The sequence below is a fragment of the Sciurus carolinensis genome, chromosome 2, assembly GCF_902686445.1.
Source record: "Sciurus carolinensis chromosome 2, mSciCar1.2, whole genome shotgun sequence".
Lineage (NCBI taxonomy): Eukaryota > Metazoa > Chordata > Mammalia > Rodentia > Sciuridae > Sciurus > Sciurus carolinensis.
The window spans coordinates 5,821,978-5,881,326 of record NC_062214.1 but is presented as its reverse complement, the minus strand read 5'-3'; the positions used below and the strand labels follow the sequence as shown (position 1 = coordinate 5,881,326).

General features: G+C 47.0%; 3 protein-coding genes across 3 annotated transcripts; 2 read left to right on the top strand and 1 right to left on the bottom strand.

The window, feature by feature from the left end:
* The first annotated feature begins 6,758 nt into the window (after window positions 1–6,758).
* Window positions 6,759–44,532, top strand: Rtf2 (replication termination factor 2). Its single transcript, XM_047541905.1, has 9 exons — window positions 6,759–6,890; window positions 10,406–10,500; window positions 11,163–11,256; window positions 13,365–13,504; window positions 16,462–16,540; window positions 40,033–40,146; window positions 43,058–43,112; window positions 43,214–43,309; window positions 44,217–44,532. The coding sequence occupies exons 1-9, from the start codon at window positions 6,822–6,824 to the stop codon at window positions 44,381–44,383; spliced, it is 909 nt and encodes a 302-aa protein (XP_047397861.1). The 5' UTR covers window positions 6,759–6,821; the 3' UTR covers window positions 44,384–44,532.
* LOC124977957 (beta-1,3-galactosyl-O-glycosyl-glycoprotein beta-1,6-N-acetylglucosaminyltransferase 7-like) lies at window positions 20,751–27,098 on the bottom strand. The gene is made up of 3 exons (XM_047541904.1): window positions 26,141–27,098; window positions 25,101–25,196; window positions 20,751–20,977 (listed from the first exon to the last, which is right to left on the bottom strand). Exons 1-3 carry the CDS (start codon window positions 27,096–27,098, stop codon window positions 20,751–20,753), a joined length of 1,281 nt encoding a protein of 426 aa, XP_047397860.1.
* A 197-nt stretch (window positions 44,533–44,729) lies between the features above and the next one.
* On the top strand, window positions 44,730–49,540 carry Fam209a (family with sequence similarity 209 member A). The gene is made up of 2 exons (XM_047541906.1): window positions 44,730–48,438; window positions 49,256–49,540. Exons 1-2 carry the CDS (start codon window positions 48,190–48,192, stop codon window positions 49,517–49,519), a joined length of 513 nt encoding a protein of 170 aa, XP_047397862.1. The 5' UTR covers window positions 44,730–48,189; the 3' UTR covers window positions 49,520–49,540.
* Window positions 49,541–59,349: the final 9,809 nt, after the last annotated feature.

Sequence of the window (59,349 nt, the reverse complement as noted above, 5' to 3'; positions counted from 1 at the left end):
TTTTTTGCATGTGAGCTTTTGGGGACACCTTGTATCTAAACCATAACATGACATGAAATTAACAAATTGGCTTGCCTAGATTCCATGGATACTGACAGAAGACATGAGATTTTGGTATCAAAGACTGTGTCAGTGGTCCCTAAGACAAGCTCAGGTCTAATGAGTTGCTAGGAGGACTCACAGAATGCAGAACAGGATTGTACAAATAGCTCTGATTTTTTTTACTGAAAGGACAGAAGGTAAAATCAGCAAAAAAAGAAGAGGCAACAGGGTGAAATGCAGGGGGACAGACACAAGCCTCCAGAGTCCTCCCCCAGTGCAGTGACAAGGGACACACTCGATTCCCCCAGCAAGGAGCATTTGACAGCACATGTGAGGAGTTGCCAACTTTGGACGCTGGTGAGAGTCACAGCTCCTGGTGTTATTATCAGGGGCTGATCACATAGGCAACCTCTGCCTGACACACATACCTGGTTTCCAAACTCTCAGAGGAAAGCAGATGTTGAGAACAAACCACACTGTCCACACAACTCAGGTGCAGTGAACCTTTCTTATTCATTCTGGGGTTGGTGGGGAACCCTCCTGAGTTCCAAGTACCCACGTGCCAGTCGAAAGTCAATGTTGCAGGCATTATGCCTTCCTAAGGATGCTGGGCAGAGCTGCCACATGGACTCCTATCTGCACAGACCTGAGAATCTCTCAGCGCCATAAGAAGTTTCACCTTCACACCACGTTCCTTCATCCTTCAAGTACAGTGGGTGATGCAGAGATGGGCTCAGGTATAGGTCGTGCACACTTGGGTCTGTGTCAAAGCAGAGGAACCATCAGAACAGGAATCCCCAATCTCTTATAGGGGGCTCTAAGCAGAGCTGACCAAGCATCACTAGAGGAAGTATTGTCTTTATTACATCGGAAGCAGAAAAGCCTGGTGCTCTGGAAGGAGGCACTATCTCCCCATTCCAAGGCTATTGGCTAACAACATCCTTGAAAAGATAGTCTAGGACAAAATACCAGGTCCTCTGCTCAGAGGTGCAAAGGGCAGGATAGGGGGTGTAGCTCAGGGGTGAAGCGCCTGCTTAGCATGTACAAGGCCCTGGGTTCCACCCCCAGCACCGCAAAAACACAAAAGTAGAACAAAATGATATAAAAGGGAATGGTGTATGGAAACGAAAAGCAGTTATGGAGAACTTCCAATACAACCCCCTAGCAAAAGTCAGCAATGTTGTTAGAAGAAGGAGAGACTGCTGCACAGAGGCAAACCACAAGTTTTTATTGCAGTGGACAAATTTTTTTTACACAATGATGCATAACAGCAGCACATACTTATTGAGTGATTACTATTAAAGCACTGTTCTAGCCTCAAATGCTTTAGCTCAGTCCTAAGTGACAGAATCTCAAAAAATAATGATGGGTCCTATTTTTCTCCTCCTGCTTTTTTTTTTTTTTTTTCCTTAAGATGAATTCAAACCAAGGACCCTGGTCAACAAAGTGCAAAGCCATTGGGTACGAAGTGATGAAAAGTGCTGCCCTTCGCTAAACGTGTTTCCTTCCTTTTTTTGAAAGAGTGGTTATGGGGTGTGTTTCCACTGGTTAATTTAATAGGATAATTGCTTCTGGAAAAACATCTAATAGAGTTACACATATATTTTCAGTTCTGCGATTTTTTTTTTTTTTTTTTTTTTGCTAAATATTTGTGTCTCATGCCCAGAATTCTGTACCATTTCCTCCCAAGGAAGGAAGAGGAAATGGTGGGTAGGGTGGTGGTGGGGGTGGTGATAGCAAGTTAACCTCAATTATGTTAAATTCATCAAGAGGATGGACGTGGTGAGGAGACCACTTAAGAGATCTTCCAGTGTGACAAGCCCCGTGGAGTCATGCTGCTGGAACTAGGTTTGGTTTTTTTAAATAAAACATCCTTTTAAAAAATTGTGTTTTTACCTGTGTACACCAATCTACAAAAGTGCCATTGATGTATGTACTTATATGTCCGAGCTATCTGCTAACCCTGTTTTCCCTTCATCCATTCCTTTAACAAGTACATTGAACACCTCCTGCTTGTCCAGGTCTGCTGAGCTCTAGAGATGCTGCAGGGAACAAAGCAAATGCTTGCACCACGCAACTGTCACTCCATGGCAGTGGGGTGCTGGGGGGCACCAGGGCCAGGACAGTACCTGAGTCACCCTCCCAAGATGCAACAGGTAAAGGACCCCAAAACACTTGGTAATAAAGAGAAATAGTATTTTGATGCTTCTGCCCTCCTTTTTCCTTGTTCCTTTTTCTTTTTTAGTGCTGGGGATCAAACCCCAGGCCTTGGGCATGCCAGGCAATCACTCAACCACTGAGTGACATACATCCCTAGCACTGATGGAGTTCTTTTTTTTTTTAACAAACCAAAATCAATGCAGAAAAACCATGGTAAACAAGAAATCAAAACTGCAATATATAATACGATATGGAGGTGGTAAGTGCAGTGAAGATAATGAAGGAGCAGAGGGGCCATGGGATGGAGGAGCACTCTTTCAGATGGAAAGTTTAGGGACAATCTCCTTGAGAAGTGGACCCACAAATAGAGTGCTGAGTCACTCCAGGGAGTTAGCCGGGCAAGCATCTGGGATTCAGAGATCACCCCCAAGAAGGATCAGCAATTACAGGGCTCAGGAGGAGAAGGAGAGGGAGGTCCATGTGGCTGGGACCTAGGAAGGGAAAGAAGAGTGGCCACATGACCTAGGAATGGGAGCCAGTGCCAATTTACGGAAGGCCTTATACATTCCTAGAATATTGTATTTCCCTAACACTGGGAATTGAAAGTAATTCTTGTTTGGAGTTATCTCAGTAATCATTCAATTTTCCACTTTATTTTAACCTTCTTTTGGAACCCCTCCTAAGTGGGGCCTGAAATGAGAGCTGTAAAACTTCCTAAAAATTCTAATACATAGTTATTTTTTTATGCTCACTCTTAAAGTGAGTTACTTACTCTACATGACTTATTTTTCCAGACAAAATGTTAAACTGAAGCTATGGAAAAACACCTGAGTAGAAGTCTCAGGAAATCAAACTCCTAATGGTTTAAATATCTGAAATACGTGAGAACTAGTGTCCCAGCATTTGAAGTACCGGCTCATAGCTGGGTTCCAGCAGCCGGTGAGTGGAATACATGTATGCCCTGTGCAACGACTCACATGCACCAACAGATATTTTGTCCTATCAAGTTATCAAACAGATCCAATGGCTCCAAAATGGTTAAGAAACACTGTTTTCACCTCACTGTGGTCACCATTAGGACCTCTGGTAATAGTACCTGTGCTCCTACTCCTCAGCCCTGCCTTTTTAATCTCCTCGTGTGTTAGTCAGATTTTTCACTGCTGTGACCAAAAGACCCCACAAGAACAATTAGCGGAGGAAAAGTTTATTTGGAGCTCACAGTTTCAGAGGTCTCAGTCTATAGACAGTGGGCTCCATTCCTCAGGGCCAAAGATGAACATCATGACGGAAGGGTGCAGCAGAGCGAAGCAGCTGGGGACATGGCACTAACAAGCAAAAGTGACAAGTGCTCAACAAGAACAAAATTTATACCCCAAAGGCACCGCTCCAGACACAGCCTACCTGCCTACAGTGACCACTCAGTTAACGCCTATCAGGAGACTAATGTGCTGATTAGGTTAAGGCTCACATGAGCCAGTCATTTCACTTCTGAACTAAACTTCCTTCCTTCCTTTCCTTCCCTTCTTCCCTTCCTTCCTTCCTTCCCTCCTTCCCTTACTTCCCTCCTTCTCTTCCTTCCCTCCTTCCCTTTCTTCCCTCCTTCCCTTCCTTCCCTTCTTCCCTCCTTCCCTTCCTTCCCTCCTTCCCTTCCTTCCCTTCTTCCCTCCTTCCCTTCCTTCCCTCCTTCCCTTCCTTCCTTCCCTTCCTTCCTTCCTTCCCTCACTTCCCTTCTTCCCTCCTTCCCTCCTTCCCTTCCTTCCCTCCTTCCCTTCCTTCCTTCCTTCCCTCCTTCCCTTACTTCCCTCCTTCCCTCCTACTCTTCCTTCCCTTCCTTCCTTCCCTTCCTTCCTTCCTTCCCTCCTTCCTTTCCGGGCATTTCAACCCAGAGGTGCTTAAACACTGAGCCAAATCCCCAACCCTTTTTTATATTTTATTCAGAGACCGGGTCTGAATAAATTGCTTAGGGCCTTGCTAAATTACCTCTGTCTCCTGAGCTGCTGAGATTACAGCTGTGTGCCTCACCTTTTGAACTTTCTTGCATTGTCTCACACACAAGCTTTTGGGAGACACCTGGTATCTAACTACAAGACTTAATACAAGTTTGTATCTTCAAAATGACAACAATTCCATGTTTAGAGGATGCAGCACAAGAATTCCAACTCATCCCCACAACAGACCAGTGTCCATCTCCTTTAGAACAGTAAGGACGAGATTTTCGAGCCCTGAGTAGGCAGTGTCGGGGACCCTTGCCGGCCTGAAGCAGCCATGAAGATGGATGTCACCCCTCAGCAACCCTTAAGATTAAGGGATCAAAGACTCTGGGGGTAGGGGATGAGACAGGGATTTAGGATAGAGAAAAAGATACACCAAGTTTTGAAGGAAACTCCCACAAACCATTGAGATGCAGAAAGCACAGCTGTAAATCTCAAGCAACCTGCCCGGGACCACATTCTGGTGAAATGAGGGAAAGGTGCAAGTAAAGAAAAAAACTGATGCAAAATTATGCAGCTCCACCCTGCCTCCTCCTCCAGTCCACCCCTGCTAATACTAACCCCCGCACCACCAGGTACCTTGTGGTCTGTCCACCTAGAGATGGTCCACTTCTTCCTTGAGTATGTATTTCTTGGTTTACCCCAAAGGCATCTCTCTTTTGAGACTGCCCCCCACCAATATGTATCTACTTTCTTAAAAAAAAAAAAAAAAACCTGTCTATGCCTTTAGGGGGGGCCAGGAAAGGGGACACTGGTTTTACTAGAGGACAGTGAATTTTGATTTTTCTTCAGCATGATTTCATTCTTCCTTTTGCTTCAAATCCACAGCTTGACAAGATCCAAGGATCCCTGTAAGGAAATACGCTCTATTGGTTCTTTCAACACAGGCAGTGGAAGAGGAGGCCAACAATAATCACACCTGCTGGTGTGGCTGGGAGAACCAAATGGCTCAAGTCACATGCATGTGGCACTTGACATGGCAACCAACTCTCAGCGGAAAATTGTTGCTACTGATGACAATAAACCACACAAATTTTAGATGTGTGTAAAAACAAAGTTGCCTAGAGACCCATATTCTAAAAGAGGAAACTGAGGAGGAAGAGAGACCTCCAGCTGCCGGAGCTTTACTGGTGTACCACTGACATGATGCTGCTGTGCTTTCTCCAGTGGGCACTCCAGTAGAGGCTGGGGTCATTCTGGGGATATAGCTTGAGGCTGCTGGAAGCCACGCTAGATGCTGCTCAAGTCTTTCAGTGCAAGGATTCAGAAAGAACTCAAGCCAAGGGTTCTAAAATTCTCACAGTTTTAGGGTCTGCCCAAACTCTTCTCCGAATGAGTCTGTACTTTTTTAATTGAGGAAATGTATCTTGAGTATGCCAGTGACCTTTCTAGGCAGGGGGGTACAATGGGAATAATGTCATAAACCAATAGACCTACCGATGAAAGGGTTTGTTTTAATTCTCAGTCATTACAGTAACAGATACCCCAAGCCTACAGACCTCGAATTTTTTTACATTCACATATTTTCTGGGCACCTGTGGTTAAGTGGGAACTATTTTCAACATTTTTGATTTAATTAAGGTCAACAGGGTAACTTCCAACATGGAGGTCTGCCTTATGACAGTGGACATGCTTTCCACCATTCCTAACGACGTAAGGAATAAATGATTAGGAGTTTGACAGCAATCATGAATTCTGGCAAAGGTTTGGTAAGGGATTTGTGTTCTCATTACAGATAGAATAAAGCCTGTCTCTTGTGTGTGTGTGTGTGTGTGTGTGTGTGTGTCAATTATAAATGCTTCTTTTTTTTAACTTTTATTTTTTCATTAACTTTTTTTGACATTGATTTTTTAAAAATTCTTTTCATACATGTATATGGGGTAATAAAGCGTCTCAGTCTACCATCCTTCCCATCCCCACCCGCCTCGCCCTCCGCTCTGTGCAATCCAGAGATCCTCCATTCTCCCCTAAGCCCCTCCATATCTGCTTCTTGTTACCTGAAAAAAGAGCAGGGGTTTTAGGAGACTGCGAGTGGAACCATGAACGCGCCCACCGCACGCTCAGCCGCACGCACGGCAAAGTCAGAAACTTCGGGGCCTGAAAGGACTGTACTCCCCCAGAATCTGCAGTAACATCAGTTTCTCGAGGCAGCCAGGTCACAGCTGGTGCTCAACAAAGCCCTTTTAAACACCCCGATGTTAACTGAAACGGAAGGTCCGTCCATGGGCGCCCTTGGTATGCCCGCTCCTCCAGCCGCTCGCAGTCACACACGCTGCTCTGGACGCCTGAGTCACCAGTCCTCGCCGCCTCCCGCGGCGTGGGCGAGCGATTCCCATTGCGCAGCAGAAAGGCAGGGACCCCGAGAAACAGGAAGGGCCCCGCCGCGGCCGCTCTACAATCCCGCTGCGCCCGCCCGAGGCCACGCCCTGCTCCCGGCGACGCTCTCCGTGGCAACCGGCGCTTGGCAACGGCTCCCGCAGCCTCGCGCGGCGGCTCCGCCCCGCGCCGCTGCGTCACGAAAGGCGTGTTGCGTCACCGTGGCGCGCCGGAAGTGGCTGCAGCTTCCGCCAGAGACCCCGGAAGTGGCGGCTTCAGTGTTTTGCTGCTGGCGCTGACTCCGGTCTTGCGATGGGTTGTGACGGGGGAACGATCCCCAAGAGGCATGAACTGGTCAAGGGGCCGAAGAAAGTTGAGAAGGTAAGCGGTGTGGGCCCGGTGGGACTGCGAGCGGTGGGAAGCGCGGAAGGCCCGGGAGCGAGGGATGGTGTGGAGCCCGGGGTTCCAGTACCTAGCCAGCTGCGCTCTTCTGTCTCTTTTGGGGGACTCAGAATTATCAACAGCATTGAGAGCGGTACTTATTGAGTGCTTGCTGTTTCCATTCACTGGGAAGTAGGTTTAACATGCCGTGTCGTGTAATTTTCACAACAGTCCTACTACGTGCTGTCATCCCCATTTTCAGACATGGAAATTAAAGCTCAAAGGAAAAAGTTGCAGAGCTATTAAGTGGCAGAGTCAGGATTCGAACCTTTTCTGTGGTTAGTAGTGATGATTCAAATTGCCACTGTTTATTGAGCTTTGTATACATCTATTTCGCTTCCTCAGAAGTCTTCCCGAACTGCATCCTTATCCCATAAAATCAGGTCCTTCTCTTTAAAACTATTTTGTCACCCTGAATTCTTGGTCTATGATTGATTTATGTCGATCTCCCCACCACACTGTGAACCCCTGGTGACCGCGGCTGCACCCATTTGTCTTCTAGAATTAGCAGAGTTTCTGGTATAGTTACTATTTTGAATACCTGAGTGAGTGAATACATCCAATTTTCACAAGTATTGGAGCAAATTATGTGTAATTGTCATGTTAATGGCAGGGAATTTGAGTTCTGTGAAGTTACTTAAAGTGATTCAAGTCACACAGCCAGTAGGTAGTGAAGCCAAGATTATCTTTCAGTAATCTGAGATTTCCAAAGTTAGCATTAGTAATGGCTTTTCTTTTATAACATAAGGTATGTAAAACATGTACTACAGTGTCTGGCACGCGTGTACACTCCATTTATTCTTATGCAGTATTCAGAGAAGTTTTTTTTAAAGATAAATCCCATATATCAGTATTGTATTTGAAACACTCCTGTGGTTCCCATCATGTTCAGAATAAAATCCCATCAGACTGTGTGTGAACAGACCCCTGCCTATCCTTACCTTATTGGCCACTTTCTATCCATTTTTATTCTGCTTCAGCTACACAGGCCTTTTTCCTCAGCACAAGTTATTGCATCAGCCTGAAAGGTTCTTCACTAGGTAGTGACATCATTTGTTTCTTCATCCAGTTCTTCACTTAGCAGTCACCCCAGTCTTCTAGCTGAAGTACCATTCATTTCCAGCCACACTCTATCCTCTGTTGTTTTACTTTTCTTTATTAGTACTTGTCACTGTAGTTCCATGTTTATTGTCTCTCCCCCCATGTGGACAGGGTCCTTGCATATTTTACCTCTGTAACATGTTTGCCACATAACAGATAATAAATTCATGTTGAATATGAGAATGAGTGAATACCCAGGAGGATGAAGTGTGCCCTCTGATTGTACCTACATGTGCATGAGCTAATGCTGCATAGAAGGAGTAATTTGTCACTTTTCTCCCTTTCTCAAACTTTCCCAAAATCTTTTTTGTAGTGCGTGTGAGTTTTTTTTTTTTTTTTTTTGCAGTGCTGGGGATTGAACCCAGGAACTTGTGCTTGACAGGCAAGCACTCTAGGAACTGAACTATATATCCCCAGTCCCCCAAATGTTTATCGAATCAGTAAAGGATGATGACTGAAGAGGTAGGGGATCCAGACATGTATCCTGGACTTACTGAACATGATTTTTCAAATCTGCGAAAAATATGGTAGATCTACTTCATTGGTTGCAGGTCTCTCCCTTTGGGATTTTCCAGTATGAATATTGATAAAAACTATTTAAGCTGCCAAATCTGTGGCTCTTGGATCTGAAGAATGAATAAAAGAGCAATTGCAATAGTTTTTTTTTTATTTTAAGTAATAGAATAGTGATTAAGAATATGGTGTTGATGGGTGTGGTGATACATGTGTGTAGTTCCAGCTACCTGGGAGGCAGAAGCAGGAGGATCCCTTCATCCCAGAGGTTCAAGGCTAGCCTGGGCAAATTGGTGAGACCCTATGTCCAAAAAAAAAAAAAAAAAAAAAAAAAGAAGTGATCTCTAGAGCCAGTCCGCCTGGGTTCCTAACGGAGTTCCTTCATTTGCTGCATGACCTTGTACATGTCACCTAACTTTTCGGTGCCTTTGTTTCCTTATCTCCAGTGGTGGGGAAAAAAAAAAAAAAACTAACTTGCAGGGCTTTTGTGAGGATTAAATGGCTTGTCATGACAATTGCTTAGCCCAGTGCCTGGAATACAGGGCACTTAAGTTGCCACTGCAAAATTTAAAAATTAATTCAAGGGGAATTTTATCTTTTCCTATCTTCTCTTCAACCATGCTGTTCTGTTACAGTATTTCAGATTGCTATTGTAGGAGTGAGGGCAAGTGGGCCCTGGAGTATTATGGAGATGAAAATGTTGTTTGAGGGTCGTGGAGGGCTTTATGTCTGAATTTTCAGTGTGGATGTTTTACTCCATTTTCTGTTGTTATAACAGAATACTCAAGTGGAGTAATTTTTAAAAGAATTTCTTCTTGTATTTCTTTGGGGTGGGAAGTCCAGTTGTCAGGGGGTTCAATCTGGTGAGTCCTCTTGTTTCTGAGGGGTTCTTTCAGCTGAGCCTGAGGTGGCCCAGGGCACCATGTATCAAGAGGGGTGATACAAGAGACAGAGTCAGAACTGTCCTTTATAACAGACCTACTCTCAAAATAACTCCCTAACCCATTAATCCAAGAATGAATTAAAATCTCTTCACCAGGGCAGAGCCCTCATGACCTAGTCACCTCCGAAAAGATCCCACCTGGTTCCACCTCTTAATACCTTTCAGTGGGGATTAAAATTTCAACATGAGGGGTTTTTTGTGTGTAATCTTATTGGTGCATTATAATTTATTTAGAATAGTGAAATTCATTGCAGTATATTCACTCACACTTTCATTGCTCAGCACCTCCCCTTTCCCTTTCCTCTTTCCTTCTCTAGTCCCCATCTGTTTTCCTTTCTGTTTTCATTAACTCCCTCCCCCATACACTTTTTTTTTTCCTTTAGCTTCCACATATGAGAGAAAACATACAGCCCTTGATTTTCTAAGCCTGGTGTATTTCACTTAACATGATATTCTCTGGCGCCATCCATTTTCCTGCATAATTTCATTCTTCGGCTGCATAAAACTTCATGTATATATGCCACATTTTCGCTCAATTCTGCTACTGCAGGAGCCTTGCCAATTATTAAGAATTTATTAGTACTGGTTGTTTTTTCCTGCATGGTCTTTCCAGTGCACTCTTAAGATGCAGATGTTAATATTTGTTTGTAACTTGAATAAACAGTTTAATGATACGATGTAAACTTTCTTTGTATCATGTTTAGATGGACCTTTATTTAATATAGTATTAAGACTTTTTAAAGCCCCACTTTGTGTTCTTTGGTTTTAAAAAAATGATTATCTTTGATTCAAAAATAAAAACAGTGGCATTATTAAATAAACTTTTATATGTGGAACCATGTCTCATGTGTTCTTTAGAGGTGATATGAACTGAGAGGGCTCTCTTTTCTTTTGTCAGGTTGACAAAGATGCTGAATTAGTGGCCCAGTGGAACTATTGTACTCTAAGTCAGGAGATACTGAGACGACCGGTAGTTGCCTGTGAACTTGGCAGGTATGGTTTCTTTGCTTCATCAAGATGAGTTTATTCAATGATTTTGAAGAGCCCTTCATTATATAAATATAGTTCTTGAATCATGAAATAGGAATTAACTGAAGTAAACTTATGAGGCATAGGTTATCATTCCCTGTCTCTGAATAAAATTCCTTAATCAATTTGATTTATTTAATCCATGGTTTGAAAAGTCAAGGACCAAGTTATAACTATGTAGAATTATAAACAGAAAGTCAAGACGCCTTGTGAGGTATAGTAGAGAATGGTGGAGGTTGGGGAAAACTAGAGAGATTGTATTCTGTAAAGAAGGAGCAGCTACCCAGTTCCAGCCTTTTGTAGTTCAAGAACATGGGCCCTTCCAATTTTTGTTTTTGGAAAAAAGTTGAAAATATGTACTTTTACATTGAATTGCACAATTTCTATAATCGTTCTTTGAGTTATATTCAATCCTTAGATTGCCAGTCTGCCGCCCTTGATTTGAACTAGTTTCTTTTTATGCTCTGATAGTAGTTGAAACAAGTGAGATGTACTTTAGTAATGCAGAGCATTTCCTTTATCAAGTGTAATGCTTTTGGGGTTGCATTAAATTTGTTCTTCCCTCTGTGTGGTTATTTGAAAGTTGATTATTGCCCTCATATTTTGACTAGTCCTTATTCTTGCAGACTTTATAACAAAGATGCCGTCATTGAGTTTCTGTTGGACAAATCTGCCGAAAAGGCTCTTGGGAAGGCAGCATCTCACATTAAAAGCATTAAGGTAAGACGAGTGACGATGAAGTGCTCCGGGGTCTCAGTGACAAAGTTTATTTTATGGAATTCATGTACTTGAGAGTAAGTTTAGAAATTTGGATTTACAATCACATCCCATCACCTGATATAGCTGTTCTTGGGAGGTCATGTGAATCTCAAGTCTGGAGTTCCCACTCATGTACTTTCTGACTTAAAAATCTATTGTGCTTTCATGTGAATGAATGTGCTTTGAAAATTCTTAATGTGTTGGGAGTATTATTTTTGTAATTAAGATTCACGTATTTGAGGACTAGGGATGTAGCTCAAAGGTAGAGCACTTGATACTATGCATGAGGCCCTGGGTTTGAGCCCCAGCACTGCAAAAAAAAAGAGATTCAGTGACTTAAATTTTAAATTTGGAAGCTACTTTCATATAATGGCAGAATTTTCAAAGGCAGATCTCTATTAAATTGTGTTGTTACCTCCTGCTTATTAGAAGTTCTGATTGGCAATGAAATTCTTCCATAACAGTGGAAAAACAAGATTTTTAGTAAAGTAAGTTTGTTGAAAGGACAGACTCTTTCAAATCTGGCTTATGGGGAAATTCAGATAATAATTTATTATGCCCTTCATCTCAAAATGACTACCTTTAGTCCACATGGGTAGTTGTGAGATGCTTAAACTAGAACCAGATCCCCTGACTCCCAGTCTAAGTCTTTAGGGTTTTTCTTTTCCCTTTTTTTATCATGATACTAGGCTTTGCTTTTGATTTGAATTCTTGGAGTGATTACAGGATACGCTCACTTTAGGCAAAGTAATAATTCTGAAATGTTGCTAATGGTAGTGCTGTACAAATTGCTGTGCTGACTTTAGTTAATCTTTTATTTTGAGAAGAGAATTCATTTCTGAAAAACCCATGGTAGCACAAATCTTGCCTCAAAAATTCAATTATCATTGAAATTAATTCATATAATTCTATACTTAAAAACATACAATATTTGTTGTATATAGCTGAACTTTTAATACAAAAACACACACACCTACATACATACCTCTCTAACAAATCAGAACAGTAAAGAAAAAGAATTCAAGTGAAGTAATGCAGGTACATAGGATTATCACTGCAGCCCACAAATACTCTGAGCAGAGAACTCGATGAGGTGGTTGTTGGCCCTTACCCAGGAAGCAGGCGGATACAGTGGCTTTCCTTCTGAGACACTCAGCTGCTCCTTGGTGAGTTGAAATCAAAATAGGAATGAATGCCTTGAATGCTGAAGTGGAGCCATGGCATCAAACCATCTGTGAAGCACCCTGGAAAGCCTCGTGTTGGACTGTGACAGTGTCTCCTGACAGTTTTCTGTCTTTCTTTTCTCTTCTTTTCTTTTCTTTTCTTTTCTTTTTTCTTTTTCTTTCTCTTTCTCTTTTCTGTCTTTCTTTCCTTCCAGTGCTGGGGATCAAACCCAGGGCCTCATGCATGTGAGGCAAGTTCTTTATCACTGAAGTACATCCCCAGTCCTCTGTGCAGTAAGTTTTGATGTGGAAAGATGCTTATCTTTAAATATTCACAAAAACAAATTACTTAAAAAATCTACGATGGCCTTTGACTTAGGATGATTTGACTTAGGATTTTTTGAGTTTATGATGGTGCAGTGATAGGCATTCAGTAGAAATCCTGCTTGGCATTTCGATTTCTGGTCTTTTCCCAGGCTAGTGATAGGCAGTGCCCTACCCTCTGGTGATACTGGGCAGAGGCATTGAGCAGCTCCCAGTCCATGCTGTGCCCACCGTGGTGAACTCCAGTGCTCTAATGCCCTGTGTTGCTGAGCTATGGTGCTGGGCCAGTTAGGCCTGTTCAGCGCATTTGCACCTTACCATTGGTTTACCAGGACATAATCCCATAATAAATGGAGCATCTGTACTTGGTAGTAAGTGCCTTTTGAAAATCCTGTTTTCTGTACAGTGTATGACTTAATATTTTATAGTGTGTTTCTTGGTGGTCAAAGAAAAGTATCTATGGAGAAGAGGTTTGGCTTAGGAGGGATGAAAATACCATTTCTCTGTTGATTTAGGGGTTATTAAGGCAAAGGATGATCCATTTACCAAATGAATTCTTAGAATGTTACTCACTTTTCACAGAACGTGACAGAACTAAAGCTTTCTGATAATCCTGCCTGGGAAGGAGACAAAGGAAACACGAAAGGCGACAGGCATGATGACCTGCAGCGGGCACGATTCATCTGCCCCGTGGTGGGCCTGGAGATGAACGGCCGGCACAGGTGAGCCAGGGTCGGTGGGCGAGGGCTGACCAGTGGTGGAACCTTGTAGCCGTCTCTCTGACCACGGCTGCTTAGCTGTGTTGTCTGTGGAGTTTTTGAGAGTAGGAAACCTAAAATAAAGTGGAACTTAAGAAAGTTCTCTTGTGACACAAGACCCGTGGCTATTTGGTTATCTTTTCCTAAGAGACAGAAAACAAAGGGAAATGTTTTTCATGAAACAGCCCCCATTCCTCATGATGTGGCAAACGTTGTTACAGGCCTGTAGGCCCAGCTGGTAACACTAACTTGCTTTGAGTTTATAGCTAACACATTCTCTAACTTGTGCCTCAGAAATCTTAGGGTTGAGATTTATATAGCAAATATAAGTGAATTGTATATTCTCCTCACTTAAAAAGTAGAAATGTTGAGTGGACTATTAGATATTTTTTGTACAAACAAAATCATTAAGCCCTTTTCCCACCCCATAGAAGTATCTTTAATAACGGGTAATCCAGACTGCCCTCTGGAATCTTCTGTCTACCTCATGACATATTGCACGATAGCATTTTTGACTGTTTTCATTCAGGAGCGGGGGGGCATCGTAGTGAAGTAAAAATTTCATTGCCTGTGAGCAGCTGTCTATACTCAGGTGTCCTGGCACGGTGTGTACACTCATCTAACAGATCAGGGCCGCTTCCCGTGCCAGGTAGTGTGCTGAGTGTGCCAGAGGGACTGACCCCCGTGCTCTGGAATGGGACGCTTGGGGAGGAGTGACACATAAGGCCCAGGGAACTTTTTCTTTTGGAGGTTATCCTCTTTAGGGTCAGTCTTGAACCTCACTAATTAGAACAAACAAATATTGTGGGGGGTCCAGACTCACTTTCCTAATCTTGTCCCACTTCTTCCCTATTTTTTTTTTAATATACAGATGTATATCTGTGAAAGTCATATACCTTAAAATTGGCCACTTTAAAGCACACACATAGTGGCATTTAATGCATTCACATTGTTGTGCAGTCACCACCTCTGTCTAATTCCAAGACATTTTTTATCACCCCAGAAGAAAAATCCATACCTGCTGAGCAGCCACTCCCTGCCCCCAGTAGCTACCAGTCTGCTTTCCATCTCAGAGGATTTTCCTGTCTGTTCTGGTTATTTCATATACATAGAATCATAAAATATGTGACCTTTTATGTCTGCTTTCCTACTTCTTTTTAAGAAGACCATAGTTCACCCCTCAGGAGGAACTTGACAAGAGACAGAGCTCAATGGCAGGACTTTGAGTAGGAGCTACCTGCAGCCTGCTGCTGTGCCTGTGGCTCCCCTGGTTCCTTCTCTTTTCTTCTGCTGGTTAATCTCTTCCCCTTTTTCTCTTCCCAGTTACTTGAACTGTGCCTGTTTTGACTTTTGTCCTGATTAATAGAGCCTCTGCACTAGAAAATTTTTTGATGTGTTGATATACTTAATAAAGATTGCATGAAAATTTTAAATATACAGAGAAATAGAAATAAATTGCTAGTGTAGCAAACATTGGATCTTTGTTTAAAGAAAATAATTTTCCTAATATATTAATAGCCATTCATAAGATTGGATATTTTTTTAACCCTAAACAGCATTTTATTAATTTACTGCAGTTTTATTTACTGGATTTTTGTTAGGGTGGTCTGCTTCTGCTATAATCCCTGGAATATTAGAGAAAATTTCTGTTGTGCATTTGTAAGGGACCATGTAAAGCAAAGTGTGGAAGTGCTTTCTGCTCCTCCAGTCCTGCCTTCAAGGCTCATGTTATAAGTTGTTTGGCATTTACTGTCTCCTTCCCTGTATCACACCCACGTCACACTTCTCTGCAAACAGGCCTGTGAGTAAACATGTATTCTTCCACATGGTCACGGGATCCCATTAGGCATATTTTGTAATCTCTTCTTTTTCCTCTTCCCTATTTGATCCAAACATGTTTTCATGGCCTTGCATACTAGTTTGCCTTATTCTTTTAATAGCTCTGTCGGTATTCATACTTTGCTTAACTATTCCCCTACTGATGAGCATTGGGGTGGTTTCCTTCTCTTCTTTGTTATACACAGTACTGTACGTTACTGTTTGGGTGATACAAATACATGTTTGTGCATTTGTGTACTTGGGGCATGTTTCTATACAAGCGCATTTCTTTTTTCTTCCCTTTTTTGTGGTGCTGGGAGTTTGCATGTTTCTTTTTTCTTCCTTTTTTTTGTGGTGCTGGGAGTTGAACTCGATGCCTTTGCACATTCTAGGCAAGTGCTCTATCACTGAGCCACACCCCAGCTTTAGAAGAAAATTTTGAAATGATTCTTTAATTGCTATGGCCAAATTGCCCTCCTGAATGTTGTGCCATGTCATGCCCACCTACCAACAGATGTACCTGTCCTCAGATGGTTTCCACTGGATATCCTTGAACTCTTATTTATTTATTTATTTTTTGGCATCCTGGGAATTGAACCCAGGGCCTTGTGCATGTGAGGCAAGCACTCTACCAACTGAGCTATATTCCCAGCCCTATCCTTGAACTCTTTAACCAGCACCTGTTAACATTACATATTGTGGAATTGAAATTTGTTTCTTTAACATTTGAGGTGAACCATTTTTTCACATTCTTTTCTTAATATTTCTTTTGTGAACCGTGTATTAATGCCCTTTTCTCATTTTTCTATTGTATTTTTATCATTTCTTTTAAAGACCCCTTCAAATAGTAATAAATAAGCTCTGAACCTCATATGTATTTAAAACATCTCCTTGAGTTCCTAGTCTCTCTTTTGATATGTTTGTAGTTTTAGTTTTAATACTTTTTTAAATTTTGGAATACTGACTTTCAATAGGATAAATTTAACCATTTTTGTCTTTGTGGTTCTTGATCTTTATGTAAACTGAAAAATGCTAATTGATAATGTAGTTGCTAATTTTTAGTTCTTGTTTAAGCCATTCTCCATGTTGGACTCTTTCTCCAGGTTTTGCTTCCTTCGATGCTGTGGTTGTGTGTTTTCTGAACGTGCCTTGAAAGAGATAAAAGCGGAAGTTTGCCACACAGTGAGTTCTTGCCATACTCTATTTATTCCCTTGGGTGGCTGAAAAAATCAGATTGTCTAGGTCCCTCCCTCTGTCATTTATGGATCCTTAAGTTCTTTCTGAAACAGATTTGTGAGTTACTTCCCTGCTTAAAACCCTCCTGTGTCTCTTTTTTTGGTGAAAGTACAGACTCATCAGCTTCTTGTGACCTGACAGTGACCAGCCTGTGCAGGTCAGCTCTGAGCTATTCCTGGACATGCCACTCTCTCCTGGGCCTATACTTCCTCTACTCTGACCTGCCAGCCTGGAGAACCCTGTTCCCCTGAACCTTGGATGCAGTTCTTATTTCTTAGTGAATCTTTGTTGCTAGTCCTCCTTCCATAGTCCCTGATGCTTTGTTACCCATTGACCTCCTCATGATGCAGTGTGTATTTGTGTGTCTGTTTCTGGACCATGAGCTTTTGACGGTAGGTAGATGTGTTTCATCTTCTGATCTCCAGTGCTATTCCCTCTAGGACTTGTCCTCCACAAACACTCACATAAGTGAGGACATGCCTTGGTGTGACAGCTAGCCTTCTCAGCTCACAGAAAGGAATTACTGATGATGTGGCTTCTATAATTGTATTGCCAAAACCCCAAACCCTCATGTCTTTGGTGTTCTGCTGGCCTTGGAAAGCCTGGCATTTAGTTTAGTGTCATGGATGCCAGAAGTTCCTGACTGCAGTTCACCTGTATTAACTGGCTTGGGCTTCATTAGACCTATATTATTTCCCCATGTTGTGGATGATTTTCCGTCAGCAGCTTTCATGAAGCAATTGTCATGGACCAGCCCTGTCCTAGTACCACTAGGTGGTGTGTCCTAGAGGAAGGGATCCTTGAGTGTCCTGCCCTCAGGCATCCCACTCCAGCTGGAGAGATAGACACTCAATAAAGGAGCAAGACTGTATTGATAGTGATGGGTGCTTGGAAGCAAGCACTTAAGGTGGTGACAGAGGAAGAGAGACTGCACTGGTGGAGGTTGGGAAGGCATCTCTGGAGGTCTGAACCAAGACTAGAGGAAAAGAAGGAGCCCGCCATGCACACTTGAGCAGCAGCATCCTAGGCAGCAGAAGTAGCATGTCAGCAGCTCAGAAGTGACAGAGGACTTTGTGAGTTCAGGGAACAGAAAGTGTGGCCATGGTGGAGGGCAGACGAGGAGAAGTAGTGGAGGGTTAGGTAGGGGTTACCTCATTCAAGGCCAGGGTGGCCACATTGTGTGTGTGAATTTTATTGTAAGATCACTGGAAAGCCCGAGGGCAGCTTTAAGCCAGATATGCTTTAGATTTAAAATTATTCCCTCTACTAAAGAAGCTGCACATGAAGGAGAACCTACTTGATGATCCACTTACAGGGTTCAGGCAGGTAAAAGCTGATTGGTGGTGCAGAAATCAGTGGAGGGCATTTGGGGTGACTATGAATGAAGCCTTCATAGAATTTGGAAACTTTCATTAAGTTTCTTTTTTTTTAGAAAATAGAATTGACCCTATAGTTTAGTTGGCAGTATTTATAATGTCTCATGTTGGAAGACGATGTTATAGGTGTTCCAAGAGAAAATAAGATTTAGGTGACAGGCTCTTTGCTCAAGGAAACTACAGTCCTACAGGAATCAAGTTACCTGAGACATCTTATTTCATTTTATTCTTTGGGGCCACGTCCCAACATGATGTTTTTGATGTTCAGGGGCCACAGTACTTTCTTATGTCCGTGCTCTGGTGGGAAATGGCTACATGAAGGGGTAAGCATTTGTTCTGAGCCTGGAAGGAAAAGTGTGAGTCTCATGAGACCAGCTCTCCCAGGGAGAGCATGATTGCTGAAGGCAGGGGTGTTGCTTTGGGGTGGTCCCCAGATAGGACGTCAGGCACCTCTGCAGGACATCACTGAGTGAGATGCTAACAGTTCGGTTCTCCTGCAGACCTGCTTGGGTCGGGGAGGAAGTCTCCTTTTGGTCATAGTATTTTTTATTACCTTTCTTAATACTTGCTTATTGCCTCAGAGAGAGTAGACCTGAAGCGTGGAGCCATTTCTGCCAGACTGCTTAGAGGAAGTGCAGTGACAAAACTTCTAGCTGCAGCAAATCATGCAGACGTCACTGAAGGGAAATAAAGCCACATGTCGGGAGCTTAAACAAGTGTTTTCATTTTTTTAAGATAATGTCTGAAATTTAGAGAAGTCACTGACATCAGAACAAGGGTATTTAGGGCATGTGTTTATTTTTTGATGGGGGGACTACGAGGGATTGAACCCAGGGGTGTGTTACTACTAAGATACATTCCAGCCCTTTTTATTTCTTATTTTAAGACAGGGTCTCACTACATTGCTCATTCTTGCTAAGTTGCTGAGACTGGCTTGAACTTGCAATTCTCCTGCCTCAGCGCTTAGCTGCTGGGATCACAGGCATGCAGTGTGATTTGTGGCTTCACTGGTATTGGACTTTTCAGCTCATTAGAAGAGATAGAAGGGTTTGAAGTAGTTTTGGTCCCATGTTCAAAAGCACATGGTGTGGGCACTTGATTTCAGTTAACAGTATCCAGACAGATGTAGTTGCTAGGGTTTTGTTTTGTTTTGTTTTGTTTTGTTTTGTTTTGTTTTTACAATAAGCAAATCACTAGCCAAAAAATTAATTGTATCCCCTACGGTGTTCTTCACTTCTTGTAAGAAGAAGAAACTAATATTAGAGTAATTACAGGATGCCAATAATTGATGTGCTTGTTGCTTAGAGCACAATCCATAGATCTGCAATATTAGCATCACCTGGGAGTTTGATTTTAAGAAATGCAGAATCTCAGGCCCTAAATCAGACCCATTGAAATAGAATTTGCATTTTGAGAACACTGCCAGGTGATTCGTGTGCATTTTAGTAAAATGTGAATAATGCTGCTGAGCAGATGTTAGGGGTGTGATAAGTAGCATTTGACTTGCTAACTTTCTGGCTTCATTTATTTGGGCTTTCTAGGTAGGTGAATGGGATGTGTGGGTGTTTAAAGTCAGAAGTAAAACAAAAATGTGTGCTGATGGTGTATGTTTGCATTCTTTTTATGGAGTGGGTGGGTTGGAAAGGGAAAGTTACTTAGGAAACATTTTCAAATTGGTCAGCTAATTCTAATTCCCAGGCTCTGACCTCCTTCAGGTTAAGACATCTGCAATCTCTGGTCTTCATGAATGTTCAGCCTCAGGGAATCACATGATCAAGGCCTAGGAAGCCTTAATCTTTACATGTAAGAAGAGCTCCAATAGGAAAATTGAACAGTAATCTTCACATTATTAGCAAGAGGGTTTTGTTTCCAGAAACTAGAGTTATCTCAGGATCTGTGTACATGTACCACCTTGCCAATGTATTTCAGACATTATTTTTACCTATGATAATTTTGTCCTTTTAGGGCTGGGGAGATAGCTCAGTTGGTAGAGTGCTTGCCTTGCAAGCACAAAGCCCTGGGTTCGATCCCCAGCACACACACACAAAAAAAGGAATCTTCCAAAGGAGGAGAGCTGGGTCTGTGGCTGGAGGTAGTTCAGACCATTTGTGCCTTAGGCCTGGCTGGTCATCACAGTAGCCCTTCACCTGCATGTGTATAGTACCTGGAGTTAAATTATTGAAAATAAAAAATAAAATATCAAGATTCACTTCCTCAGTCTTTCTTACCACACTTCCAGTGTCCCCTCTAGCTGTGGTGATGTTGGGCAACTCAGGTGTTTCCACTTTATATGAACTTCATTTGACCCAGATAATTTACCTGGTGGGTATTTTTCTAGGATTCTCCAGAATAATGTTATATTGTTCTCAGCCAATAAGAACAGCTTTAGGTAAACCCTTTTTCATTTTTAGTGAGCACTTGTCCATTAGTGTCACTATACAAGTGTCCAGGCCCTCAGAACAGGACGTGTTGCTTTTAGCTCCGGCATGAACCTGGGTCTCAGCATTTGGAGAATGCTGGTTTTCAGCCACTGTGTGCTGAAGCTGTCTGCCTCCAGGTGCTTCTCCATAGGTCACCAGTGGTAACTTGAGTTATTTTTTCTATTGTGATTTCTTGCCCAAAGCTATAAAAGTGGCCTATAATCAATAGTAAAGTCTTGCCAGTAGCATGTTTCTGGATTCATTTTAGGCCTAGTCGTATCCCATTCTTTCTTTTTTGACTCCATTTCCTCTTTGTTTCAAGTCAGGAAGCAGTGATCCCAGTAAGAACGTCAGTGCTGCTTACTGCGTCAGTTTCTTGTTGAAACAAGTTTCCTGTTGGAAACGCCAGTGTGGTTCCACAGGGACTTCTGCCTGCCTCAGGGCCTGAAGTCGGTGCCGCCTCTCTAAGCACGTAACCACAAGTGGGTCTGTGGAGGGCTCGAACTGGTTGGCAAACAGAGAAGGCGACTTGATGATCCACGGCAGGTCTCCTAGTCCGTACACACAAGTGTCTTGGACATAGTGGCCTGCAAGAAGAAACACAAGAACTGAGCTGTCTTTGTCTCCCCACCGTTCACATTCACACAGAAGAGAGACCCGTGCTGCTTCTGATGGCATTTGATGGCCTCTGCTCCTTCATGAGTTCAGACCAAATAGCATTTCCATGATTGCTTTAGCAGAAGCTTTTGTGTTGAATTCCAAAATTAAGGTGAAAGAGGAGCATTTTCATTCTTTTTGTTTGCGATTTCTAATGTTCATACCTGCTTGGCTGCCGTTGGTGGATGCTGTGGAATCTTAGCTAGTCATGGTACGGGGAGTTGAAGTAGCACTCATTTGTCTGGTAAGATCTAAGTTCTGATAGGTGTTTTTTTGGTTGGTTGTTTTTTGTTTTTTGTTTTTTGTTTTTGGTGGACCTGGGAATTGGACCCACAATGAGCTACAGTACATTACACCTCCTCCCCATTTTATTTTGAGTTAGGATGTCAAAATAACAGTTGCCCAGGCTGGCCTCAAACTTGGGGTTCTCCTGCCTCAGCTTCCCAAGTTGCTAGGATTACAGGTGTGCACTACCTTGCCCTGCTCTGATAGGTTCGGTTCCATGAACCTCTCAGTCCTTTCCTAGGTGGTGGGTAGTTCATCAGGAAGGTATTGGTTTTGATAAGTCATCACTCTATCTTTCATTGGTTTTGCAGTGTGAGTATGTCATATATATAATTAAAAGGGAAATTACAGTTGGAACCGTGCTGATTGGGTCCCTTGGAGACAAACCCTGTGGCATTTCTAGTGCCTCACACTGTATGTGACACCTTCTGTTCTCTTGATCCTCTCAACACCACACTGAAGTAGTTTCCATCTGCGCGCTCAGTTTGCAGGTGAGAAGCGAGATCTCAGCTCTGGGGCAGAGGCCTGTCCATCTGGAGGTGCTGCCCTCTCACTGCTAAGCTTCCTCTTTTGCCCTCCCTATATCAGCCCAGGAATTCATGTTTTCAAAGAGAGGAGGTACTGAAAACTGAAAAAATCTAATGATGTTCATAAGACTGAAAAACATCAGAAGGAATCCTGCTCCTCCTGAGCAGGGTCTACGTAAAGGGCTAGAACTGGCATTTGGTAGGCATGGCATCAGGGGCAGCTGTTATCATGATTAAACTTTTTAAGTGATGGAATTTTTTTTTTTTTTTTTTTTTTTTTTTGTGATACTGGGAAAAGGACCAAGGGGTTCTTTACTCCTGAACTCCATCCCCAGCCCTTTTTAAAACAAAAAATTTGAGACAGCATTTCATCAAGTTTGCCTGGCTGTCCTTGAACTTGCAATCCTTCTGAGGTGTGCACCTGCCGTCGGGTGTGCGTTACCATGCCTGGATAACTGATAAACATTCTTGGTACATAGTGATGGACTCGCAATAGAGTTATAGCTGAGTAGTTAAAAATTCTAAATTCAAAACTAAGCAGTGTGACTTTGAATGGTGTAGAGGAAAATGAGGTGGGAGTGGGTGGGGGAAGGAAAGATAGTGAAATGAAACAGTATTACCCTATGTATATTTATGATTATATGAGTGGTGTGAATCTAAAATGTGTACAGCCATAGAAATGAAAATTTGTACCCCTTTTGTGTACAATGAATCAAAATGCAGTGTGTAAAAATAAAAAAAAATTTTAATTAAAAAAAAAGCAGTGTGAAAAACAGGACCTAAGTGTGCAGTGAATCAGCTACCTGTTAGTTTTAACTTCCTAGCTGTTGTTTAGATGCATATGGGTTTGAACTAGAAGGAAACAAAAAATGGAACATTTTTGAGGTTCTGTTAATACTGTCTGGGTGATTAAAAATAAAGGAACTCTTGACTGCTGGTTATCATGAGATAATGGCATTCTGTGGCAGGGTTAGGTGTGAGCCGACCATTGTTGCCATGGGAAGCTGCACTGTGTTTGAGACCCAGCTCTGCCCCTTCCTGTGCATTTGGGTGTGACTTTGGGCCTGGCTGGGGCTGGGCTTGGATAGTAGCTTCTACCGGAGAGCGCCCGTGACGATGAGTTCACCACCGTCCCTGCCACCCACCAGTGCTTGGCCTGATCCTGTGCTGACTCTAAATGCTGCCCACGCACGGCTGTGTGACTGCTATCCATTGAGAACGGTTCGCACCCCAAAGCCAGGGATGTAGGAACTCTGAACTGTTAGCAGTTAGGGATGATGTCTTGCTGAAACGTTCAGGTTGCCACCGTATGGCGCCTGAGCCCGTACTCTGACTGGTACCACAGCCCTGCTGACACTGCCTGCACACCATTTTGGGAGCATCTGGCCTGCTTTTCTCTGGTCCTGACCACCCCGTGGTAACGGCAGGAGCGCCTGCTTCCTCACGAAAGGCAGCTGTTTGTCGCTCTGCTCTTGGGCTGTGCCTTCTTACCCTGTGAGGAGCCCTCCAGTCGAATCGTATCTACCCGTTCACAGATACTCCATGGACCATTCACCCCAGGCCTGGGGCATAGCTCAGTGGTGGCGCCCTTGCCACCCAGCCCCCTGACAAAGCCAAAGGGAAAGCATCAGCCCGCTCTTCTGACCGCCACCCGTCGGGAGGTTGGAGGTGCTCAAGGCACAAGAACAACTTGTCTTTGAACTATTCTGGACTCGAAGTTTACTTTTTCATTTAACTACAGCCAAACATAAACATATTTTGGGTCCGTCTTTTTCATAGTTAGAAAACTGAACCTGGTGTATTTTGCTTGCCTGTTCAAACCCAGGGGTGGTCCCCAAATGCACTATTGGAATGGGTCATCCTGTCTCTGCAGTAGTTCCCTGCAACTGCTTGTGGACCAATAGCAGGGCCCAGGCGTCCTTGCAGAGGGGATGCTATGCTGCAGCCACCCTCAACTGACTTTGCTGTCTCCTGCTGTCTGCGCCCACCATTTGCAGCTCCACAAAGACGCCAGGTGCCCCCTGCTCATTTTCCTTGCAGGAGTTCTCACAGCTTTGGCATCTCTGCTGAACACATGTACACTGAACTGTGAGCTCTCTGTTCCATATCTCCTCCTCCCCCAGACTACTGCCCCTCCCAAGCGGCCATCTTGGGCTGGGGGAGGTGGGATGGGGGAAGGAGGCCAGAAGAGCTCCATGGGAGCCAGTTCCAGTGCCTCTCTCTAGGCTCCCCCAGCTTGGTATGCCAGGGCCCCTCTGCCCTCAGCCAGTCCCTTCCAGACGTTTCATGAGTGAGGGGCACATGCTACCCATCCGGAACCCTGCTTTGGGGTGTCCTTTCATCCCTCCCATGACTAAAACCTCTGGGACACCAAAGAGACAGAAGGAATAGATTGGAAAAAAACTCCTTTGAATCACTTGAACTTGTAACAATCGCTTTTCCTTATTTCTTTGAGAGAGCACGCAAGTAAGACGGGTGAGGCTTGTTGCTCTAGAGAGGGCATAACATAGCATACTGTCAGTAAGGGGCCACATGGTTTTGGCTTTGTGGGTCCCATAATCTGTGTCCAAACTACACATTTCTGCCCTTCACTGTCATAAACAATATGCTGCCAGGCAGGGTAGCGCACACCTGTGATCCCAGTGACTTGGGAGGCTGAGGCAAGAGGATTGAAGTTTGAGTCTGGACTCGGCAATTTAGTGGGACATTGTCTCGAAATTAAAAAAAAGTCTGGGATGTAGTTCAGTGGTAGAGCACCCCTGGGTTCAGTCCCAGGACCAAACAAAAACACACTCACAAAAAACAAGTGCGTGGGGCGTCTGTGCCCCAGTGGAACTTTGCTTATATAAACAGCAGGCAGGCAGTCCCAGGCAGCAGCAGTTGCTCAGCCCACTCTCAGTGTGCACGTGCATTATTCTCTTTTATATTCTAATAGATAGGAACACAGCGCTTGTTTTTAATCAGTGTTTGAGTTTGAATTCTAAATGCAGATAGAAACATTCAGATAGGTTGTGATTTTTAAGACTTCCTAAGTTACATCCCTGCTGTGTCCACCTCATGAAGGTTTATGCTTTGTGCAGACTGACACCCCTGCTAGTTGAGTGGTCACTAATTCCAGGTCAAGCCTGGTCGCAGTGTCCTCCCACCACTGTTGGTGGGGTGGCAGCAGCTTCGTACTCCCTGTGGGGCTGAGGATGGTTTTTGGCTTGCTTTGCTTTGCTTTGCTTTGCTTTGCTTTTACCTCTGCATCCATCGTGGATGCTTCCTTCCTCTGTCCTCCTCTTCGTGGCTCGAATGTTCCCTTCCCAGCCGGCATCTGGTGTAGCACCTGGAGCATCTAAGAAGATACAACCAGCACACAACGTGGACCCAGCTTTCTGGACTTTTAGTACAGGTTCTTCTGCGTGGCCATTACTGTTCCCTCTAGATCAAACAGTCATTGAGAAGGACAGAGGGGCAGTCATCCTTGGCTCAGGTGCCTCATTAGTTACATCCTTGCAGAGGCTAGAGCTTTTGGGCAGGTGGTATACCATTGGCGGGGCTGCCAAGGGCCAAGGGCTGCATCCGTGTACCTGCTGTTGTCTGTCTTCCCTTTCCCTCCCCTGTAACTCACTTGTGTGTGTCAGGTGCTCTCTGTGGGCATGGGGGTTCTTGGATTGTTTGCTCTGGAATAGCCCTCACAGGTGATATGAAACTGGGACTTGAAACAGGGATGGGATTTTAAAAGAGGCCTAGCCAGGCTTTGTCAGGTCCCTTGCACAGCATTCTGGGCTGAGGAACTTAGCTTTTTAAGCCTGAAGCCATGCTTCCTAAAGGAGCCAGTTGGGCTTTTACAAAGAGGAAATAAATACTTAAGTCCACTTAGAAGAGGGTGTCAGCTTTCCCTCTGCCTTGGAAAACCTATCTGAAGTATTAGACTTGCCACAAAAACATCACAAGCTTTAATATTTAACATTCTCAATGGCCCTTTGCACACTGTTTGACCTTAATTGCTCTCCTGCTTATCAGGTGAAGGAAGAAATGAAGAACTTCCCAAAAAGTTATGCTCAGCATTTTCAAAAGGCTCTGTTTGAAGTGAAGCAAAATGCCAGTCTCCTTTCTATAGAGGGAACAAAGGCAGCCATGTCAGATTCCTAAAACCAAAGACCTTCTGGGTTTCCTAAGCAGGTGTTTACAAAACCACAGTAGGACAGTTAAATAGAAAGCATCTTCAATTAAGAATGAAACTCCTGCAGTTACTTCTGACCTGAGCAGACATCTGTGTTGTTGGATGTCTCTTACCTTTTAGTCGGTTCAGGGTCACCCAGTAATGCTGCTCTGGGCTGTGGATGTCTTTGGACCACTGAAGCATGTCTTTTGCACGGGCATCAGTCAGTATGAACTGCACAAACTTTCTTGTGAGTATGTAGTAAGCACTTCCAAAATACATTGTTAGGTTATGGGGTGGCTCGTGTTTGAATCTTTTATTTGGAGATACATTTCCTTCAGGACTGGGCTCAGGATGACTTTGACTGGCCTTGGATTTAATGTTTGGTGGATGGATTACTCCAGGAGTAATATTTTTATCATTCCATTTGCTTCTGATATAGTGTATGATTTCTTTGTTGGTTTTGATTGGAAAATCTTGTCCACAAAGATTAATGACATAGTTCCATTGAAATTTGGAATGAACTAGTTCTTTCATACAATTAATATCAGCCTGTAGTCTTGTAAGGCCAGCATGAACCACCTTCTGTCTCTTTGAAATAAAGATGTTTTCAAAACAGTCAACCAGCCTTTGCACCACAGACTTATACTTCTTTGGGGCCTTTTCATCAACATGAATACAGTAAACATTTTGAGGTACATAAATAGCTCTGAGAAGCTGCACAAACATGGTCAGCTCCTTGTGAATGGTTATAATATATGCCAAAGAGAAATTGCCCTCTTCTGCAGACAGGGGCCTGGTTATGAAGTGCAACCCCTGGGAAATCCTGGAGCAGTTTCCTGGTGTGTGTAGATAAGCAAGTATTCCAGTTTGAGGGTTTTTACAGAATTTTGCAATTTGGGGAGCTGCCTCTTTCCCTTGAAATAAAGCTGAACATAGTTCATCTGGATAGAAGCCACATTCCACGGCTCCTGGAGAAGCGGGCACCTCCTCTGCTTCCTCAGGAGCTGGGCTCCTTAAGTAAAGGAAAATGAAGATGCAAATTGCTATGCACACGAGGAGCCCGGGCTTTGTGGCTCGCAGTTGGCTCATGTTTTGAGTTCCAAATGCATTCTGATTACCGCAGTTTGAAATTTGTTCCTTTAAACCTAAAAGAACAACAGGTAGAATTTAGAGTGTTGTGACTTTTTTCCAACTTTATCGAAGCATTCTAAAACTACACGTATTTAAAGTTTATAATTTCACCAGTGTTTTTGTTTGTGACAGGGTCTTACTATGTTGCCCAGACTGGGCTCAAGTAACCCTCTTGCCCAGCCTTATGAGGAACTGACTGCAGAATAGGGCCCGATTTTATCTATTTGAGCCATCACCCGAGAAACCATCACCTCAGCCAAGATAAGAAGCGCTCTCCTCGCCCGAGTCTCAGTCCTTCCCTCGTGCCCTTCCCATCTTGGGCAGTCACCGGCAGGCTTTCTGTCATTCTGGATTCATTTACTTATTCTGTAATTTTATGTAAATGGAATCATAGCCTGTACTTTCTCTGCCTGGTGTTTTTCTCTTGTGATGCTGCTGACAATTGTCCTTGTCTTTGTGTTTATCCCTGTTCGTTCTTATTGCCAGGTAGCGTTCCGACTTGTGACTGGCGCAGTTGGTGCGTTCCTCTGCGGATGGGCATTTAAGTCTTTGCCAGTTTGCGAATTTTTCTGAGGTGCTGTGAGCACTGCGTACTAGCCTCCGTGGGCAGGTGTTTTCCTTTCCTTGACTGAACGTCATGTGGTGCTGTCGTTGGCTCACTCATCACTGTGTTCGCCCCTTATGACACCACCAGGCTATTTTCCAGAGTGGCTGAAGCGGCAGTGTGTGCGAGTCTGCCTGCTCTGCGTCCTTCAGCCCTGGGTGCCATCAGATGTGTTAACTTGACTGTTCTAATAAGCTGCAGTGGCGGACCCCTGGGGCTGACTGCATCTCCCTGCTGCCTGGAGATGTTGGACATGTCTTCAGGTGCTTTTCTCATTTATTTATGCCATTATTCTGTATTATGTTTAAACTACATCTTTTCAGTAAAACAAATGACAAAGTAAGGGAAATTTCATGATTATAAACCTAAACCTTTTGAATTAGTTTGTGAATTGTTTTTAAGGACTACTTTAGTGATTAAATACAAATTATCTAAAGAGGTTATTTGATGATGATATAGTTGTCTGTCTTGAGGTGTAGCAGGTACATGAACAGGTATAGCCATAGCAAAAAGTAATCAAGTCTATTCATTAATTACTAAATTAAATTCTTTTGAATTTAGGGGGAAAATTTGTCAGCTAAAATGTCTTGTTTATGAGTTGTGTGTCTCTGTTTCCATAAAAGCCACATCTTATTCCCGTGTCCTGTTCTTCAGAAGCCACCATACTTTGGATGGGAGTTCTCTCCTGGATTTGACACGCCTTGCCTGTCCCCTTCGTCATTACACATGCTGTTCAGATTCACCAGACAGCATTTTGAGTTATCCTTGAGTTCTTAACTAAGAGGCACTGAAAGCCTTGAATGTATGTTGGTTGCAGATTTTTTAAATGTTTGGTATTTATTTTCTTTGTACAGCTTCTTTCTACCTAGCATGCTTAAAACGTAAAAAGGTACTACTGCCCAAAAGTACCAGGTCACAGTGTTTGATGGTTCAGTGTCGATTGCCCCAGACATCAAACCTTGTAGCTTACCTTTAAAGACATCTTATAAATTATATAGTACTGACCTTTATAGACATACAACTCCATAGATCTTCATGTCTGGTCTCTAAAGTAAACAAGGCCTATGTAATAAAAATTAGAAATAGGATAGGAAGAAGAAACCTTCTTAAAATGAAAGCCAGGCCTTGTACAGTGTGTAGAAACTTTGATTAAAGGTAAGCCACCTGGTGTAGTTGTCACGTCTCCTCCTGTGTTGAAGCTGCAGTGTGTGGGGGTGGGGGGATTTGTCTTTTGCCTTGGTTTTGCTCCTGTCACAGAAGTCAGCCCCTCTGTGGGGACACATTGTCCCCATGCAGCCTTCTGTCACATAACCCTGGCTGGCCATAGGTGGCAGAGCCCAGGGGATTGGGTATTTTCAGTAGTCTGTGTAATTAAAAGAACACACGCCCCCTGGGGTAGTCCATTGTCCTTCAGGGTGGAACCTGGGCTGAATGGTTTTTCTTTATAGACACAAGTGGGAGTCGGGAGCTGGTGGAGTGGGACTTGTCACCTCTCTTCTGACAGCGCAGTTTTTTACACTTGCCTGCCTAACTCTGGCTCTGGTTCACTGAAATTTAGAATAGATTCCTGCTGAAATGCCACCAGCAGTTTATCTTTCTGTCATTACTTCAGCACAAGTTTTGTAAGGCAGTCAGGTCAGGTCTTGTAATGAGATCTTTGGAGAGCGCACTACTGGTGAATATAAATAGTTCTTGCTACCATTATAACATGACATCCAGGGGATAATACGAAAATTCCAGGGTTCCTTTTTGGAGCCAGGCAATTTTCCCTTTTAGAGTAGCAGTGAGCTCCGTTCTGTTTTACAAGCATTTTCTAGCTATTCTCAGTTGTTGTTTTCTCTATTGTAAAGTCAACTTTTTTATCTATAATGAAAATATATTTATCACACCTATGACTTTCTATGACTAAATTAATTTCCAAAAAATGTAGGTAGTGCCTTCCAAGTGTAAGGAATATGTAATCCTAAAGAAGTATATAGTCTTACTGATTTCTTGAACCATTTTTTTCTCCACAAAATTTTAATATTTATTTCCTTAAAGGCTTTAGAAAGAATGGACACACATTATCCACATGTGTATGGAATGGACATTCAGGTCCTTTGTCCAGCCTTGGCACTTTGACCTCTCCATGTCCTGATCCTGGGCTTTACTAAATCCCAGATGGCTTCTAAATTCCAGGGTATGCAGGCTCTGAGCCTTTGCCATGTGCTGCCTCCCCTTAGGTTGCCTTTCTTACTGTTTGTGCTTAGTAATCTTTTAGTACCACATAGCTGCAGTCTTTGGACAGTAGCATTGTTACAATGTTACAGCGTGTGTAGAATTAAATAGCTTCCAGACAACAAATAATGTGAGGATTAGAGAGGGACTGAAGCCATGTGACAGTCAGAAGACGCTGAGGAATGCCACAGCAAGACCATGATCCAGGCTGTGGCTGTGGTGGGTTAAAGGTGGAGGTGGCTTTCTGCGTGTACCTGCTGACTTCATTATCGTTCTCAGTGGAATTGTCTTGCATCTTGTGTTTTCTAAGTGCAGTATGCTGCCTGGAATTGTTTCAGAGCATGGTACCGTCCGTGCTAGAGCCCTGGCTGTCTGCGTCTCCCTTTTGTTCTGTGCCCTCTCTCCCGACCCCCAGCAAGCCTCCGTAGTGGGTTTGGTGCTGTGGGTAGGACCATTTTGTTTAGAGCAGGCATTTTGAATCTGTTGTGACGAGATTTAATTTGCCTTGATGATCTGTTAATTTATTTGGCACTAGCTCTTCATAAGCACTCACTTTTTTGCTGAATTTTTAGACTGTTTTTCTTTAAATTTTTCTTTTAAAGGCAATTCCAGTGAGTAAATATAATAGATGGTTATGTTTCAGAGTGAACTTAAAGTATCTTGTCATATATTCTAAAATATTACTGCTTTAAAACATTAATACGTTTAATCAATAGAAACAATTTATCTTGTATTTTCAGAGCTTTATTTAAAGAAAAAAAAGTAGCAATGCTCATTATTGTACTTACCTTGTTGAGAATCTGATATTTAGCTTGGGCTTTGCCCCAGGGCCTGTCTTGGCCTGAGTCTCCGTGTGCTTGGCTGCAGGTGGGTGTGATATTTCTGCCTCCTAAGGATGCTGGGGTAGGTGCAGGAGTGCATGGATCCAGCGTCACACTGAGCCTGGCTGGCCCAGCCCTGGCACCTCGTCAGCTCTCATTCCCCGGAGGTGTGCAGCCCTGACCACAAGAGGCTGGGTCTCCCTCCACTTACTGTGCCTCTCTGAAGTCACCTTGGCCACTGCAGTGAAAATCTTGTGTCTGTTACTTTTGTCATTTTGGGGCTCAGAATAATGTCCAAAGCACCCTGGACATGAGTACTTTTCTTGAGCCACTTGAGTTTACTGTTAGTTGGATTGTTGAGCTGTCCAGGAAAATGGAAGCCTTAATCTTACAGCAAGCTTACTTCCTTGACATGTGTAAAACTTCTGTTAAGCCATTTTGATGTAAAGAGGAAAACTCCATTTTAGGATAGCCTCTCAAAACAACCACAACTAATGCAACATTCTGTTTGCATTACTGGCCTGAAATGAGAACTGAAGATTTGGACATGGCCTTGAGGTTGAAGTAGTTATTACCTCCCCTGCAAGGAATTAACAGGTGGTAGCATTTTAAATTTAAAACTCTAGTTGATCTCATACTGTAAAAATACTCCATTTTTATTTTCTTTGGCTTAAACAAAAAGTGGGACTATTTTTCAAAAGATGCCTGCAAATTTGCCTTTAAAACGTTACTGATAGTCTAGTCTAGTAAGAGGAAACAAAGAAAAACACACTGACTTCAGAAGTAAATCGTGCTTAACCTGCGGGTTAGGGTCCTGAGAAGTTAAAGAAGCACTTACCAGAGAGCGCTGCTCTTGTCCGGAGTGGGGATCTCAGCAGGGCCACCGCCACCTCTTCTCCCTGTGGCTTCCTGGGCAGTGGCTCCCGCTCTGCAGTTGCCTGGCAGGCCGTGCTGCTTTTGCATCCCCAGAGAGTTGTGTTCTCGTTGATTCTGACATGTAGATGGAAAAATAGTTGTTGCTCTTGCGTCTCCATTTCTTCAAGACTGGGTCGCCTGCTGAAAAAACAGGAAACCCTGCCTCCACGCAGGGCAGCAGGGCACGCTCCGTTCTGGAAACTGCTGGTCTGGTGTGTTAAATGCTTTTAAAAATAGGAGGCAGACCCCTTTTCAGTAAAGTGATGAAGCATTTAAAAATCTCACGTCTTCCTAAAGAGCACCCTGAGGCTCCAGCGTGGCTCACAGGACTCTCAGGGAGGAGGTGAGCCAGAAGGCCTGTCCCCAGGTCCACCATGTGGTGCAGGTGGGGCCCACTGCTCCCCTCAGTGGGTCTCCTCTTTCCCCTTCACCTTGGAGCACCTGTCCTCTTAGCATCCTTTCCTCCTCAGATTCTAAAGGTTTTGTCATAGACTCTTTTTAGTTCACTGTGGGCAGATCTACTAAGAATAGTGGAGCCAAGGGACGTGAGTCCCATCTTCGGGGCCAGGGTCACGCAGTGCTGGAGCACTCACCTAGTGTGCACCTGGCCTCGGGTTCCTGAGCACTGAGGAAGAGGGAAAAAGAAGCGGGGCTGGGCTGGGGCTCAGTGGTGGGGTTTGCCTAGCACATGTGAGGCACTGGCTTTCCTCCTCAGCACCACATAGAAATGAATAAGTAAAACAATAGTGTGTCATCTATAACTGAAAAATACGAAAAGAAGAAGGAAGAACAACACTGGAGGTTTGTCCTCTCCTCATGTGTCTGGACACCAGCCTGGGTGGTTCAGTCAGTGAGGCCACATTGTCCCCACCTGCTGGTGGAGTGACTGCGCGTATGTGGGTGCCACGGAAAGGCCTTAACTGAGCAGGTAGGACCTGGTCCCGTAATCTTAAGGTGCTGGGCATTCGTGTTGCCTTTCCATAGTGACAGCCCATGTGCCTCACGCTCCTGCGGAGACACTCTCGTCTTCCACGAGTCCAGGTTCTTATTTTACCTAACCAGATTCACCAGTGAAGCCAAGTGTAGGAGCGCATACCTAGCTCCTTGGTAGCTTGGGAGGCTCAGGCAGGAGAGTCTCAGGTTCAAGGCCAGCCTTGGCAACTCAGCAAGACACTGTCTCAGTTAAAAATAAAATGGGCTAGGATGTAGCTTAGTGGTAGAGCAGCCCAGGATTCAATACCCAGCACACACATACACAAAAGAATCACAAAGCAAAGCTTATTTTATGTATGGAAAAGCCACACAAGCTTGTGAAGTCTTGATGTGATTGTGTCCCCTGTGCCCTGAATGTGTGCTTAAAATTTGTCCTGTGGATGCTGCTGAACTGGACCAGTAGGTCTTTACGTACTGGCCATTCCTGGAGGGTGGGGATTAGACTGGATTCCGCCTGGTCCTCACCTCTGCGGAAGGAGAAAGTCCTCTAAGCCAAAGAGAAATGGCAGGAACAGCTGAGGACATGATGGACAGTTACCTGTGTGGCTCCAAGGAAAGCACTAACCCAAGAAGGACCAGACAAAATAGGTGAGGAGTAAATAGATTCATTTATAAATTTTTATATAGATTGATTAAAATGAATTTTAAAAAATGAAAGCCATAGAGATAAAATGGACAGATGACTTATGTGTAATTGACAAAAGGCAATATGAATGCAGTGGGATTTTTTGTTTTGTTTTTTAAAGCCAAAAATGAGCTACCTCCTTGGTCATTCAGATTAGCATAAAATTTTGTTTTTCTCAAACTGTGTGGTACGATGGATGTGCTCACATGTAGGGAGTGTGAGTTTTATGTAAACTTATAGGGGAACTCTTTGGCTTTAAAATTTCATTACTTTTCATCCTGGATTGAAATATTTCTTTAGACTGTTCTCATTCTTTCATTTAGCAAAAAGTAACATGGCTCCCACTTGGAGCTTACCACCTAGTGGAAAAAAGACGCTCTTTTCAAGTCTGTGCAGGCATGCAGGCATCGTTCATTTCTGAAAGGCATGAAGTCCTGTGTGGGAAACGAGCAGGATTCTATGTCAGATACGCAGGTACATTAGCCTGATGCTCCCAAGTCTATCTAAAAAATTATTATCTGGAGCATATGAGTATAAAGTTACTAGTCTGCCTTCTCCTTTGGTGTGTGATAAGCATTTTCTGCCTTGTCAGACCAACCGTGTGCCCTTCCCCTCTCAGCGTGTTAGGGGCTGGGGTTAGCACGGGGTTGAGTGCTTGTTTCACGTGTTGAATCACCTCCCTCACTTGGGAGCATCTAAGTCACAAGTAATCAAAGGAAGCAGAGATTTTAAATGACTCTTCAGTTTCAGCAGTACTCGTTGAAGAGGCTTTAGTAGGACACTGGAGGTCGGAGGGAAAGGGTCCGTCCTCTTGGGCCAGCCGCACCTTTGCAGCAGCCTCTACCCTCCTTCTGGAGTGACCCTTTGCCTTCAGCCTAGAGAAGAGCTCCAGCCTGTGCTGGTGTGGTGGTGGAAACCTGCTCTCTGCCCGTCTCCCTTGCCTTTTGGGGACGAGCCGTTGCACTTGAATTCCCAGTGTCAGGCATGAAATCAGGGCAAGTGACAGGGCCTGGAGCAATGGAGGGGATTATGTTCACAGTGTCAAGGGGATGTGCCTACTCAAGTCCAAGTGATCGAGGTCCCTGCGGGATAATGGATCTTTTGAATTTTTGAGAAAGCAAGCAGGATAGTTAAGTTTTAATGTGAATGATTTGTGGCTTTTTATTGTGAGTGGCTAATTCAGCTTTGAAAATATATTAATTCTGGGTCAAATACAAGTGTGCACAGAGTAGAGTCCACAGCATCTGATCAGTCATTTCCAGAGGAGAGACCTCCAACACTGTAGGAAAGAGGGGCAGCAAGCTTCCACAGAGACACAGCAGCAGAAGTCCTGGAGGGGAGGAAGGGAGGTGCTTCAGGGTGGTCACCTGCTTCCTCTCCCCTTTCGACTGGGCCCTCAGGAGGGTTGTTGACGCCAGAGCTGCAACTCCAGGCCCCGCTGGGCCTTTTCTTCCACCTGGTCTATTCCTTCGTTTCTTTTTCATTCCCTCTCCAAGGAGAAGACATGCTCCTCCCCCAAGGAACTCTCTATCCAAAGCTCTCCTAGCCCAGGACTTCCCAGGGGACCTGCTCCCTAGTCCCGGCCTCCTGCAGCAGCCGAGCACAAGCCACTTCTCTTCAGAGGTGTCCCAGTCAGACATCCAGTTGGGATCTTACTCCATTACTCAAGTAATTTCTCTGTGGCACCAGCCTCAGGGATTTGTGGGTCAAAGCAAGGTGTCTTCAGTCATGAAAAACTTTCCAGACAAACCACAGAAAAGGAGCTGATCTTGACATGAAATAATCACTTCTAAAGATAAGAACCACAATAAATAATTCAACTTAAGGCAGAAGAGGCCAGCAAACATTGGTTGCTATGTTCTGTGTATTGGGAGGTGCTAACCAAATCTTTGACAACTTTAAGAATACCTCCAGGTCTCTTTTTGTGTGGAGAGTGCTTTCCAAAAAGGAGATCCTGGGCTTAGCATGTCTCCTGTTCCAGGCACGGGAGACTTGTTGGAGGCACTTTTCACTTGCCTGCAGACAATAGAGGAGTACCTTTCCTCTTGATAAGGTGCCCACCTGGATTTTCTGCAAAGACAGTGACTGATGGAGTAACTAGAAATTTTAGTTAGTAATAGACTCTACTTTGCTTATTTTCAATATTTATGATTATAATATTATCAAATAGCTCTTTACAGATATCAGGAAAGATATCGTTGGCTTATCCACTCAGTGGATAAATCAGCAGAATAAAATTGATGATCCAGAAATTAGCTTTCACATTTGTGATTCATTGGTTTTCTAAGGGACCAAGACAACTCAAAAGGGAGAAAGAGGAGTCCTTTTAGCAAATGATGCAAGAGTAACTGGATGCCCACCTGTGACTCCACCTTATGTCATGCATGAAGATGGAATCAAAGATCACAGGCCGACATATATGAGCTTAAATGATTAACTTCTTAGGAAAAACATTGGAGCAGATCTGCATGATCTTGGGTTGGGCAATGATTTATTAAATGCAAGACAAAAGGCATAGTGGTAGAAGAGAAAATTGGTAAGCTGGGTTAATCCAAATCTAAGACGTGTTTCAAAGAACATCAACCAGAACGTGAAGGAACATAAGAAAGGAAAGACCGTCTGTAAATCACGTATCTGATTGGGGACCTGCTGTGGTCTGAACACTGTGTTCTCCCCCAGTTCATATGTTGAAACATAATCTCCAGTGCAAGAGTACTAAGAGGTAAGATATTTGGAGGCAGTGAAGCCCTCCCAAGTGGGTTAAGACCCTTATAAAAGAGGCGTGAAGGAGCTGTTTCCCCTGCAGTCCTGTGAGGACATGTGGAAGACTCCATCCATGAGGAGTGGGCCCTCACCTGTAGATGCCGAATCTGCTGGTGCCCGATCTTGGACTTTCCAGCTCCAGAACTTGAGCAAGAAATTTCTGTTTATGAATTACCGAGTGCAAGTTATTTTGTTATAGCAGTCCAAAAGGACGAAGACAGAACCCATCCAGAATATATAGAGAACAACTCAACATTAAGGAAACAAATGACACATTTAGGAAATTGGCAAAGGATTTAAATAGACATTTCTCTGAAGAAGTTGTACATGGTCAGTAAGTGCATGAAAAGATGCTCAGCATCACTGGTTATAGGGGAAATGCAGATTAAAAACAATGAACCAGACCAGGCACGGTGGTGCCCACCTGTAATCCCAGCAGCTCAGGAAGCTGAGGCAGGAGTCACAAGTTCAGAGCTGGCCTCAGTGACATAGCGAAGCCCTAACCAACTAGGTGAAACCTTGTCTCAAATTAAAAAATAAAAGGACTGGGGATGTGACTCAGTGGTTAATCCCCAGTACCGAAAACAAAACAAAACAAAACAACCCATTCACACCATTTAGGAGGCTATAACGGACAATAGCCAGTGTTGGGAAGGTTGTGGGGAAAGGGAGCCCCTGCGTTGCTCTTGAGCATGTAAAATGGTGCAGTAGCTCTGGCAGTTTGTCTTTGGAGGAGAGGCGTTTCCTCCAGGGTTAAAATAGAAGTCCACATATGACCCAGTAATTCTACTCCAGGGGTTTCCCAACAGAAATGAAAACATGCGTTTACATGAAAACTTGCACATGATGCTCTCAGCAGCATTGTTCTTGGGAGCCAAAAGTGGGAGCAGCTCAGATGTCTGCCGGCTGTTGAACAGAGGAATTAAATGGATGAAATGTGAAGAGATGTAGTTGTAATACAGGCTACGGCATGGATGACTCTCGAAAACACTGTGCCCAGTGCAGCCAGTCACACACAAAACACTCCTGTAATGTATGATTTCATTCATATGAAATGTCCAGAATCCCGGAGACCAAGTAGGTCAGTGGCTGGCCAGGCCTGAGCAGGTGGGGAGGCGGCAGGGTGCTGCTGGACATGGGAGTTCCTTCGGAAGTGTTAGACATGTTCTCACATCAGATCTCGTGATGGCTGCACAGCCGTAAATAACTTCAAAGGCTATTGAACTGTGCACTTTATGTAAAGTTCATTAAATTATATTTTATCTTTTTTAAAAAAGACATGTTTGAGAGGCTGGCATTGTTGCTCAGCAGTAGAGCCCTTGCCTGGCATGTGTGAGGCCCTGGGTTCAATATTCAGCACCACATATAAATAAATAAAATGGAAGATCCATTGATAACCAAAAAAAAAAAAAAAAAAAGGCATGTTTGATAGAGAATGTAAATGCTGGCCAAGCCTTCTTTTCCAGAGCTTACTTGGTATTCTGTGTCCTGAGCTTGGTACCTTGAATTAGGAGTTGAAACATGCTTGGTACCCTGAATTAGGAGTTGAAACATGATTTTTCTCTGCTACCGTGTTAAAAAAAATCATGGCAGTGGAAAAACATTAAATAAAAATCCAAAATGTTCTACGAGTTGGAAAGCTACAAAATAAGATAGGGAAGAATAACTCATGTCTCATAGGCAGGGTGGATGGGAAGAGCGAGCTGACTTCTCTTCCACTTGGTCGTTCTCGGAAATCCCATCCTGCTCATTGAGGATTGAGACCATGTCTTATTTAGCACGGAGCCCAGCTCTTACAGGGTGAATAAGAGAACATACTGATTGTATGTCCCCGCAAGGCCTTTTCATCGCCGGTCTTATTACCTGGTACACTTCCCGTTGCAATAAAAGCAAATGGCTTTGTAATGTAATGAGTGACTAACCCTGGCTGGACCAGTCACGTTTCAAGCCTAGGGGATAGTGAGACTGAGCTTAGAGCGCACTGCCTCAGTTCATACTGAGAAAGCAGTGCTTGCAAAACGAGGGGGTTATTATGCGTGTGTGAAGCGCACAGATTGGTGTTTTGGTGTGTGTGTGGAAAGATGACCACATGTCCCTGTCTGTGGTGAGACGATTCCAGTGGTCCAAAGTTGACTTTTTTCCATCTTCCTACCTGATTACCGTTACAGGGGGTAAGGGGTGTGGCATCTGAGCAGCTTGCAGTGTGCAACACGACATCAACTGGTCTTCAAGCTACGTTAGCGCTCCAGACCTGCCCTCCTACATCGTTGCCAGCACCCCTGCCCCCCACCACACCTGGTAGCCTTTGTTCTACCATGTTCCTGTGTCTTCGGTTTTTAGATCCCTCATGGCAGTGAGATCGTGCAGTGTTTTTCTCTGTGTGTCTGGCAGGTTTCTCTCAGCACACTGTCCTCCAGGGTCTCCTTGAGGGTTAAAAAGCATTGTCTTGTTGAGATGCCAGTTTCTTATCAGCTCATCGGGTGACAGGTGCTAGATTGTTTCCAGAGTGTGCTTCTGCAGTAGGACACAGGAAACAGGGTGGGCATCCCAGTGGGACTTCCCACCAACCTCCCGCTGTGTTTTCAGAGGTTGGAGTGGCAGGCCCTCAGGGAAATGCACCCTGCTGCCATGGCCTGGCTGTCGAGAGCCTTTCTGTGCAGTTGCCCTTTGTCAGAGGGTGCTGTTCTGGGAGGATTTATAAAGGGCTCTTTGTGAATATAATTGTGTTCTGTAAATTTGTCCTTTGAATGTTGTATATGCTGCAAGTGTTTTCTCGTAGCTTTTGACTTATGTTTTCTTTAATGATTTTGCCTTTGTCATGTAAGTTTGTCATTTTTACGTAGTGTAGTTGTTAACCTTTATAGCTTCTGCCTTTTGCTTGCTCTGGGTGACATTTCTCACCCTAGTGATAAATAAGTTGCCCTATAAGTTTCTATTCTTTTAAAAATTTCTTGTTGCATTAGGTGTGTAGACCTTAGCCCAGGGTGATTCAACCTCAGCACGGTGGCATTGGGACAGGGCGCCTCAGTGGTACTGTAGGGTGTTTACCAGCCGAGGCCTCTACCCACAAGATGCCAGTGGCACCTGCACCCCAGATGTGACCTCCAGAAGTATGCCCAGACGGTACCGTGTGTCCCCCAGGAGCAGAACCACCTGCCCTTGGGCCAAAACGCTGCTCTTCACAGCTGAGAATCTCAGGTCCCGAGAGGTGGAGGAGTAGTCTTACCAAGTAGGTCAGTCAGAAGCCTCAGTTCCTAATGGAGGCAGCAGAGCCTCCCTTTCATTTTCATGATTGCCTCTTTTACCTGACCCAGCCCTGGTGTCGAGGGTCCTGACTGTGTAAGAGTATGGTAAGAGTACGTGGTGGGGTGGTAAGGGAAGAGGCAGGTTGTGGAGTAGGGAAGAGTCCATGTGAAGCTTCCCGTGCTCTCTTGCTGCCCAGAAGGGTCTCACAGAGACAACACTGTCCCCAGCAGTGCCACGCAGCAGCATACGGGTGACGTATCTCCCAGGGAAGCCTGTTAGAGAGTCAGTCCCAGGGTTTTTGCTGTGGGCTGGTTACATACCCTCTACTTAGCATGTACCAACTTCCAGACTCCCAGAAGTCAGGCAGGTGTTCAGTATAAACCACATTTTATACAAAGGCTGTCACCGCGAGCCACCTCACCAGTTAAGAACTGGCAGCAACCCTCCTAGAGTCCCAGTGCCCAGCGGCCTTGCAGTAGCCTTTTGGAGGCAGCACTCTCAGGCTGCCGAGGCAGCTTTTCTGGTCACCCAGACCTCCCGCACCAGGGCTTTGCCCGAAAAGCTAGTGAAGCTGAGATGCAGGCAGAGCCATGACAGGAGCTTAGCAAAGCCTGGAAGCTGACACTCGGGGCTGAGCATGGCCTGAGAGTGACCTGAGAGTGACTTCCCCTCTGTGACCAGCTCTGTCTTCTCTCTTGTCCTCTCCAGTGTGGGGCTGCCTTCCAGGAGGATGATATCATTGTGCTCAATGGCACCAAGGAGGATGTGGAAATGCTGAAGAAAAGGATGGAGGAGAGAAGACTGCGAGCGAAGCTGGAGAAGGTGGTGAAACGGGCTTGCCTCCCACCCTCCCCTCTGAGAGTCTCGGGGTAGAAGTCGGTTCTTCAGGGTCTGCCCCAGGCTCCTCCTCTGTGCCAGAGCCCATTGCCAACCTCTGGCTGCCTTTCCAGCTCCTGCTAGGGGTGTGTGTGAGAGAAGCATTCCTAACCCTGGAGACCTTGGGCTCTGGAAGCGGTCCAGCGGTGGCTTAGCCACAGCGCTTCTGTTGTCCATGCTCAGCTCCATCATCAGTGAGGTGGGGGTGGTGACAGCCCTGCACAGGACATGGGTTGTCAGGAGGATAAGAAGGGTCATGGTCATGCCTGTAAAGCGCTTACAGAGAGCACAGCCCTCGTGAGCAAGCCCTCGTGAGCAAACCCTCGGAGAAGGGCGGTGACTGCAATTGCTGTTATTGTCAATTGATTTAAAAATCATACATACTCAGTTTTTATAACTGGGAAAACAAAAGGAAGAGTAAAACATCACCATCATCCCAGCAAATCTGAAGGTTCCTTGCCTCCCAGATTTGAATGTGCATAGGACTTCCCTGCAGGCCAGGTTCCAACGGCCTGGGGGACCCTGGGATCCTGTGTGTCTCCTCCTCCCAGGCCACTGGATGCAGTCCTCCAGATCCGGGAGTAGCAAGGAGCTCACTCGAGCTCTGTCCCACGTCTTCCTGAGCCCTCCCTGGGGGAGTCGTTATGAGTGGGGCTCTTGCTTTCCAGAAGAGAGCCCAGGGACACAGCACTGTGATGACAGTCCTGGTGGGTGTGCAGTGGTGGGGCCTTGCTTCGTAGTCCCAGGTTTAGAACCACATTCCAGTGGCCTATTTCTTAGTGATAGGCCATGATGAGCAAGCTCAGCAGTGTGCTGGTTGAGGTCATCCAGTGTGTGTGCCATCGACTGAGTCCAGCTGTACATTGTAGGATTTGTTGTTTACAGAGGTCAGCTATGTATTGCAAGTCTTTCATGAGTGGAAAGATTTTTGTTCTTTATGGAAAAAGTAGGCTCAGGGTTAACTTGGGAGGAAACTTTATGTAATGAAAACGAAAGCAGCAGTCGCTGGAAGTATTAGAAACCAGTGTCCATATCCTGAAGACATCACCTTACAGGGACAAGAACCAACCTTAAATGCACCTGTATCAACCAGTAGGTGGGAGTTATGTGATGAGGAAAGAATTTTCAAGTGTTCATTTTTTTGCTTTTTGTGTTTGTTTAGTCTCAGAAGAAAGGACAGGAGCCTCTCACCCTGGAATGAAATGTAATTCATGATTGTTAAGCTCAAGAAAGCTGCTAGTTGGGTACATGATTATTCTTAAGCATGGACCCAGAATTCATAAAGATCCAGATCCACTGGCATTTCCTTCTTTTCTTATTTTATCAGTCTTAGAAAACAATCATCTAAATGGTCCTGTGGGAAAAGAATTGTACCCAGACTTTGTAATCAAATGATAATAGAAACAGTCTGTGGAGCAGTTTTATAAGATATTAATATAGCACTCCAGAGAAATACTGAAAGAGCACTTAGTCATTTAAGTGCTACGTTAAGGTTAAAAATCGTGTGTGTGTGTGTGTGTGTGTGTGTGTGAATTCTAAGTTGGTGGTCTACATTACTTTGATTCATTATCATAAGAGCAAAAAGAGAAAGAAAAAGGACCCTTCCAAAAGGGATCTGCCTGCTCTTCATTGCTACCTTTGATCATTTTTTTAAATGTGAAAGGGATAATTTGTATTTTAAAGGAAGCTACTAGAGATTTTCATAGTCTTTGATTGTTTTACTTGTGTGAGTTTCTGTCACAGGCTTCCTGCCAAGCTCTTCAAAGCCCAGTGGAATTAACATGCCCCTCTCTGCAAAATACTCACTGGAGCTCCTGTGAATCCTTAGATACTGCTGCCAAGATACAAAATATTTCCCAAATAAACTTGCAGCTGGACTCGGAGCGTGATATTTTCTCTGCACCTCCTTATTGCCTGTACTTTCCAAACAACTCAGCTGTGAATGAAAGGCTTGGAAGTAAACAGTTGTCCCTGGTTTTCCAAGGACCGTCAGCCTTCACAGAAAGGCATACATGGCATTGCATGTGTAACGTGAGCAAGGGTTTATGTTCTGTTCCAGCTTCTAGGTCACACTGCATGTGTGTTACAAGTTCAGGGTCAGTGTTTGCTAGAGAGGGGGAGGTCTTCTGAAGTAAATAGACTGTGTGTCTTTAGCGCCACCTTTTGGATACTTGGGGAAGTAATATTTTAGAGTAAATTGAACATAGTCCTGTTTATCATTTCTGCAGTTGCATCCGTGCAAACGTAGCCTTATAATTTTAGAATGATTCGTTCATTTCTTCTTGTTCTTAATGACCAAAGTAACTATAGTAAGTAACAAAATTATAGTGCCTTAGACTCCTAACAAGAATTATCCAGAGTTAGGATAATCTGCTAAACGTTTAGTATAAACCTCCAGGCCTTACAGCTACATGAACAACATCACAGCAGCTTGGCAGCTTTGAAAATGAGGCAGGGAACATGTGGAATTTGGTGCGTGCTTTGCTGGCTAGACCACAGAGCTGCCTGTAGTTTGCGTTACTCACTTAACTGCTCTTTGTGTACAGTAGTCGTTGTTAACATTGCCTCTTATCACTGAAATCAGTCATCTTCATTTAAAAATTTTGAGAATGTAATCTTTGGAACATAAATATAAAACTAAGCAAGGTCTGTGCAGATAGATGTGTCTGCGAGGCTCCAGGGCATCACTGGAGATACCTGTGGAGACTTGAGGTCTAGAGTTGATGTTGTCGGTCCTGGGAGTGAGGACCTGCCTTGCACCGCGTACTGTGCACCAGCCCACGATGGCGAGCCCCTTGCTGCTGTTGCAGGACAGTGAGCCTGGGCACGTCCTCCAGCAGCGTCTTCCTTCTTACAGAAAACAAAGAAGCCCAAGGCGGCAGAGTCTGTTTCCAAACCAGACGTCAGTGAAGGTAAGATGCTAGAAGAGGTATATATTTTAGCACAAAAGACTGCAGGGCTGTGTCCTAAATAAGTTCATGCTTTGGTTTTGCTTCCTTTGTTTCTTTTACAGAATGCCCAGGGCCATCAAGAGTGAAGACAGGCAAGCCTGAGGAACTGGGCCCTGATTCTAGAGAGAAGAAAACCATCTCGGCACCCAGAAGTACAGGTGCGTCCTGCTGAGAGGAGCCTGTGCGAGTAGAGAGCTGGGAACCCGAGGGCATGTCAGCTGTGTGGCTATGAGCACACCAGAAAACTCAGAATTTCCAAGTGATGTCCCTGGCTAGCTCATTGAGCTTCTGAGGGAACCGTGAGGTGTCGCCACCTCTGCCCAGGAGTCCTGTCGGGATTAGAGGCCTGGGTGCAGACCTGGCTGTTGTGCTTTCCTGTTCAGGAAGCACAGGCACATGATGCCGCCCAGAACGGGACTCAGACGGACCGTGGAGACTGGTGTGGACACGCGTGGGGCTCTGGCAGGAATGTGCCTGATTTCTCTGTGGTCAGCTTTTTTATGGGATCCACACACCACTCAGAGTCTTTTCTCTCCACCTGCTTCTTGGACAAGTGTCAGGGCTTTTCCTGAAGCTCACTGTCTTTAACTCCAAAAAACAGCATTTATTTTAATAGAAGGAAAGCACAGGATGGTCAGGTAGAAGGTCTAACTGTCATTGTGTCGTGTGTAGGTGCACAGTGTCAGCAGTTCCCGTCCTGGCTTGACATAGGGTAGTGGCCTGGCCTGGGACAGATCTCTTTAGTACCTCTGTGTCCTCCTGTGCCCAGCACCACCTTCTGAAGATCAGTTCATCTGCTTGCACTGTTCATGGGGTGGGTGCCGTTGCTGGGAGCCTTGGTGTTTAGGGGGTGTCAGTGGGGGTGCGGTTCCGTGATCAAGTGCTTTCTGCGCCACGGGAGGCCCTGGCTTTGAGCCCCATCACCACAAAAAATAAAGGGCATACAGTCCCAGAAAGCAGCGGGAGGGCCTCCAGGGCGGGCCGGCTTTCGTGCCCTTTTGGGAATGCCGTGTTTGGGGTGATCTGTAGTCCCGGTGTGAAAGGATCTGACGTCTCATTTTCCAGCAACTAACGGGAAAGCCGGGAAGCCTCCGTGCGGGGCCGCGAAGAGATCCATCGCCGACAGCGAGGAGTCCGAGACCTACAAGTCCCTCTTCACCTCTCACAGCTCCGCCAAGCGCTCCAAGGAGGAGTCGGCCCACTGGGTCACCCACACGTCCTACTGCTTCTGAAGCCCAGCCCAGGCTTCTCCCGAGTCCCGGGATCTTCTGTGGGGTCCTCAGTACCGTGTTCTCGCTGGTGTACTTGGTGTCATAAAGCTGTCCTCGCCAACCTTTGAGACTGTGCAGTTGGTCTTCCTGTGAGGTGTGGGTTCTGGGGAAGGATGGCGGCTCGCAGTGACTGGCAGCCTCTCCGCAGCCTGGTTCACGCCTTCCTCTGCCGGGCGTGTGTGCCCTTTCTGTGGCCAGGCCGTTGTGGGCCGTACTTCATAAGCTTGCAGTAATGGAAGGCTCTGGTGTGTGGCCAACTCATTTTGACTAAAATTTTAATATTTTGCTGCTGGTAGTCAATTAAGTAGGCAGTGAAACAGCCTCGGTGAATTCAGATGCAGTCTGGTGACAGGAGCCTTTGGAGGAAGCCCTCCCTCGCCCCAACCCTGGAGGCAGCTGGGCCTTGTTGTCTGGCATTAGGGAAATCGTCCTGTCCCATCATTCTGGGGACAGCAGGGATTGGTTGAGTTCCAAATGCGCTGGTACAGAATGAAGCACTCGTGCCTTCCCCGCCCCGGCCTGCACTTCCTCCTCTCCTTCCCTAGTGTTTCCGTAAGGTGGCGGTAGCCACTGCACTGGTGGGTGAGAGAAGTCATTCCCTGAGTCACGGGAGTCCCGCCGTTCTCGCCCTCCGAAGATGGTGAAGGAGGGTGGTAGGGGAGAAGGTGCGTCCGCCCTTTTGTGCTGTGTCCGCGTCCCGCATCAGCATGTCTCCACTCCCATGAGGCTGACAGAGCAGAGTCGGAGCTCCTGACCTCGGTGCTGCCTGTGGGTCCTTTACACCAGGAAGGCCACTGGAGGTCCTTTGTTTGATGGCATCTGTGGCGCTGGGATGGGGCCCAGGGCCTCACGTGTGGGCAGATGCTTCACCCGAGCTGCCCCCTGCCCCGCTTTCTGCCTGGCAGTGACAGGAAGCCTTGGCCCCAGGGAGCGTATTTACGCTATGACTAGACCAGCACTTCAGTCAGGATTGCATTAGCAGTGGATTTCTATTGTGAGCTTCTAGAATAAACCTGATTTAGCCATTTTATTTCCTTGATCAGCATTATATTCAGCCCAGTTAAACCATTTTTTGAGGGGTTTTTTTCCCTTTTGTTTATTTTCATAAAAATTAGTTATTTTATATTTGGTTAAATTATTTTTTATCACAATTCATTCTTCTCTATTTTAACTTCGTAAAGAAAACTTGATCACTCCTGTTGGTCAACTTATGTCATCATGAGATATTTTTTCTTTTGATGACCTTTATAATTTTCCTATTTTGCCCTAATTGATCTGTTTTATTTGGCATTGTGTCCAGCTTTTGACTGTGTCCAGTTTCTCCCAGTGACCCAGTCCCAGTGTCCTCTGCCTCAGACTTTGAGCTTCTCACAGCTTCCAGCCTCTGGGATCCGTGGCCTCCAGGCTGAGCCAGTGTAGTGGGGCCTGCCTGCCCCGTTTCCCGGAGGGGACCATGGTGGAGGCTTTGGAGGTCCCTTTCCAGCCTTGATATCTAGCAAAGGTGCCACCTCCTGAGGCCCAGGGCGTGTGCCAGTGCAGAGCAAGGGCAGCTCCCCTTGAACCTCAGGTGAGGGGAGAGGGGAGCGCTGTCTGTGGCCTATGCCACCCCCGCGGTGTCCAGCGTGGCAGCAGGTTGCCTGGGGCAGGGGAGCAAGGCAGTAACTATGGTGAAGAGCAGCAGTTGGTGTTGATCTCGGGCTCCCCTGAGCAGTGGAACCCTGATGGACGTCTCAGCTCCTGGAAGGGCACGCGGTGTCCCTTACCCACTCTGTGGGCACCGTACCTGGACAGCAGCACTGAGGTGCATGTGGTTCCTCCTGACCAAGTCGCTCGCCGCACTGCCTCTGAGGAGTCCTTGCCACAGGAGCAACAGCAGAGGCTGGAAGCTTCCCAGGCAAGGACTTCGGGTTTCAGGGACTGGAGCGGAGGCAGAACAGGGAGGTGTCTGCTGGCTCCTCCTCCACCCTCCCGGGGCCCTTGTCATCGCAGGGGCCGTGCTGGTGGGGGTCCTCTAGGGCAGCCTCTCCTGCCCAGACGCACGCAAAGTCGAATCTTCCTCAGCCTTACGAACCGGTCATCACCTCGTGACCCAGAGGGACCTTCCCAGAGTGCCCTGCTTTTTCCTGTTTTATGGAAAAGCACCAGGCTTTTGAGCACGTTGTAGAAAAAAAAGGGATTTGGTGATTCTTACCAAACTCACACGAAGCTTTGCAGTTAATGAAGGTGAGGAGCCGCGCGACCCTGCTGTGAGGGTCGCGCACGGAAGCAGGCCTGAGGCCTGGAGGCGTCACCCCTCCACGGCCACCGTGCCTCCCCGTGCCACCCCTGCGGTGTCCAGCGGTGCTGCCTGGGACAGCCGACAGTGGGGCCCCACGTAGGCACAGGGCATCCAGAGTCCTCGGCGTTGTCCTCAGCAGCTGCTCCCGCTCCCACAGACAGCTCACAGCACGTTCCTTGGCCCAAGGCCAGGAGCATCGGCCAGCTGCTGCTCAGATGGGCACTTGCAAGTAGCAGCAGCCATGTTGGACGGCGCCTGCTGCACGAGGCCTGTTCCCAGCAGCCCTGGGCTGCGCCTCCACCTGTGTGCACGGTCTCTGCAGGAGGCCCTGCCGCTCCAGCTGACAGCGGGCCGTGGAGGAGCAGCATGCATGTGGCATGGCTATTTTCCCCTTGAGTTTACAGGTGAGGCTGGGGACCTGTCCTCCCCAGCACCACGTGCAGTTGGAGGCACAGCGAGGGTGCCCAGTGGACCCCCAGTGACTGGTGTTCAGCAGGAAGTCACCGTTTGGGAGCCAGCCTGTGAACTGGGTCCTTCCTTAGCACCTGTGGCACGGGTGAGCAGGGGAACAAGTGCCAGCTTGTGCCCTGCTCCCCGCCACCTCCTGCTCATTCATTTTTTAAACCGCTGGGTTCGAACACACTGGTCTGGGAGGTTTGGTTTACTCCAGGCTGTGTCCTTACCCTGGGGTCTTACGCAGGCCAAGTGTCAGCCCCTCCCCACTGTACCCACCTAGCTCCTCAGCATCTCTCGAGCTCTACCTCGTCTTCTAGAAAGTCTAACTGAATAACCGCATGAAGTCCCCCTTCTGTTCTCTTAACAGTACTCTCTTGTCAAAATCTTAATAAGTCATACTCGGAATTCACCCAGGGATTGCACACTCTGGACGGGTCAGTCGTGTGAGGAAACAAGACTGGTGCGGACTGAGGAGAGAACATGCCACCAGCAGGGGCGATTCTCACTCTGCCCCAACAGAGAGCAGGCCCACGAGAACATCCATATTCAAAGGGAAGCCCCAAACCTGGGGTTTTTAAGTGAAGCTGCCACTACCACGTAAATGCTAGCCAGTCTATTTCTGGAACAATGGCCATGGGTGAAATGCATCAGTGGCCCCTAATGTGTGGGCTGTGGGCAAACACCTTTCCCACCAAACTCCAGGCTCCAGAGGAACAGTGTCTGCTCACCAGTGTCAGAATCAAATGAATGAAAACAGCCCCTCCCATTGAACACCAGTCTCAGAATATTCTGCAAGGAGTGGCTTCCCTCTGTCACTCCCTCTCACTAGAAATCCTTCCCTGGCCCCCAGTTTCTTGAAGTTGGCTACCCTGTGAGCCTTGTTATCCCCACCCCAAGGCATCACAATGGCCAGGGCTGCCCCAGCTCAGCCCCTCTGTGACATCACCAGCAGCCGACACTAGGTCCCCAGTCTCCCAGTCGCCAGGGTAGACAGACCCACCATGAGCAGCTTCCTCCACCACCTCTGCTCACCATGCGGACGCTGAGATGGTTCCTGTTCTTGCCTCTGTGCCTCTCCTGCGGCTACGCCTTTATGTTCTCTTCTTTGAGAGACAAAGCCAAAGAACCCCAGGGGAAGGTGCCTTGCGGAGGGCACTTCCGAATTAGACAGAATCTACCAGAGCACACCCAAGGCTGGCTTGGGAGCAAATGGCTCTGGCTTATTTTTGTTGTTTTGCTGTATGTAATACTGAAGTTTCGAGGAGATAGTGAGAAGAATAAGGTAAGAACGGCTCCATGATTCAGTCTCAGAAACAGCGGACAGAAACAGGCCTCATAGTCGGTAGAGTCAGCATGGCTAAGTATCTAGAACTTGAACAGGGAGTCTAGGAAATTTGGCAGATTTGCTTCCTGACATTCCTAGTGAAGACAGTCCCCAGAGCCACAGAGATTGGGACAGAATAGTTGATGACCTATTTAATGGCTCACGATTTTTCCTGTGAATTTTTTCAAGTTAAGGATAGATTCAAGAAAATTATGGTGTTTTTCAGGTAAAAATTATTCACAGAACCAGACTCACTTTCTCCCCAATTTTTAAAATTTTGCCATGTTCAATTTATTACAAATTTCTAAACTCAATGGAAATGTTATTTCAAATAAATGAAATAGAAGCCTGTACTAAAGGTATAAAGGTGTCAAATAGTGACCTCTGGTCCCCGACAACTCTTGGGCGGAAGGGCAGTGGGAGAGAAACCTCCTGGACACTCCAGCTCTTCAGGGTGCTCTCTCCAGGCTCTCCAAAGCTGGAGCCAGATTATTCCCATACAGAGCCAGATGAGGAACCATTTCAGCTTTGGGGGCCTTACAGTCTGTGTAACTACTCAATTTAGCCACAGATAATATGCAAAAGAATGAGCACAGCTGTGTTTCAATAAAACTTTATTTATAAAAACAGGTGGTGGGCCAGAGGTGGCCAGTTTGCCACAGCCTAGACTAGAGCAGTACTAGGACCTGTTCTCTTAGACAAGCCCAACTGCCATGGAACTGTCAAAACCAACAAAATCAATGGAATCATTCCCCCCAAATATCTCTCTTAACAGGAGCAGACTTCTACTGGCCTTCGAGGCTGCCAGTTTCGCTCTCCAATAAAGAAACATCAAAATACTTCCCCCAGCAAAGACTATGCATTCCATACCTTAACCCAACTGGAGATGGACCTTGTGAAGTTTGTGTCCAAGGTGCGGAATCTCAAAGTCACCATGGCAACTGGTGGTAATATCAAGCTGCAAAGCTCAGAGATGCCTGCAGATCCACACAACAATATCACAATATATGAGATATGGGGAGAGGAAGAGTCTGAATGAATGGATTTGTGTGTCAAAATAGGAGAGAAAATAATCAAGTGTTGACAGACAGTATCCAAACCAATTAAACTATTCTGAAGAAAGATTCCTGCATGTAAGATCTTTATTTTTCTCTTTCCTTTTTTCTTTTTCTTTTAAGTAGAAAGAAAAATGGGATGCAGCCCCCAGTAGCCATAGCAGTTTAGTTTTGGCCTTCCCACTCCTCTGGAGCTATGGGGGGGCGGGCTGAGAGCATCCCAGGTGGCGCACAGTGGGGCCACAAGCTGCAGGGATCTGGAGGAAGGTGCTGATGCCATTTTCTTGGAAATTCTTGTCTCTGTACTGTTAGTGCAAAACAGAGAACCGATTGGTAATTTATAACATTGCAAAGAACAGCTTTGATTCAGTCTGGAGGGAGGCCTTTCAGAATCATTTGCTTCTCTTTCCAAAAATGTCCTTTGGTTTATTCCATCTCACAGATTCCAGTTATTGTCTTTTTTCCTATGAAACTAACAATTACATGTGTCTATAGTTGGATTAAGAAAATGGAGAAAAGGCCAGGCAAGGTGGCACACGCCTGTCATCCCAGCTACTTGGGAGGCTGAGGAAGGAGGATCACAAGTTTGAGGCTAGCCTCAGCAACTTAACAACACCCTGGTTCAAAAACTAAAAAGAACTGGGGGCATAACTCAGTGGCAAAGCACCCCTGGGTTCAATCCCTTGCAACAACAACAAAAGGAAACAGTTTGTATTTTTATGTCTTGGGACACAGATGAACCAACCAGGGATTCCCAAATTAGTTGGTATGATCCTTAAAATGATGGTATCTTGGCATGTTGGTGTGGCTAACTCTCTACTTGCCTAGTCTTCCTAGCCATCCTCATCTAGGCTGCCAACCTGATGGGTTCGTCCCCAGGCCTGTGCCAGCCTGCAGAGGGTCAGCTGGGTGTCACCAGAACCCCTTTCTGGCTTCAGTCCACCCTGTGTGCTTGACAGGGAGACCCTGCGTCTCTACCCACCTCCTTCCCTTCACAGAAGCTGGTTGGCTGGCAAGATCCGTCCTGCAGGGCCATCCCTCCCTCCGCAGGGGTCAGACCTTGGGTGAAGCTGCCTGTCTTCCTCTCAAAAAGGTCAGGCCGCCTGAGAGGGGTCCTTTCCTGCTCCGTCTCTGGTCTCGCTCTCAGCTTTCAGGACGGGAGAAAGGGGAGGAGCCCAGGTCCTCTTTTGCCTTCTGTATTCTGTTTCCCAGCAAACAGGAGAATGTGAACTACTTCACAGTACAAGTGAAGGAATCCAGAAAGGGTTAAAAAGGGGGAGGGTGCTCATCTGTGGTCTCCATATGGGGCAGGTTTAGGTTGTCTCCATATAACCCCTGGACACTTAAGACCCTCAGACCAAATCCAGTCCGCAGCCTGTATTTACATGGCCCGGAAGCTAATAATGGTCTTTATATTTGTAAGTGTTTGAAAAACACCAAAAGATGAAAATATTTCATGACATGAAATTCACAGTTCGATGTCCATGAATTTCTGCTGGGACACAGCCACACCCAGGAAGTACATACCGTCTGTGGATGCTTGTGCGCCACCGCGGCAGCGTTGAATTGCTTCAGCAAGACCTGATATGAAGTATCAGCTGATACTTGAGCAAAACCACGAGCTGAAAGAATCTACTGACTGCTCCTTTACAGGCTAAGTGTGTCAGCCCTTAATGGATGCTGAGGTGACCCAGCCATACACACCTTGAGAAAGCCTTCCTCTACAGCCAGCGCTGCGGACGTGACGGCATGGTGCAGCCTCTGGCCAGGTGCCAGCACCATACTCTTGGACTTCCAGGCTGGCTCCGGGACCCGAGCTAGAGCTTTCACTGTGGGTCGGCGCCCTGCTGCAGGGTTGGGCGCACACACACCACGACACTCCTTGGAGCTGCCCATGGACCCTGCCGTGGCAGAACCAGACCTGGTCGTGAAATGAAATGGCAAAATCATTATGGGAAGAGTCCAGTGCCTGGGAAAGGTCAGTCCCGCTGCCCTCTCAGCCTTTCCGGGGAGCCTCCTTAACCGTGGCCCCACCTTCGGGATGGTCGGTGACTGCTTAGGAGTCTGACTACTCCCTCCTGAGATGGAACAGACCCGTTTCTTCTCGTCTGTTCTGTGAGCAGCTCTATGTTAGAGACCCTGCACAGGCCCTCAGCCCCTAGATAAGAAATTTTTTTAAAAAAGAGGAAAAATCTGCAATGATAGGATAGGTCTAAGATGACGTCAAATGACCTGTAAATATGGTGAGGAACTGTGGATCCAGGCTCAGAATTTGGAGTTTCTGTTTTCCTCTGGGCCCGCAGGCCTAAAGTCCTCCTCCTCTCCAGTGCTGCTTCCCGATCAGTCTGCGTCCTGCAACACCCGAGTTCTTGCCCTCATCCCGCTACTGGGTGTGACACACCTCAGGACACTTGGGTCACTTCCAGGTCCTGGATCTTCCACTGGAAGTGACACTTGGGTCACTTCCAGCCCTGAGTAGGGCTGCTGTGGAGAGTGCGTGGGTTTTGTGTGGACGTGGGTTTTGTTTCTCCGGGGCAAACACAGCCAGTGGGCTGTGTTGTGTGGCAGGTATGTTTCACCCACAGTAACTTTTAAAACCCTTGAATTAGTGGTCAGCGTTTGACAATGAGGTGTCATATTATGTTGTAGCATCTTCCCAGGAGGAAGATGGCCAGCAAACTGCTAAGTCTATAATATACAAATATACAAATAATATGCAAATAACTGCAGAATAAGGTACATCGCGTCTGCCTCTAAATCCTCTGTGGGGCTTAGGCAGGTTCAGATCCTCCCTGCTGAGACCAGGCTCCCCCGGCTGCCCCAGGCCAAGCTCATTTTGGCCCCAGGGCCTTTGCGCTGGCCTCCACTTTGCATTTTCCCTCCAGGTATCACATTGCTGGTCCCTTGCTTGCAGGCTGGTCTGTGCTAGGTGGCCATCCGCTACCCCAGGGAGGCCTCCCCTGAACACCCTCTCTCGTCACATCAGCCTGCCTATAGCATCTGTCACTCTGTGACTTCATTAGCTGGCACTGGGGATGCAAGCAGGGCCTCGGGCAAGCTAGGCAAGCGCTGTACCCTGGAGCTACACCCTGGGCCTGTTGTCCTGCTTCTTGTCCGTCCCTTTTCCCACAGGCAGGGACTGTGATGCGATTTATAACAAGAAAAGGGTCTTTGTCTTTGTCCCTCCTCACTAGCAGGCAACTCCTGCCTGATACCCAGGGAGCCTCCAAAGTGACAGGGGAGGCTCCTGGATGCCTCAGGGGGACTGTGGCCACACTCTGAGAGGCCTGGGGCTCAGTCCTACCCTCGACCTCCAGGAGGGCAGAGGCACGAGGGCGGGTGGTCCTCATTGTCACGCACGCTCACTCTGTAACCCCAAAGGTGCTGATGCTGCGCTCTCCTGGGCCTGCTCAGTTCTACACTCCCCTCCCGGCCGCCTCCTGGTTGGTTGAGTGCCTGAGGTCATGTCACCCATCACCTTGACGCCAGGAGGCATAGATTTAGAGAAAGGCCACGCCGAGCCTCCCGTTTCCCTCGCTCCTGTGCTGTCCCCTTGTCCTCTGCACCCCTTCCCGGCCAGCGCCTGTGGGTGACCCGCCTCTGCTTCCTCTCCCTGGATCCCTTTCCACGACCTGGCGTTTTCGCCCCCTCCTCCTGGAAGGGTGGCACTCCGTGGACACTCCTGGTTCCCTGACCCCGGGACTCCGGAAGCCACTTGGCGCCGGCTCGCGGGCGGGGCCTTCCCCACTCGCCGCTGGCCAGCGCTGCACCCTGCCGCTGGACCGCACTCTCAGGTGGACACAGGTGGCCTCCCGCAGCCTGCCGAGGCAGCAGTGGCGGTGACCTCGTGCGTGCGTCTTGCTGTGGCTGAAGGGGCGTCTGCAGGGCCGGCCCCGGAAGGGAGGTCCCGGTGCACACCCAGTGTCCCTTCCGAAGGCTCGCGTCCCGCCTGGGGCACTGGCCAAGCAGCTGGACCAGCGCACGCGGGGCTGCCCTCCACCGCGGGGTGGCGGTCGCGCAGCTCGCAGCTCCAGGAGGCCACCGGGCGGCAGACGAGGCCCAACACGGTTCGCTCCGGCCTGCGCGGCCTGCATGCCAAGGGCGGCGGTGGCGGGCAAGCCGAGCTGGCCCGTGAACCAGGCGCTCGTCAGAGCGTCTGCCCGACGCCTTTGCTAGTTCTGGGCACCGGGTGAGGAGGGGAGGGAGCGGGAGCTGGGCACAGCTCAGAGGAGGGGCACGGCCGCCTGGCAGGTGACAGGCCCTTCCAAGCCCAGTGCCCCATGCGGGAGTCCCACCTGCAGGAAAGAGGGCAGAGGGGGAGAGGGAGGGAGAGGGAGGGAGGGAGGGGGAGGGAGAGGGAGGGAGAGAAAGGAAGGGAAAGGGAGGGAGAGCAAGGGGAGGGGAGGGAGGGGAGGGAGGGAGAGAGAGGCAGGGAGAGGGAGGGAGAAGGAGGGGAGGGGAGGGAGGGAGGGAGAGAGGGAGGGGGAGGGAAGGGAGGGAGGGAGATGCCATATAAAAATGCGTAAGTCAAACGGGGACCCATGCGGTGCAGAAAGGTAGTAGGGAGCCGGTGTGGGGGTGTGTGGTGGGTGTGGCATGTCCAGCGTATGTGTGGCTTGCCATGCTTGGTTTAAAATCAGTGTGACCAGGGAGGGACTGACTGGGAGTAGCCAGGAGGCCACCAGGCCAGACTTCTGCAGAAGAGCTTGGAGCAGGAGGACAGGAAGTGCAAAGGCCCTGAGGCAAGAACAGCCCAGCAGAGGAGGAGTTCGGTGTAAATGGCCAAGGCCACTCGCACGCCTGCAGTTCACCCTTTCACCTAGTACCTGACCCCCATCTTGAGACCCTGATCTCTCTGTTCCAGGGGCTCTCACTGGTGGGGGTGTGGGTGGGCAGCAGGAGGCGTGTGCTCAATGCTGTTGGGATAAGCCGACAGTTCTGAAATGGACCACGACGTCCACAGGCACTGTCCATGGGAAAGGAGGCACCATGCAGGGAGCCTGGGCGGCCTCCACCTTGCCATCCCTGACCTACCTCACTGCACATGGTAAGACTCCGTCAGTATGTGAGAACCGAGTGGAGTCGGCCTTGGTTGGCTGGGCAGAGCGTCCCTGCTGGTCCTCCACGAACCCCCGTGCCCGGCGCCACGTCTTACAGGACCGCTTGAGCCGGGAGTGAGCAAAGCCTGTGACGCTGGCCTTGTCTTCCCGCGGGGGTTTGCGAGCAGCAGAGGTGGAAGCGAAGAGCCCAACCTTGTTCGGAGAGCCAGCAGACTCTTCCACTTTGAAAACCTGGCAAAGGAGATCAGATGAAGACGGGCAGTGGCCGGAGGGCGCGGGACCTCGACCCTGCGGAGGTTTCATTCTCTAGATTGTCACAGGACCCGGTGGAACGCGGGGACTTGCCCAGGGGACGTGACATGAGAAGCGGAGGAGCTGGAAAGGGAGGCTATGGGGAGTCCGCTGCAGCTGCAGGGTGCTGGGCCGAACTCCAGCCGCTTCCCCTGCAGCGGCCCCACCCCTTCCTTGAGCCCCTTCCTCTGCACGACCCCTGGACCCTCTGCTCACCCTCTGGGGGCTGAGGTCTCGGCCCAAGCTCATGCCCAGCACTCCCGGGACACAGCCCGGCCTTCCATGGCAACAGGGACTCAGCTTGGACACCTTGCAGGTTGAGGCCAGCAGGGAAAGACTCCCAGAGTCGCTGAGCTCCAGCAGGTCGGGAGGCTGCTCAGGGTCTCCCCAGTGTGCGGGCACACTTCCGGGGCTTCAGTGCCTTGCTTGGACCAGTGCAGTCCGCAGCCAAAGCACTCACTTCATATTCCAGGAACCCCTCTACCATGGCACAGTGGTTAATTTGAATTGTCAACTTGGTTGTATTGAGAGATGTCAATGATTAAGAGGCTCTGGGTGTGTCAGTGAGGGCGTGTCCAGGAATGACTGGCATGTGGGATAGCCAACTGAAGTGGAGCCCCTCCCTAAGCATGGGCGGCACCGCCCAATAGGAAGGAATAAAAGCTGGAAGAACAAGGAAGCAGATGCAGAGCAAGCTGGCTCTTCTTGAACGGGTTCTTGATGGTTGCTTTGATCATCTGAGGATATTGGACTGTCGCTTCTTCACTCTTCTAAAGTGGACTCTGCCAGTGATCCTCCAGGTAGTTTCCAGAAGCCTTGGTCTTGGACTACGGTGGCACTGTTGATCCCTCTTGTTCTGGGGCTTCCGCCTCTTGGACTGCACAGCTGCTGGGTCCTCCAGCTCTCCAGCTGCAGACGGTCATTGTGGACTATCCAGCATCTGGTCGTATAAGCCAATCTAATAAAACCCCTTTTTATAATCATACTTCCTGTGGATTCTGTTCCTCTAGAGAACCCTGACTAATACACATGGATTCATCTATTCTTCATTCTGTTGTTTCTCCCTTCATTGTTCAAGAAATTCTTAAAGCCAGGCACAGTGACACTTGCCAGTAGTCCCAGTTACTCAGGATACTGAGGCAGAAGTTCAAGGCCAGCCTTGGTAGCATAGTCAGACTCCACCTCAAACAGAACTATTGAGTGGGCCTCCCTGTGTGAGCACAGCAGTGAGTGCTGAGGTCACCAGGATGGCAGGGGCAGCATGGACCCTGGGCCCCCCAGGACCCCCAGGCCTTGGGGAGGGCTGTCTGGAGCAAGGAGGCAGGGGTGGAGCCCTACACCCTGGGTAGGTGCCGCCATTCTGGAAGAGGGTGCAGAGGGTCCTCAAATAGTTAAAAACAGAATTGTCACTTGATCCAGCAATCCTGCTTCTGGGTGTACATCCAAAAACTGGCAGCAGCATGGTCCCAAAGAGCGATTTGCCCTCCCTGCAGATGGAGCACCACAGCCAAGAGGAGGAAGGGGCCAGATGCCCATCAGGGCTACGTGAGCAAGGAGCTGTGACACAGGCACAGTGGGGTCTTATTCAGCCTTAAGAAGGAGGAAATCCTGTCCCATGCTGCCACATGGATGGACCCTGGGGACACTGTGCTCAGTGTGGAGGCCAGTCACCCAGGGACAGACGCTGCACGACTGGCTGAGGAGGATCAGAGGCAGTGCCATGGAGCCCCCTGGAGCCTGGGCTGGGAAGGGGCGGCTGTGCACCAGGGGCCAGCTGAGCCTGGTAGATGGGCAATGATGGACGTCTGCTAGCGCTACCCAACTGCGTGGCTGAAAATGGCGGAGACGTTAAGTTTGATGTTATTTTTTTTTTTTTTACCATGAGTTTCGAAAAATCAAATGGGCTTCTTGTGCCCACTGAACTCACACCTAGTGGGGTTGGGCTTGGGAGGCCAGGCAGGACAGGGCGACCCTGGGGTTCCACGCCCAGCACCACAAAAAAAGAGAAAGGAGAAGAAGAGAAAAGAAGGGTGGGCGGCCCAGTAGAGGCCAGGGGCACCAGGCGGCGGGGAGGCCAGGAAGGCTGGTCCAGCTCAGCCCTGGCAGATGGGCTCAGGAATGCCACCACCTCACAGAGAACTCTGGGAAATCTCGCTTCCTGGAAGATAAGGCTATAAATCAATAAGCAATCAGTGAGTCAGGAGTTGGACTGTCCAAGACATGCCTGGGACCCTCCCGCTGGGCCGCTCCACAGTCTCGTCCCACCAGCCCCACCCTGTGCAAGACACCTCCCTGCTCCCAGCCCAGGCCCGAGCTCCGTGACCCCCACCCTGACTCCACACTCCAGAGACCTGAGCCTGTACGGTGCCTGCCACTCCACGCCCTGCAGCTGTGTCCCACACACAGCGATGGCTCAGCCGCCCATCTCTTGGTGGGCTTTCGGTGAAAGAAAGGCCACCATTAAGTACCACTTGTACAATTATTTACCTAATATTTTCCTTATATCAACTTATCAATGAAAAAAAGCAGGTAAATTTGCTTTAAAAGACAATTTGATGTCACTATTATATTTAGAAAATCAGATTCAATGTTAAAAATAAATCTGTGGCCACTAAACTTTTTTTTTTTTTTTTTTTTTTTTGCGGTGTTGGGGATTGAACCCAGGGCCTTGTGCTTGCAAGGCAAGCACTCTACCAACTGAGCTATCTCCCCAGCCTGCCACTAAACTTCTTTGAAGTTTGTGTCTCACTTGTGCATTAAAAGTAGGGGGTTAGAAGAATGTGTGGGCAGAGGGAGGGAGGCAGGGAGAGGTCACAGCAACCCTCAGCAGGGACGATCGGCCCACGGCCCGGGGGGTAGGTAACTCAGGCATCCTCAGGTCTTCTTTGGGATGTCGCCTCTGCCAACACCCATCAGCTCCTGATGGGTTTGTATTAGGTCCCCTCTGCACCAACCAGGACTGTGGGCAGCAAGTTTCAGAAATTTAACACAAATTGACATCACATAAGGAGAAACTGGTGGTAGCATGTCTCCGCGACTGGTGAATTCAGGGGGTGAAACCCAGGTCGTCTCTGTCTCTGCCCAACCATCCCTCATGAGCCAGCAGTGTCCTGTTAACCGACGAACCTCGCCTCTGGCACCACTTGGGCTGGGAGCATGGACGAGGGCGTTCTCTTCAATAACTATTTCTTTTGAGGTGATTTTTCTGGACAAGTTTTCTCTCTCTTTTAAAACCAACTTGAGTGATTTCAAATTTTCACCCAGATTTTCAAATGTGTGTGAAATACCCTGTGCTCATTGTGGCTTTGTTTGTCACGGCCAAAGATCCGAGCAACCTGCCTGTCCCTCAGCTGGGAGGCTAGATAAGTGGTAAACCAGGGAGCCGCAGCACAGAATTCGCTGGAGCTGCTTAAGAAAAACGAGGAAGGAGAAAAAGAAGAGGAAAGAAAAAGAACAAAGAGTTCTTTGCATTTTAATAGGGGCTACACTCAAAGATACGTGATTAATTGAAGGAGCCGAGTGTGGGTTAGTGTGCTACACTTGTGTACGCGAAAGACAGCGGCTGGGGTGTAGTTCAGGGCTGAAGGGGAAAACAGATACCAGGTATTCCTCTAGGTCCACCTGCATGTGACGTCCTGGGAAACAGAACAGTGAGTGGCTGACTTTGGGGCCAGAGCTTGGTGACAGACTTGATTTTGAAGCACACGTTGTGTTACGTCTTGCACTCTGAAGTTACATGTCCATCCGCAGGTTTCTTTCTTGAAAATATATACATAGAGTCACAAATAGATAAGTAAACCCACCAGGCTCCCCTTCCTGCGTTCTGAGGAAGGCACCACCAGGAGGGTCCCTGTCTGAACCTGGGTGCGCTCACGTCAGCTAAGGGGGCTGCAGTGTCACCTAGGGGTAAGGTCTCACTGGACCGCCACTGTGTGCCCTCCTTCATGGACCAGCCGCCACGTGACTGTACAGTAAAGATTCCAAGTGAAAAACAGGACAAAAGCCCAGTGGCCTTGCCCTGGAACTCACTGCCCAATTCCTGCCCAGGGACTTGGATGAACCAGGCTTCACTCTCTCAGCCCCCACGCTGGGGCCCAGGCTGCTGGGGTCCCGCTAGGGAAGCTTCGCCTGGTTGGCAAACGTGCCAGAGCTTGCAGAGGGGGCCACCAGCACCGCCACCTCTCCTGAGGGTGCCTGTGCCTCCCCATCAAGCCCCCCCGGGACAGCAGCAGAGGTGACTGCCCCTGAGGGCAGAGGCCATCTCCCTGAGTCTGCTCTTCGCTTTTTTTTCCCCCCCATGGGTTTGACAGAGGTGGACTCAGTACTATTTGGCTAAACAAGTGGATAGAGTTCTCACCACGTGCCCTGGGGTGGCGACCCGGCCAGCCGCCGTCCCAGCGCCCTCGTGTCTGGTCACTTGAGCCTCCTGGGCATCTCTGGGAGATGAACTTTCTTTTCTTTCC

Coding starts and splice junctions, on each gene's coding strand:
- LOC124977957 (XM_047541904.1), bottom strand. CDS start 27,098: ATGAGCCAACTGCGAGCCACAAAGCCCGGGCTCCTCGTGTGCATAGCA. Junction 25,197..26,140: donor GACCCTGAACCGACTAAAAG/GTAAGAGACATC, acceptor GTATCTTCTTAG/ATGCTCCAGGTGCTACACCA. Junction 20,978..25,100: donor CATCCACGATGGATGCAGAG/GTAAAAGCAAAG, acceptor TTCTTCTTGCAG/GCCACTATGTCCAAGACACT.
- Fam209a (XM_047541906.1), top strand. CDS start 48,190: ATGCGGACGCTGAGATGGTTCCTGTTCTTGCCTCTGTGCCTCTCCTGC. Junction 48,439..49,255: donor GAGATAGTGAGAAGAATAAG/GTAAGAACGGCT, acceptor CTCTCTTAACAG/GAGCAGACTTCTACTGGCCT.
- Rtf2 (XM_047541905.1), top strand. CDS start 6,822: ATGGGTTGTGACGGGGGAACGATCCCCAAGAGGCATGAACTGGTCAAG. Junction 11,257..13,364: donor CTCACATTAAAAGCATTAAG/GTAAGACGAGTG, acceptor CACTTTTCACAG/AACGTGACAGAACTAAAGCT. Junction 16,541..40,032: donor AAGCGGAAGTTTGCCACACA/GTGAGTTCTTGC, acceptor TGTCCTCTCCAG/TGTGGGGCTGCCTTCCAGGA.